The sequence below is a fragment of the Mirounga angustirostris genome, unplaced genomic scaffold, assembly GCF_029215605.1.
Source record: "Mirounga angustirostris isolate CCGP_5_RB_7025 unplaced genomic scaffold, mMirAng1.0.hap1 SCAF_7, whole genome shotgun sequence".
In the NCBI taxonomy this organism is placed as follows: domain Eukaryota; kingdom Metazoa; phylum Chordata; class Mammalia; order Carnivora; family Phocidae; genus Mirounga; species Mirounga angustirostris.
Window position 1 is genome coordinate 7,171,757 of NW_026991715.1, and position 72,089 is coordinate 7,243,845.

Sequence of the window (72,089 nt, forward strand, 5' to 3'; positions counted from 1 at the left end):
CTTGTGTGGCTCCTGGAAGGTAATCCATAAGCCCTTGGAATATCCTGCCTGATAAAAGTGTCTTTGTTTAACTGGGGCTTGGGCCATCCAAGATAGTCTGTGCCAACAACTTGACTTATGTTGGGGGCCTTGAGCCAGGTGGTATCAGTTGACCTTTGCAGGGGCTAGAGACAGGTCAGCCACCCAGGCAGGCAATCATATCTACGGGACTAACTCTCAATAAAAACCCTGGACACCAAGGCTCAGGTAAGCTTCTCTGGTTGACAGTACTCTGTATGTGCTGTCATCTACCATTGCTAGGAGAACTAAGCACTGTCTCTATGACTCTACCAGAAGAGGATAACTGGAAGCCTGCATCTGGTCTTTCCTGGACCCTGTATGTTCTATCTTTGCCAATTTTAATGTTATTCTTTCACTGAATAAACCACAACCATGAATATAACAGCTTTTCTCAGTTCTATAAATCCTTCTATTGAAACTGAGGGTGGTCTTGAGGATCCCCAAGAGGTCTGGACACACACAGGGGTGGTGAGGGCATGGGTGTGAGCAGTGAGGGGTCCGCTGCTCAAGGGAGTGAGCTTGTGGCAAGGCTGCCTTTTGAGGACATTGTGACTGAGTGATGACTCAGAAAGCAGCTGAGGGAGAGGCAGGAGCATGGGGACAAAAGTGGGGAGAGGTTCCTGTGTGCCTTTGGTGGACCAGGAGAAACAAAGTCAACGTTCTTTTTTTCAGAACCCCATTAATTGGAACCCTCATTTAATTGGAGAACTGCTTTTCTGATATTGTTTTAGATGAGAGGTAGTTAAACTATAAGGAAATGGGTTCTCTTAGGGATTCGGGAACTGCAGCCTGGGACATCCTGGCTTCCACTTGCACTGGAGAAGTCCAAGTTCAGTGGCCCTGTTTTATTTAAAGTGAATGATTTGAAGTAAGAATAAAGTGAATGATTTGAGAGTCACTTAGTGATGGTCACCATACTGTGAGCAGATAAATATATTTCAGGAAGAGTTCAGCCCAAAATTTCTGTTTTATCTCCACATAACTGAAACTTGAGTTGAATACAGAAATCTATGCTCCTTCCTTGGGAATTATTTAAATCGCCTTGGCTTCCTAACTGGGTCTGGGGGGCCAGTGTCCTTTCCTTTCCACCTCGGCAGTGGAGATCTTGCCTTCATGCATGGGCAAGCATTGAGACTGGCTTAGGGACCCAAGCTTACCCGGCTCAGTTTCCCTGGTCAGGTCAGATGGCCTGGAAGGTGCCCTGCTTCTACCCAGCATCCCCATTCACTCACTCTCACGCCTGATGTTTTCACTCAGACCTGTAGCTTTATTTATTTATTTTTATTTATATTCAATTAGCCAACATATAGTACATTGCTAGTTTTTGATGTAAAGTTCAATGATTCATTAGTTGTGTTGTATATAACACCCAGTGACTTGTAGCGTTACATACCATTCATACTCTCTAGCCACTTTCTCTCTCCATCTGGGAGTTCCTCCTTGAACTGCAGATGTGTGATAGGCACCTGACATGGAACAGGTCAAACTGAACTCCTGATCTCTGCCCACCCCAGGCCCAACCCCCTCCTCTCACTGCCATATTTCTGATCTTAACTAGTGGCCCTTCCACACTTACAGCAGCTCAACACAAAACCTGGGAGGGGGGTGGGTCAGCCCAGACTCCTCTCTTGCACTCACATTACCAAGTTCCATCCACTCCACCTTCAAATATAACCCACCATTTTGTAGCAACTTCATTGCTCCCACTCTGGTCCCACTCAACTTCATCTCCTGTCTAGAAAACTCAGTAGTCTCCCAGCCTCCCACCTTCTCTCCCTACATCTGCTGTGCCCCCCTTTGTCTACCTGCCAATACAGCAGCTGCAAACCTCATCTCCTTCACGTCTTTACTAAAGATAAGGGTGGTACCTACTATGAGTTGTAGGGCTCACAATTAAATTTGAATTTCAGATAAATACATATTTATTTATTTATTCATGTATTAATACTTTTTAAAATTTTCATTCCAGTTGCTAACATACAGTGTTACATTAGTCCCCTTTATTTTAAATTGAAGTCCTCTCCCATCTTCCTAGCAGACTTATGATTAACATACCACATATTTTATTTGTTTCTACAAATTTTGTTAAGGTGAAGTCCACATTACATAAAATCATTCATTTTAAAGCGAACAATTCAGTGGCATTCAGTACATTTACAACTGCAACCTGCAACCCCCACCTCTATCTAATTTCAAAACATTCCCACCACTCCAAAGTAAAACCCCATATTAAGCAGTTTCTCCTTATTTCCAGCTCCTGCCCCCACCCCATGCCCTTGGCTTTGGTCGCCACCAATACGCATTCTATTTCTCTGCATATTGCATATAAATGGAATCATAGAATACTTGGCCTTTTTGTATTTGACTTCTTTCACTTGACATAATGTTTCCAAATGTATCAGTGATAATATGTATCACTATTTCATTCCTTTTCATGGCTAACTAATATTTTTCACACACACACACACACACACACACATACACACAACCATATGTTCATCAATTCAACCATTAATTAACCTTTGAATTGTTTCTACATTCAGGCTATTGTAAATAGTGCTGCTATGAATATTTGTGTACAAGTATTTGTTTGAGCCCCTGTTCTCAGTTCTATTGGGTATATACCTAAGAGTGGAATCGCTGGATCATATAGAAATTTTTTAAAAACATTTTATTTATTCATAAGAGAGAGAGAGAGGCAGAGGGAGAAGCAGGCTCCCTGCTGAGCAGGGAGCCCGATGCGGGACTCGATCCCAGGACTCTGGGATCATGACCTGAGCCGAAGGCAGATGCTTACGACTGAGCCACCCAGGCGCCCTCATATAGTAATTTTATGTTTAACATTTTGAGACTGCTATTTTCCACAGCAGCTTAGGCATTTCACCTTCCCAACAGATATATATTTTCCAGTTTCTCCAGTTCCTCACCAACACTTACTATTCTCCATTTTTTATTGGTTTGTTGGTTTATTACAGCCACTCTTAAAGGTGGGAAGTGGTATCTCATTGTGTTTTTGATTTTCATTTCCCTAATGATTAGTGGTGTTGAGCATCTTTTCACATGCTTATTGGCCATTTGTACATCGTCTTTGGAGAAATGTCTGCTCAAGTCCTTTGCCCATTTTTTAAAAAGTTTTTATTTAAATTATGGTTATTAAGGGTGCCTGGGTGGCTCAGTCAGTTAACTGTCTGCCTTTGGCTCAGGTCATGAATCCCAGGTTCCTGGGATCAAGCCTTGCATCTGGCTCACTGATCAGTGGGGAGTCTGCTTCTCCCTCTCCCCACCCCCCACTCATGCTCTCTTTGACTATCTCCTTCTCTCAAATAAATAAATCAAATCTTTAAAAATAAATAAATAAATATGATTTTTTAACATACAGTGTAGTATTAGCTTCAGGTGTACAATATACTGATTCAAAATTTCCATTCCTTCACCAATTTTTAAATTGCGTTATTTTTTATAAGTTTTTTAATTTATTCTGGAAATATAGATACTGAGATATATGATTTGAAAATATATCCCCCTTCCTGTATGTTGCCTTTTTGCTCTCATGATAATGCTAAATGTGAGACAGGAATCTGTCAAAATCCTAGAGAAGAACATAGTCAGTAACCTCTTCCACATTGGCCACAGCAACTTCTTGCAAGACACATCTCCAAAGGCAAGGGAAACAAAAGCAAAAACGAACTTTTGGGACTGCATCAAGATAAAAAGCTTCTGCACAGCAAAGGAAAGAGTCAATAAAACTAAAAGGCAACCCACAGAATGGGAGAAGATATTTGCAAATGACATATCAGATAAAGGGCTGGTATCCAAGATCTATAAAGAACTTACCAAACTTAACACCCCAAAAAGAAAGAATCCAGTCAAGAAATGGGCAGAAGACATGAACAGACACTTCTCCAAAGACATACAAATGGCTAACAGACACATGAAACAATGTTCCACATCCCTAGCCATCAGGGAAATACAAATCAAAACCACAATGAGATACCATCTTAAACCAGTTAGAATGACTAAAATTAACAAGACAGGGAACAACAAATGTTGGCCAGGATGTGGAGAAAGGGGAACCCTCTTACACTGTTGGTGGGAATGCAAGTTGGTACAGTGACTCTGGGAAACAGTATGGAGGTTCCTCAAGATGTTAAAAATAGAGCTACCCTATGACCCAGCGATTGCACTACTGGGTATTTACCCCAAAGACACAGATGTAGTGAAAAGAAGGGGCACATGCACCCCAACGTTCATAGCAGCAATGTCCGCAAGAGCCAAACTGCAGAAAGAGCCGAGATGCCCTTCAACAGATGAATGGATAAAGAAGATGTGGTTCAGAGGCACCTGGGTGGCTCAGTTGGTTAAGCGACTGCCTTTGGCTCAGGTCATGATCCTGGAGTCCCAGGATCGGGTCCTGCATCCAGTTCACTGCTCAGCAGGGAATCTGCTTCTCCCTCTGACCCTCCCTACTCTCATGCTGTCTCTCTCTCTTTCTCTCTCAAATAAATAAATAAAATCTTAAAAAAAAAAGATGTGGTTCATATATACAATGGAATATTACTCAGCCATCAGAAAGGATGAATACCCACCATTTGCACTGACATGGATGGAACAGGAGGAAATTATGCTAAGTGAAATAAGTCAGAGAAAGTCAATTATCATATGGTTTCACTCATATGTGGGACATAAGGAATAGCGTGGAGGACAATAGGGGAAGGGAGGGGAACTTGAATGGGAAGAAATCAGAGAGGGAGACAAACCCTGTGAGACTCACTATAGGAGGTTCGCTTAACCAACTGAGCCACCCAGGCGCCCTGCAACTCACTTTTATGTCCTGCCTTATTCGGGGGCTCCCAACCTGATGGTTATCAACCCAAATTCCTCAGGACACAAAACAAGCTTAGTAAGATTTTGTTGTTTTTGCTAGATATTTGCAACTTTCAGGACTATAGTTCTTGAACATAAAATAAGCAGATGTGCTGGAAGGTGGCATGCTTGACTCTAGAATTTAAGGATCCCATTAGCTAAGCCTTTGGGTTCTCAGACCTGAACTAATACCTGGAAGGGATGGGCCACAGGGTTGATGTTTGTGCATGTTTTACAGTGTACCTTGTTGCATAGAAGTTTTCTTGATGTTGGTGGGTGACCTAGTATCAATCTAACCCATTCCATGACCCACCTATCCTATCCCAGGAGTCTTCTTGAAGTGGCAAGTGCTCTAATAGCCTTTAAGTGCTCGACCTATGCCCACCAATTTTTGTAGCTTTTTGGCTTCTCAGATCCCCACTAGCAAAAGCCCTTATCTACATCAAACAAGACAAACACACAAGTGCACCTCAGTGTATTGGCAGTAACCAAGAGATGTTAGCGCATCCTGGTCACAAGAAGGCCTTGTGTGCACACCATTGCCAATTCCCATGGAACTTGCTGTGATTGTCCATCCAGGGAACTGTGGTCTGAAAGGCTAGGCGCTTGGCCCTGGGCTGACCCTCTGCCACTCAGTTGTGCTCCAGGCAAATATACAAGCTCAGTTGGCTCTGGGAATGACTGTCTAGCAGCTCAAGTTGATGTGCCCTATAAAAGAATGCCAATTAGATTGGGAGCTCAAACGCAAAAGGAGTGGAACTCAGAACTCAGAAGAACTTACCTACAGCCCTTGTGAGGGCTCACCTACATGTGAGAAAGACAGTGACATCAAAGGGATCATAGAGAGCATGCCCATTTTTCTTATTGTCCCTGAAAGCTGCCAGAAGCTTGCTTCGAATCCCACCACTGCTACCAAATCTGTTAAATAACAAAAACTTAAGTAAATTTTAAAAATCTAATTGGCTTTATTTTATTTTTTTTAAAGATTTTATTTATTTGAGAGAATGAGATAGAGAGAGCATGAGAGGGGGGAGGGTCAGAGGGAGAAGCAGACTCCCCACTGAGCAGAGAGCCTGATGCGGGACTCGATCCCGGGACTCCAGGATCGTGACCTGAGCTGAAGGCAGTCGCTTAACCAACTGAGTCACCCAGGCGCCCTCTAATTGGCTTTATTAATTGATTTATGAATCAGGCAGCATCCCATCTGGCAAGTAGTGGGGAGCTCCAAAGGGCTACACAAAAGGAAATGTTTTTAAAGATATGAGGGAGTGGGAAAAAAGGAAATTATTAGCCCCGAACCCATTGTTTTAAGCAAAGTTGTCCTTCTAAGGAGAACTGAAGGGATCCATCAGTGTACTTCCTAGTGCTGACCAGGAAATCCCCATGTTGACTGGTTGAAGGCTATGTTTCTGTATGGTTGAAACTGCAGTTAGGTTAGGCATTAAGCATTGCTTTACTGATTCGAGGCCGTAACGTAAGTGACACCATTTTGAGCCTGTGATTTTCTTTTTAACAACGATAAAAACAAAAAACAAACACCTTGTGGAGAAAAGCAAATGCAAAACCTCTTCTACTTGGCTTTCTTGGATGTTTAGCATAGTTTGTTCCCAAGAGTATTTGTGTTTATTAGACAAACTGTTTTTGTTTGTTTTTGCTTTTTAATTTTATTGTTATGTTAGTCACCATACATCATTAGTTTTTTTTTTGTTTGTTTGTTTTTTAAGATTTTATTTATTTATCTGAGAGAGAGAATGGGAGACAGACAGCATGAGAGGGGGAGGATCAGAGGGAGAAGCAGACTCCCCGCTGAGCAGGGAGCCCGATGCAGGACTCGATCCTGGGACTCCAGGATCATGACCTGAGCTGAAGGCAGTTGCTTAACCAACTGAGCCACCCAGGCGCCCACATCATTAGTTTTTGATGTAGTGTTCCATGGTTCATTGTTTTCGTATAACACCCAGTGCTCCATGCAGTACGTGCCCTCCTTAATACCCAACAGACAAACTCTTTGAAGCTAAGTCACCCTTTTCTCTCAAGTACACTGCCCCATGTATCTTATAAAGCAGTGATCCTCAAGGTGTGAAGGTAAGGGTGGGTTGAGGTGAAGGGGGGATTTTGCTTCCCCAATGTTACAAAGAAAACCACAGGCCCAAAATGGTGTCACTTAGGTTGAATTCCTAAATTGAGGATTAATACTAATCTAATTGCAGTTTAGGGGCACCTGGCTAACTCAATAGAGAATGCGATTCTTGATATTAGGGTTGAGGGTTCAAGCCCTATGTTGGGTGTGGAAATTACTTTAAAAAATACGATCTTTTAAAAAAAGAAAAAAAAAAGAAATTGTAAACAAAAAATACATAAAAAAATAATATTTGCAGTTTCAACCTCCACCCGAAATGTAGTCTTTACCAGTAAAGAATGTTTTTTGATCAGTGCCAGTCTTCCCCATGGGCCCTCTCCATCCCCCAAAGGCAGAGGAGGTCAACTGCAGATAAGACTCCTTGCCTTTCCCCACGAGTGGGAACAATCCTTTTCTTTTGCTAATAGCTTTCTCGTCCCACCTTCCTTCTACAAAAACTTTCCATTTTGTGTAATTCCTCATAGCATTCTTCTGTTTGCTAGATGGGATGCTGCCTGTTTTGTGCATTATTTAATAAAGCCAATTAGATCTTTAAAATTTACTCAGTTGAATTTTTTATTTAACATCGAAGACACTGGAGACATTTTTGGTTGTCGTAACTGGAGGGACAAGGGTGTCGCGCTACTGACGCCTAATAGGTAGAGGCCGGGGATGTTCAAAGAGTCTACAATTAAAACTGCCAGATTTAGCAAATAAAATACACAAGGTGGGGCGCCTGGGTGGCTCAGTTGGTTAAGCGACTGCCTTCGGCTCAGGTCGTGATCCTGGAGTCCCGGGATCGAGTCCCGCATCGGGCTCCCTGCTCGGCAGGGGGTCTGCTTCTCCCTCTGCCTCTCTCTCTCTCATGAATAAATAAATAAAATCTTAAAAAAAAAAAACCTGCCAGATTTAGCAAATAAAATACACAAGGGGGGGCGCCTGGGTGGCTCAGTTGGTTAAGCGACTGCCTTCGGCTCAGGTCATGATCCTGGAGTCCCGGGATCGAGTCCCGGGATCGAGTCCCGCGTCGGGCTCCCTGCTCGGCGGGGCGTCTGCTTCTCCCTCTGACCCTCCTCCCTCTCATGCTCTCTGTCTCTCATTCTCTCTCTCTCTCAAATAAATAAAATCTTAAAAAAAAAAAATGCACAAGGGGTAGTGTCTCCAAATAAAATGCAGAACTCTCAATTAACTGTGAATCTTAAATTAACACTGTTGTTTACCTGAAAACCAAAGTTAACAGCTCACCATGCACTTCACCTGGTGACTCTACCCCTAATGCACAGGACAGGCCCCGTCACAAAGAATGACCCAGGCCAGCACGTCCCGACCGCGGAGGTTAAGAAATCTCGTCCCGGGACAGCGGTTTTCAAAGCCTAGTGCGCATCGGGATCACCTCAAGGGACACAGGCGCGGACTGGGGGGCCCGCCCTCGGTTTCTCGTGCGCCGTCGCCCCAGGATGCGCTTGCTTATCAAGTTCCCAGGGGAGGCAGCTGTTGGTCCGGGGCCGCCCCGGAGAACTGTTACCCAAAACTGCGTCCGCTTCTGGTGGGTGTGGAGCCAGACACAGGAAAAGAAGAGAAAAGCGGGTCCTTCCCCAAGCAGCGTCTCCTCCTCCGAACAGGACCGGGCAAGTTCCAAGCTGGGGGAGCACATTCCCGACGCGGTCTTCCCGAGGGGAATCCGAAACGGCGGGGGTGGAAGTCGCCCTGAGCCGACCGGGTCCGGGCCAAACCCGACGGCAGCGCGGCCGGCCGCGCCCGTTCGGGGCTCCACGCGGTGCTGTACCCGGGTGCTCCGAGCGGTTCAGGTCCTGCAAAGGTAGCGGGAGGCGTGCGCGCCGGCTCGGCCCCGGGAGTCCGCCGCGGGCTTGCCGTGCCCTCACGACCGTGTGTCCGCCGTCGGCTCTCACGCTCTCTGGCGCGACGGCCGGGGGCCCGGAATGACTTTTCTTATGCGGAGAAAGCGAAGACGTCTTTTCCCAGAGACGTCTTTTCCCTCTTCCCGTTCACAGAACCACCCGCCGAGAGAGAGAGAGAGACGGCGTCGCGCCCTCGCGAGCAGGAGCCGCAAACGCGTCCACGCTCCCTCGGCGGCCAGCGGGGCGCGCGGAGCCGGCGGGCACGTCCGCGGCCGCTGCGGCCGCTCTCCCCGGCCCGCGGAGGCGCTTTCCAGTCCGCTCTAGGCTCCGCGGAGGCCCGGGCGTCTCGGTGGTGGCTCGGTCGGGGGCGTGGCCGGGGGCGTGGCCGGGGCGGGACACAGAAGGCGAGCCCCGGCGCCGCGAGCGCTCTCGTGCCGGACGTTGCGCGGCCGCGACGCCCCAGCCGGCGCGGCCGGGCGCTCGGGGGTCGTTGCGTCGCGCGGCGTCCCGCGCAGCTCGGCGAGACTTCGGCCGCCCGGAGCGCGGAGGTAGGCGTCGGCCCGCCCGAGTCGCTGGCGCGCGCTGGGTTGCGTGTGTGAGAGGCAGGGCCCGGCGTTGCGTTTTCTCAACGGTGCCCGAGGCGGGGCCCTCGGTGCCGCGCGCGGAGGGTGGGCGGGAGGGACTGCTTCGGGGACAATGGGCTCCTGGGCGCCGAGCTGCGCGGGCCGGGCCCGGCTGCCGGAGAGCCTGTGGCGGCCAGGGTGCTCTGACGCAGGACGCCCTGGGGAACGGTGGCCGGGACCCGAGGGCGGGGCCGGGGCTGCGGGGGGGGCCGGGGGGGCGCGGGGCGCGTGCCACGCGCCGTCAGGGAAGGGGTGGCCCTGCGACGCGCGGGCGCTTCCGTCGCTTCCGCCTGCCCCTGCGGTTGCGGGGTGGCTTTTGTCTTCGGCTCCCTTTTCCCGGGTGGTGTTGTGACCGGGGCGGGGGCGGGGGGCCGCTGTCTCGCAAAGGCTTTTCCGGAGCCGTTTTGCACGTGGCTCAACTTTGAGGCGTTTACGTTTATACAATGTCTTTTTTTTTTTTATTCTTCTTGAAATAATTTCAGAATTAAAAAATGTTTAATTTTTTTAATTAAAGTTAAAAATTAAAATTAATACAAAGTATTCTCACCTTTTTTTTTTTTTAAAGATTTTATTTATTTATTTGAGACAGAGAGAATGAGAGACAGAGAGCACGAGAGGGAGGAGGGTCAGAGGGAGAAGCAGACCCCCCGCCGAGCAGGGAGCCCGATGCGGGACTCGATCCCGGGACTCCAGGATCATGACCTGAGCCGAAGGCAGTCGCTTAACCAACTGAGCCACCCAGGCGCCCGTATTCTCACCTTTTATTCCCTTAGACTCCCCAAATGTTAACAGAACAGGAAAGCTAGGGCACTGTATCTACGGTGTTATTCGGATTGTGCTGCTCCTCTCACCCATTTCCCTTCTGTGGGATGGGATCCAAGTCAGGACTTAGTTGCATTTAGTTGTCTGTCGCATTGGAAAAATTTACATTCTAAACAGTGGAGGCCCTCTCACCGCCCCCCACGCCCACCCCCACCCCCAGATCCTTCAGCGTGGCCTTGGAAGCGCCAGGTCTCAAATCAGAGGGTCTTGCTCTGTGCCAGGCCCACCGATGTCCAGCAGGGCCTCGGGCGGCTTTGGCGCTCGTGGTCTCCCTCTGTGCCTTGACCCATCTCGTCCTAGCCGGTCAGCCTCCCCTGGTTCTCCTCCTGCTGCTCAGGCCTGCCGTCTCCTGTCCTGATACCTCGGAAGATGCGCTCCTCGGCCACCTTCTCTTGCAGTCTGGGTAGTTTCCCTGGGTGATCTCCCCTGGCCTCAAGGATTCTTGCGGCTTTGAGCAAACCACGGATGCTCAGGAAACTCATCGTTGATGATTCCAGCCCAGGCTACTGCTCTGTTCCGGACTCACGTAGCCTGTGGCGGACACGGTACCTTCATGGGCTATCTCAGGAGCATTTCTGTCTCAGTATGAGTATATCTCAGCTCACGCACATCTGGTCCTCTGCTGGTGCCCTCAGAGTCTGTGAATGATACCGCCCTACCCTAGCCACTCAGCCACTCCTGCGGAAGGCCTCCCTGATGAGCTCTTTCCCTACCCCTAGTCCCTCCAGACTTGGTTTCCTTTTTGAACCCTCCCTGGGCTGCCCCACTTTTCTCCAGGGGAGCCACCGTCCTGCCTTTTGTCTCCCTGTGCTCGCTTTGGTGCCCTCACTCAGTTGTCCACACCACAGTCAGACTAAGCTTATTAAAATGGACAAGTGATTGTGTCATACTGTCTGTAATCTTTTAAAATTTCCCTTTACTAAAAAAAAAAGATAGATTAAGATACAGACCGTTAACTATAGAGAACAAACTGATGGTTACTGGAGGGGATGGGAGTGGGGGCATGGGTTAAATGGGTGATGGCGATTAAGGAGAGCACTTGTGATGAGCATCAGGTGATACATAGAATTATTGAATCACTCTATACGTGAAACTAATATAACACTGTATGTTGACTAGGATTAAAATAAAAACTTAAGGGGCGCCTGGGTGGTTCAGACGGTTAAGCGTCTGCCTTCGGCTCAGGTCATGATCCCAGGGTCCTGGGATCGAGCCTCACATCAGGCTCCTGGCTCAGCGGGGAACCTGCTTCTCCCTCTCCCTCTGCCTCTCTCTCTCCCTGCTCATGCTCACTGGCTCTCTATCTCTGTGTCTCAAATGAATAAATAAAATCTTTAAAAAAAATAAAAACTTAAAATTAAAGATGCAAAAATAAATAAATAAAAGTTCCCTGTGCTGTAGGACAAAGGTAAGTCTTCTTAATGGTGCCCTCAAAGCCCTGAAATGGCTGGTCCAGCCTCTTCTTGTATCCTCTCCCTCAGGTTCCCTGCTCTGCTCTGACTGGCTTTGCTTCTCTCCTTGTTTGCTGTTTCCCCTGCCGGGATTCTGTTCCCTCTCTACTCAGGGAATTCTTAACTCTTCTTGCAGATCTCCATCTAGTCATGTTTTCCTTAGGGAAGTTCTCTGTGACCTCCCTAACTAGGTCCAGGTCCTGTTTTGCAGATCCTAATCTCTACCACCATCTCTCCTTGGTAGCCCTGTTAAAGTGGCAATTTTACACATACATGCTTAGCACCTGGTACACACTTTTGATGTTTTCCAAATGAATGAGGAAGTGTTGGGGTACTTAATACGGTTGCTTAACAGCCTCTACCTGAACGTTATTGTTGTTGGGAATTTGCTTAGCATATAGGGGCACGGCGTACTCTTGTTCCATTTCTCTGTTGGTGCTGTCAGGCAGGGCGAGAGGGAGCCACACAGGCGGGGATGGAGAACCTAGAGAGAACAGCCAGAGGAGCATTGAAAGGGAGAAGTAGCTTCTGCTGTTCTTACTGCTTAGCTTCCCTTTCCGTCCTGGTTGAATCCACTGTGTTAACTGACTTCATTGACAGACTCTCTCCTACTCTCCATTTCCTGTGCATGGTTTCAGAGAATCTTTACAAATATATTTTGGTTAGGGTCAAGCATATATCAGTAGTTCCTAGTTCTATTCTAAATAGCTGGCTCAGAGTCTGTAGGTGAAATGGAAATGAAGGCCTGTTGGAGGAGGAGGTGGATTGGGTTCCCTGAACTACAGTCATTTGCTCTGTGGTGTGAGTTGTTCAGTTCAGCAAGTATTCACTGGGGGCATGCGAGGAGCTGTGTTGGCTTCTGGGGATATAAGGGTGAATAAATTCTGCACCTGCCTGGCCATGGGGCACATGGTGAGGTCAGCATGTGGTAATCAAGGTGAAAGCTGGTAGAAGCTGTATGAGAGGAACCCTTGACTTGAAGAAGGACAAGCCGAGGCAGGGCTGGGTGGGGGGCCCTGGGGACCAGGCTGGTTGGTGGCCTTGACCTAATTCCAGGACCCTTGCAATTGTGACCTGAGAGGTTCTCAGCTGGGTGTAAGGATGGGCCCATGTCACAATGACTGGGTGGGGGCTGTCACTGAGTGCTGGTGAATGGAAGAGGAGGGCCTGGGGCACAACAGAGAAAAGGGTGATGAGGTGAGCTGCTGAGGTGGGCCCGGCGGAAGTGGTAGCACAGGAGGTCACACTCTCTGACCCCAAACCAGCCAGACGTGTTTGTTTTTTTATTTTTATCGAAGTCATACTAAAGCACCCCTAATCAAACACAGAATTTCTGTAGCAAAATGTATGGATATCTACAGTTAGGAATAGAAATAGACATTGCAAAGAGCCTCCCATCATTTTAGATTTTGCTGCCAGAGTTTGTTGCTAAAGTTTGAAGAAATGTTCAGTTTTCCCAGCATTTTTGACTTGTGAGAATTGTGGGTGAGGGGTTGTGGATCTGAAATGATAGCTAATGCTTATAGAGCTTCACATGCACTGACTCTTGTCCTCACAGCAACCCTACTAGGATTGGTACCTTGAAGATCCCATTTTATAGGTGAGACAAGGTCAGTGACTTGCCTGTGGTCACAGAGCTCACCACTGGTGGCTCTGTCGTCTACATTCTTACCAGGCTGCTGACTTGTGAATGGGAAGTGGGGAGAGTTTGAAGGACCAGGTCTTTCTCCCACTCTTTAGACACCTAGCATCCACAGCCAGCCTGCCTGAGTGCCCAGGAAGGTCTGCAGGGAAGGGAGGTGGGAGACCCAAAGAGGTCATGGTCACGTACTCAGATTCCCCGAGGGCCCGTGGAGACTCGTTTCCAGGATGCTGCATCTTGTGGTCTGGTTGGGCAGCGAGCTTTTCTCAAAAGCTGTAGGGGAAGTTACATGCAGCGTCAAGGAGAGCAGAGGAGGAGGTGAGGCGGTCAGAGACGAGCTGTGGTGTGGGCAGGCTGGGACTGGAGAAATAAGGGTTCTGTAAGGAGAGTCTTCGTGAGACTGTAGAGTGGGGACATGACTGTTTTCTAATCTTCTTCCGCCTGCTGTGCAAGATACATGTGTTCTGAAACACCCCAGATGAACACTTTCTGCTTGCCACTCCCTCATCGCTGCAGACCGCTGCCCACCTGAGGGGCACTGAGCAGGTCGCCCCAGTAGTATTTGCCTTTGTGTGTGCATGTGTGAGTGTGCAAAAATACATATAAAATGCGTATGAGCCGGGATAATGAAACAACTCTGACTCTCCCACTCAGTTTAAGAAATAGAACTTTACTAAAACCTTAGAAATCCTCTGTGTGTCTGCTCCAATTGCATCTTTTCTCTTCAGAGGTAACCACTATCCTGCAGTTCCTTTTAATCATTTCCTTGCTTTTCTTTATAGTTTTACCGTGTGTGTGTTTGCAGATTATATATATATGTTTTGTTTTAACTTTTTGGTCCTTGTAAAATGAAGCATGTGGCAAGCTTTCTGGGGTGTTTTGCTCAGTATATTTTTGCGATTCATTCAGTGGGGTGTGTGGCTGAAGTTCTTCATTCACTTTTTCTGTCGCATGGTACTGCATCCGTTCCAGTGTTGGCCATTGGGGCTGTCTCCGGTTTCTGCTATCGTAAATAAACAGTGTTGGAGTGGGCATTCTCGTTCTGGTCTTCTGGTGCACAGGTACGGTAGGTCCATTAGAGCAGTGGTGATCTAATAGGGTGGGGTGGCATGGGGAGGGGCAAAATGGGTGTGGAGGAGACAGGGAGACACTTTTGGTTGTCCTGCCTGGCAAGTGGGGAGCTACTGTATCTAACGGGTACAGTCCACCCCTGCTGCTAAACATTCTGTGACGTGCAGGACAGCCTTCCCCATGTCCTCCACCCCTCTCGCACACTAAAGAATTGTTGAGCTCCAGGTACCAGTGCTAAGGCTGAGAATGCCTGCTCCAGGGTAAACACCTGGGGTGGATTGCCGGGTGGGTGGGTTTGGGTGTGTTCAACTTTAGTAGATACTAATGCGTTATTTACACTCCCTTCAGCAGTATGGGGCTTCTAATATTACTCATTGACTTCTCCAACACTTGATAATGTGTGTCTTTAAAATTTTTGCCAACCTAGAATGCAAGCTGGTGCAGGCACTCTGGAAAATAGTATGGATATTCCTCAAAAAGTGAAAAATAGAGCTATGACCCAGCAGTTGCACTACTAGGTATTTATCCAAAGGATACAAACATAGTGATTTGAAGGGGCACATGCACCCCAATGTTTATAGCAGCAATGTCCACAATTGCCAAAGTATGGAAAGAGCCCAGAAGTCCATCTACAGGTGAATGGATAAAGAAGATGTGGTATATACCCCCCCCCCACACACAATGGAATATTATGCAGCCATCAAAAAGAATGAAATCTTACCGGGCGCCTGGGTGGCTCAGTCAGTTAAGCGACTGCCTTCGGCTCAGGTCGTGATCCTGGAGTCCCGGGATCGAGTCCCGCATCGGGCTCCCTGCTCGGCGGGGAGTCTGCTTCTCCCTCTGACCCTCCTCCCTCTCGTGCTCTCTGTCTCTCATTCTCTCTCACAAATAAATAAAATCTTTAAAAAAAAAAAAAGAACGAAATCTTACCATTTGCGATGATATGGATGGAAGTAGAGGGTATTATACTAACTGAAATAAGTCAGTCAGAGAAAGTCAATTACATGTGGAATTTAAGAAGCAAAACAGAGGATCATAGGGGAAGGGAGGGAAAAATAAAATAAGACAAAATCAGAGAGGGAGACAAACCATAAGAGACTCTTAACTCTAGGAAACAAACTGAGGGTAGCTGGAGGGGAGGGGGTGGGGGGGATGGGGTAACTGGGTGATGGGCATTAAGGAGGGCACTTGATGTAATCAGCACTGGGTGTTTTATGCAACTGATGAATCACTAAACTCTACCTCTGAAACTAAAAAAAAAAAAAAAAAGCCAAACTAGTATATGCAAAATAATATCGCAATTGTAGTTAAAATTTTTATTTCCTGAATAGTAATGAGATTGACTGTCTTTGCATGTCTGTGTGCTGTTTGTATTTCCTTTGAGAAGTGCCTCCTGATATCCTTTCGCCCATTTCCCTGTTGTGTTATGTTTTTCTTAATTGTTCCTGTGATTTCTTTATATGTCTTAAATTCTTTATATCTCCTAGATGCTAATCCCTTATATCTGTTACAGATAACTTTTTCTATTTATGAGTTTCTCCTGATAAACCAAGAAGTTCTTAGTTTAAATGTGGCGTAATTTATCAGTCATTTTCTTTATGGTTAATACTTTCTGCAGACAGATGTGGTTCCCCAGGTAGATGCGACTCCCTTTAGGAGCACATCCAAGCAAGGCTGGAGCTGGATCACAGTTCTGCTTCAGGGTCCACAGCTGGGACTAAGGTGAGCAGGTCTGCCTCCCAGCTCTTGGATAGGTGTGTCTCCTCCTGGTTCCCTGGGCTTCCCCTAGACTGGCAGAGAGAGGCTGAAACCAAATCTCCGGGCCGCTTAAGGGTCCGTAGCTGACACTGACATTGGCAGGCCTAATACCAGAGGCATGGATGGGGAGTGCAGGGTTCCTGAGTGAGCAGGACTAAGGGCATGGCTAGAGCTTGGACACAGAGCTTCACTGGGATCCATAGTCTGGTGCAAGGCTGGCAGGCCTGTTACTGGGGTGTGTACAGTGTGGCTCTTCCTGAGTTTCTTGGCACATGGGACTGGTTGCAGGAGTAGGACCAAGTAGGCCTGGAGCTGAGTCCCTAGAGAGTTGGGACTACTTGTGGATTGTAGGACAGGTCACATTGGGTGAGCTTGCAACCAGAGTGCTGGCCTGTCTTTTCAAAGAGGAGCCCCTTGGTCTTGGGGTTCACCCAGGTTTTGAAGCCTTCTACCTGGATCCCAAAGCTCCTACAAAAGCACTTTTTCCATGGTTGGCTGCTAGATCATTGTGTAGGGAGACACAAGCTGGGGATTTTCTGTTCTGCCATCTTGCTAGACATCACTGCTGTTTATTTAAGATCAATTCAACATGTCAGTTCTGCTGTTCAAGTCTCAGGAATTTTGTCTGCTTGATCATTAATCTCTGAAAGAGATATATTGAAATCTGTCATTATTGGTGATAGATTTGTTTGTGTCAGTTCATTTTTTTAAATTAATATAATTATGTTATGTTAATCACCATACATTACATTATTAGTTTTTGATGGAGCATTCCATGATTCATTGTTTGCATATAACACCCAGTGCTCTATGCAGAACATGCCCTCTTTAATACCCATCACCAGACTAACCCATCCCCCCACCCCACCCCCTCTAGAACCCTCAGTTTGTTTTTCAGAGTCCACAGTCTCTCATATTTCGTCTCCCCCTCCAATTTCCTCCCCTTCATTCTTCCCCTCCTGCTATCTTCTTCTTCTTCTTTTTTTTTTTTTTAACATATAATGTATTATTTGTTTCAGAGGTACAGGTCTATGATTCAACAGTCTTACACAATTCATAGCGCTCACCATAGCACATACCCTCCCCAATGTCTATCACCCAGCCACCCATCCCTCCCGCCCCCCACCACTCCAGCAGCCCTCAGTTTGTTTCCTGAGATTAAGAATTCCTCATATCGGTGAGGTCATATGATTCATGTCTTTCTCTGATTGACTCATTTCGCTCAGCATAACACCCTCCAGTTCCATCCACATCATTGCAAATGGCAAGATCTCATTCCTTTTGATGGCTGCATAATATTCCATTGTATATATATACCACTTCTTCTTTATCCATTCATCTGTCGTTGGACATCTTGGCTCTTTCCACAGTCTGGCTATTGTGGACATTGCTGCTATAAACATCGGGGTGCACGTACCCCTTCGGATCCCTACTTTTGTATCACTAAATACCCAGTAGTGCAATTGCTGGGTTGTAGGGTAGCTCTATTTTCAACTTTTTGAGGAACCTCCATACTGTTTCCCAGAGTGGCTGCACTAGCTTGCATTCCCACCAACAGTGTAGGAGGGTTCCCCTTTCTCCGCATCTCCGCCAACATCTGTCGTTTCCTGACTTGTTAATTTTAGCCATTCTGACTGGTGTGAGGTGGTATCTCATTGAGATTTTGATTTCGATTTCCCTCATGCCAAGCGATGTTGAGCACTATTTCATGTGTCTGTTGGCCATTTGGATGTCTTCTTTGGGAAAATGTCTGTTCGTGTCTTCTGCCCATTTCTTGATTGGATCATTTGTTCTTTGGTGTTGAGTTTGATAAGTTCTTTATAGATTTTGGATACTAGCCCTTTATCTAATATGTCATTTGCAAATATCTTCTACCATTCTGTTGGTTGTCTTTGGTTTTGTTGACTGTTTCCTTTGCTGTGCAAAAGCTTTTTATCTTGATGAAGTCCCAATAATTCATTTTTGCCCTTCCCTCGCCTTTGGCGATATTTCTAGGAAGAAGTTGCTTCGGCTGAGGTCGAAGAGGTTGCTGCCTTTGTTCTCCTTTAGGATTTTGATGGACTCCTGTCTCACATTGAGGTCTTGCAACCATTTTGAGTCTATCTTTGTGTGTGGTGTAAGGAAATGGTCCAGTTTCCTTCTTCTGCATGTGGCTGTCCAATTTTCCCAGCACCATTTGTTGAAGAGACTGTCTTTTTTCCATTGGACATTCTTTCCTGCTTTGTCAAAGATGAGTTGACCATAGAGTTGAGGATCCATTTCTGGGCTCTCTATTGGGTTCCATTGAACTATGTGTCTGTTTTTGTGCCAATACCATACTGTCTTGATGATGACAGCTTTGTAATAGAGCTGGAAGTCCGGAACTGTGATGCCGCCAGCTTTGCTTTTCTTTTTCAACATTCCTCTGGCTATTTGGGGTCTTTTCTGGTTCCACACAAATTTTAGGATTATTTGTTCCATTTCTTTGAAAAAAGTGGATGGTATTTTGATGGGGATTGCATTGAATGTGTAGATTGCTCTAGGTAGCATTGACATCTTCACAATATTTGTTCTTCCAATCCATGAGCATGGAACGTTTTTCCATTTCTTTGTGTAGTCCTCAATTTCTTTCATGAGTATTCTGTAGTTTTCTGAGTACAGAATCTTTGCCTATTTGGTCAGATTTATTCCTAGGTATCTTACGGTTTTGGGTGCAATTGTAAATGGGATCGACTCCTTAATTTCTCTTTCTTATGTCTTGTTGGTGTATAGGAATGCCACTGATTTCTGTGCATTGATTTTATATCTTGCCACTTGACTGAATTCCTGTATGAGTCCTAGCAGTTTTGGGGTGGAGTCTTTTGGGTTTTCCACATAAAATATCTTATCATCTGCAAAGAGTGAGAGTTTGACTTCTTCCTTGCCGATTCAGATGCCTTTGATTTCTTTCTGTTGTCTGATTGCTGTGGCTAGGACTTCTAATACTATGTTGAATAGCAGTGGTGATAGTGGACATCCCTGCCGTGTTCCTGACCTTAGGGGGAGAGTTCTCAGTTTTTCCCCATTGAGAATGATATTTGCTGTGGGTTTTTCATAGATGGTTTTCATGATATTGAGGTATGTACCCTCTGTCCCTATACTCTAAAGAGTTTTGATCAAGAAAGGATGCTTTACTTTGTCAAATGCTTTTTCTGCATCTATTGAAAGGATCATATGATTCTTGTTCTTTCTTTTATTAATGTATTGTATCACATTGATTGATTTGCAGATGTTGAACCAACCTTGCAGCCCAGGGATAAATCCACTTGGTCGTGGTGAATAATCCTTTTAATGCACTGTTGTATCCTATCGCCTAGTATTTTGGTGAGAATTTTTGCATCCATGTTCATCAAGGATATTGGTCTTTAATTCTCCTTTTTAATAGGGTGTTTGGTTTTGGGATCAAGGTAATGGTGGCCTCATAAAATGAGTTTGGAAGTTTTCCTTCCATTTCTATTTTTTGGAACAGTTTCAGAAGAATAGGTATTAATTCTTCTTGAAATGTTTGGTAGAATTCCCCTGGGAAGCTATCTGGCCCTGGGCTTTTGTTTTTTGGGAAATTTTTGATGACTGCTTCAATTTCCTTAGTGGTTATAGGTCTGTTCAGGTTTTCTATTTCATCCTGGTTCCGTTTTGGTAGTTGATACATCTCTAGGAATGCATCCATTTCTTCCAGATTATCTAATTTGCTGGCCTAGAGTTGCTCATACTATGTTCTTAGAATTGTTTGTATTTCTTTGGTGTTGGTTGTGATCTCTCCTCTTTCATTCATGATTTTGTTGATTTGGGTCATTTCTCTTTTCTTTTTGATAAGTGTGGCCAGGGGTTTATCAATCTTGTTAATTCTTTCAAAGAACCAGCTCCTAGTTTTGTTGATCTGTTCTGCTGTTCTTTTGGTTTCTATTTCATTGAATTCTGCTCCGATCTTTATTATTTCTCTTCTCCTGCTGGGTTTAGGCTTTATTTGCTGTTCTTTCTCCAGCTCCTTTAGGTGTAGGGTGAGGTTGTATATTTGAGACCTTTCTTCTTTCTTTAGAAAGGCTTGTATTGCTGTATACTTTCTTCTTAGGACTGCCTTTGCTGTATCCCAAAGATTTTGAACAGTTGTGTTTTGATTTTTATTTGTCTCCATGAATTTTTTAAATTCTTCTTTAGTTTCCTGGTTGACCCATTCATTCTTTAGTAGGATACTCTTTAGCCTCCATGTATTTGAGTTCTTTCCGACTTTGCTCTTGTGATTGGGTTCTAGTTTCAAAGCATTGTGGTCTGAAAGTATGCAGGGAATGATCCCAGTCTTTTGGTACTGGTTGAGACCTGCTTTGTGACGTAAAATGTAATCTATTCTGGAGAATGTTCCATGGGCACTAGACAAGAATGTGTATTCTGTTGCTTTGGGATGGACTGTTCTGAATAGATCTGTGAAGTCCATTTGGTCCAGTGTGTCATTTAAAGTCTTTATTTCCTTGTTGATCTTTTGCTTAGATGATATGTCCATTTCAGTGAGGGGGGTTGTTAAAGTCTCCCACTATTACTGTATTGTTGTTAATGTGTTTCTTTGCTTTTGTTATCAATTGGCTTATATAACTGGCTGCTCCCATGTTACAGGCATAGATATTTACAATTGTTAGATCTTCTTGTTGGACAGACACTTTAAGTAGGATATAGTGTCCTTTCTCATCTCTTATTACAGTCTTTGGTTTAAAATCTATCTTGATATAAGGATTGCCACTCCAGCTTTCTTTTGGTGTCCATTAGCATGGTAAATGGTTTTTCACCCCCTCACTTTCCATCTGGGAGTGTCTTTGTGTCTAAAATGAGCCTCTTGCAGACAGCATATCGATGGGTCTTGTTTTTTAATCCAGTCTGATAGCCTGTGTCTTTTGATTGGGGCATTTAGCCCATTTACATTCAGGGTAACTATTGAAAGATAGGAATTTAGTGCCTTTGTATTGCCTGTAAGGTGACTGTTACCGTATATTGTCTGTGTTCCTTTCTGGTCTATGTTACTTTTAGGCTCTCTTTTTTCCTTAGAGGACCCCTTTCAATATTTCCTGTAGGGCTGGTTTCGTGTTTGCAAATTCCTTTATTTTTTATTTATCCTGGAAGCTTTTTATCTCTCCTTCTATTTTCAGTGACAGCCTAGCTGGATATAGTATTCTTGGCTGCATATTTTTCTCATTTAGTGCTCTGAATATATCATGCCAGTCCTTTCTGGCCTGCCAGGTCTCTGTGGATAGGTCTTTGGCCAATCTAATATTTCTACCATTTTAGGTTACCGATCTCTTGTCCCGAGCTGCTTTCAGGATTTTCTCTTTGTCTCTGAGACTTGTAAGTTTGACTATTAGATGTCGGGATATTGACCTGTCTTTATGGATTTTGAGAGGGGTTCTTTGTGCCTCCTGGATTTTGATGCCTGTTTCCTTCCCCAAATTAGGGAAGTTCTCTGCTATAATTTGCTCCAATATACCTTCTGCCCCTCTGTCTCTTTCTTCTTCTTCTGGGATCCCAATTATTCTAATGTTGTTTCGTCTTATGGTATTGCTTATCTCTCTAATTCTGCCCTTGTGGTCCAGTAGTTGTTTATCTCTCTTTTTCTCAGCTTCTTTATTTTCCATCGTTTGGCCTTCTATATCACTAATTCTCTCTTCTTCCTCATTTATCCTAGCAGTTAGGGCCTCCATTTTTTTTTGCACCTCATTAATAGCCTTTTTGATTTCGACTTGGTTAGATTTTAGTTCTTTTATTTCTCCAGAAAGGGTTTCTCTAATAACTTCCATGCTTTTTTCAAACCCAGCTAGTATCTTTAAAATCAGCATTCTGAACTCTAGTTCCGACATCTTACTAATGTCAGTATTGATTAGGGCCCTGGCAGTCGGTACTGCCTCTTGTTCTTTTTGTTGAGGTGATTTTTTTTCCGTCTTGTCATTTTGTCCAGAGGAGAATAGTTGAATGAGAGAACAAAATGCTAACAGGGTAACAACATCCCCAGAAAATATACACTAAACAAATCAGAAGAGACCTGAAACCGGGGGAAAAGAAAGGGAAAGAAGGAAAAAAGAAAAAGAAAAAGATAAAAACAAAAACAGAACAAAACAAAACAAAAAAAACAGAATATGATCAAATATGATCAGGCTGCTGCATAGATCAGTGCCACACACTAGATTTTGGGCGTATTTTGGTCTGTTAGAAGAAAGTGCCTCCCAAAATTTTAAAGAAAGAGAAACTTATATATGTACCAAAATAAGGGTTAATATGATGAAGGGATGGAATATGACTGTAAAGATGAAAATTATAAAAGATTTTTCCAAAGGAATTGATAGGAAGTTGGTTGAACAAAGAAAAAGGGGAGTTTTTTTAAAAAAATGGAGAGAATGTGATCAGGCAGGAGACTAGAACAAAGCCATACGTTAGAGATTTAGGGTATATTTTAATCTGTTAGAAGAAACTGTATCCCAAAATTTTAAAGAGGGAACAACTTATATATATATACCAAAAACAAGGTTAACTACTATGAAGGATAGAATATGACTCTAAAAATGAAAAATAAAAATGATTTTTTAAAAAGGATTGATAAGATGTTGGTTGAAAAAGGGAAAAAGAAAAATTCCAAAAAAAAATGTTAAAAAATAATTAAGTGTGAAAGACTAAAGAATCATGGTAAAAAAGCCATGAATTCCATGTGCATTATTCCCCTAGCGCTGGAGTTCTGCTGTTCTCATTGATCGGTAAACTTGGTCTTGGCTGGCTGTTCTTGCTGATCTTCTGGGGAGGGGCCTGTTGCCGTGGTTTCCAAATGTCTCTCCTGGAGGCGGAAGTGCCCCGCCCTTGCCCCCTCCTGGCTAAGTAATCTGCTCGGGTTTGCTCTCCGGGGCTTTTGTTCCCTGCGAGCTTTCCGTACAGCTTTGGAGGCGGAGAGTGAAAATGGCCTCCCAATCTCCGCCCCGGAGGAGCCGAGAACTTGGGGCCCCGCTCCTCAGTGAGCCCCCAGAGAAAAGCAGTCAGTCACTCCCGTCTCCCTGGTCTCCAGCCGCACTCCGTCCTCACCCGGCCAGTGACCGCGCATTTCTATCTCTGGCACCCGACCCCAAGTGGAGTCTCCAAACCCAGCAGATCCCTGCGGTGCGCTCCTGCGCCGGTCCTCCCTGGGGAAGAAGGGGAGTCTCCCTGGATCTGCCACTTGTTGTGTCCCTGCTGGAGGAGCAGTGGCCTGACTGTGCCGCAGATCACGGTTTATGGCAACCCCGAGCTCAGAGCCCACCCCTCGGCTCCGTGTATGCAGCCGGCTTCCCCGCTCCGATACCCTGGAGCTCTGCCACACTCAGGCACCCCCGGTCTTTCTGTGACCCCGAGGGTCCTGAGACCACACTGTCCCACAAGGGTTCCCCCCCCCGCTTAGCCCCTGGAGCGACGTCCCTCAGCGGAGCCGACTTCTCAAAGTTCCAATTTTGTGCTCTGCTGCTCTATCACTTGCCAGGAGCGGCCGACAGAGGCCCCCTCTCCTGCCGTCTATCCTCCCGAATATCGCCTCGGATTCACTTCTCTGCACGTCCTACCTTCCAGAAAGTGGTCGCTTTTCTGTTCAGAGAGTTGTTGCTATTCTTTTCTTTGATCTCCTGTTGAGTTCATAGGTGTTCAGAATGGTTTGATCCCTATCCAGTTGATTTCCTGGGACCAGATGAAATCCAGGTCTCCTACTCCTCTGCCATCTTGAGACCTAGTGTCAGTTAATTTTTATTTTGAAGTAGTTATTAAATGCATAAAATTTAAAATTATTCTATCCTTTTAGTGAGTCAAAAACTTTCCCTGGGAAGTAACCTTTTTCCATGATAATGCTTCTGTATTTTTAATTATAAAAATTAACATAAAATAGAATTTACTATTTTAACCACTTTTCAGTAGTGTTAAGCATGCTTTCCTTGTTGGGTTTTTTTTTTTTTTTTAAAGATTTTATTTGACAGAGAGAGACAGAGGGAAAGAGGGAACACAAGCAGGGGGAGTGGGAGAGGGAGAAGCAGACTTCCCGCTGAGCAGACTTCCTGCTGAGACTACCCTGGGATCCTGACCTGAGCCGAAGGCAGACGCTTAACGACTGAGCCACCCAGGCGCCCCACATGCTTACCTTGTTGTGCAGCCAATCTTCAACACATTTTTATCTTGCAACATTGAAACTCTATGCCCATTAAACATCATCTTCCCATTTCCCCCTCCTCCCTCCCCTGGTAACCATCATTCTACTTTGTTTCTGTGAATTTAAGTACCGTAGATACTTCCTATAAATAGACTCTTACAGTATTTATTTTTTCATGACTGGTTTATTTCATTTAGCTTCATGTCTAAGTTTCAGCCATGCTATAACATGTGACTAGGTTTCCTTTTTAAGGCTGAATCATATTCCGTTCTAAGTATATACCACATTTTCTTTATCCGTTCATCTTTGATGGACATTTGATTTGCTCCCACCTCTTGGCTGTGATGAACAGTGCTGCTATGAAGATGGATGTCTCTTGGAGACCCTGCTTTCAATTCTTTTGACTGTATGCCCAGAAGTAAGATTGCTGGATCATATGGTAGTTCAATTTTTAATTTTTGGAGGAACTACCATACTGTTTATGTAGTGGTTGCACTATTTTACATTCCTGTCAGCAGTGTACAGGCGTTCTAATTTCTCCATATCCTCGCCAATATTTCTTATTTTTGTTTTGTTTTTGTTTTTTTATAGTGGTCATCCTAATGGGTATGAGGTGACACCTCATTGTGGTAGTGATTTACATTTTTCTAATGATTAGTGATACTGAGCATCATTTCATATGCTTATTGGCCATTTGCATATCTTCTTTGGAGAAATTTCTACACAGGTTCTTTGGCCATTTTTTTTATTGGGTTACTTGTTTTTTTGCTGTGAAGTTGTAAGAGTTATTTGTATGTTAACTTCTTGTCAAATAATACAGTTTGCAAGTATTTTTCCCATTCTGTTAGTTGTCCCTTCACTCTCTTGATTGTATCCCTTGATGCATGTTTAAGTTTTATGTAGCCCCATTTGTCTGTATTTGCTTTTTTGCTGGTGCTTTGGTATCATAGTCAAGAAATCATTGTCAGATCCAGGAGTGCCTGGGTGGCTCAGTCGTTTAAGTGTCCGATTGTTGATCTCAGCTTAGATCTTGATTTCCGGGTCATGAGTTCAGGCCCCGCATTGGGCTGCACACTGGGTATGGAGCCTACTTAAAAAAGAAAGGGAGGGAGGGAGGGAGGGAGGAAGGAGAGAAAGAAAGAAACAAATCATTGTCAGATCCAATATTGTGAATCTTTTCCCTATGTTTTCTTTGAAGAATTTTATAATTTTAACTCTTAGGTTTAGGTCTTTGATACATTTTGAGTTTATTTTTGTATATGATGTAAGGTAAGAGCCCACCTTTATTCTTTTGCATGTAGATACCCAGTTTTTTCAACACCATTTGTTAAAGAGACTGTCCTTTCCCTATTGAGTAGTTTTTACATCCATTTTGAAGATTACCTGACCATATACATGAGGGGTTATTTCTGGCTCTGTTATAATTCACTGGTCTCTATATCTGTCTTTATACCAGTGCCACACTGTTTCAATTTCTTTAGCTTTGTAATATCTATTGAAATGAGGAAATGTAAATTCTCAAACTTTGTTCTTCCTTTCCAAAATTATTTAGGCTATTTGGGGTACTTTGATACCAAATGATTTTAGGATGGATTTTTCTATTTCTGCAAGAAAAAAAATGCTGTTGGGATTTTGATAGAGATTGCATTGAATCCATAGATTACTTTGTGTAGTATCAACATTTTAACAATATTAAGTCTACCAATCCATGAACACAAGATATCTATTTTTTGTGTGTTTTTTTAAAAATTACTTTATGTTTTGTAATTTTCAGTGTAAAATTCTTTCACCTCTTTGGTTAGGATTCTTCCTAAATATTTATTCTTTTCAGTGCTGTGGTAAATGGAGTTGTGTTCCTAATTTCCACTTCAAATTGTTAATGTATAGAAATGCAACTGATTTTTGATGTGTTGATTTTGATTTCTGCAACTTTGCTGAACGTGTTTATTCTAACTTTTTTTTTTAATTTTTAGGCTTTCTACATATAAGATCATGCTATTTGCAAACAGATAATTCTACTTCTTTCTTTCCAGTTTGGATGCCTTTTATTTCTTTTTCTTGCCTAATTGCTCTGGCTAAGACTTCTAGTACTATGTTTGATAGAAAGGCCAGAAGAAGCAACTTTATCTTGATCCTGTTTTTAGAGGAAAAGCTTTCAGTCTTTCACTGTTTTGTATATTAGCTGTGATTTTTTTTTTTTCATGTCTGGTCTTTATTATGTTGAGTTGGTTTCCTTTTATTCATAGTTAAGATTTTTTATCATAAAAGTGTTAAATCTTGTTAAATGTTTTTTCTGCATTATTTGATGTGAACATATGGTTTTTTGCCTTTCATTCTCTTCACATGGTATATTACATTGATTTTTTTTTTTTCTCATGTTGAACTATCCTTGCATTCCAGAAATAAATCCCACTTTGTTCTGGTATATAATCCTTTCAATGTACTATTGAATTTACTTTGCTAATAATATTTTCTTGAGGATCAATATTCATCAATATTGGTCTTTAGTTTTCTTCTAGTATCTTTGGCTCTGTTATTGTATTTTTCAGCTCCAGAATTTGTTTGCTTCTTTTTATGGTTTCTATCTTTTTGTCAATATTCTCATTTTGTTCATTTCCTCATTTTGTGTCTCTGTTCTCTTTTAGCTCATTGAATATCTTTAACAAATTGTTTTGAATTCTTCACCATGAAATTCAGCAGTCTGCCTTTCTTTAGGACCCATTTCTGGAGTTTTATTTTGTTTCTGTCACTGGACCATGTTTCCCAGTTTCTTTGTATGCTTGTGATCTGTTGTTGAGATTTGGCCATTCAAAAAAAAAAACAGAACAAAACAAAAACCAGCCTCCTCTCTCAGTCTTTATGGACTGGCTTTGTTCAGGGGAATACTTCACCAGTCAGCCCACCTAGAAGTTCGGAACCTCACCAACATTTTCTGGTGATATAGTCTCTGGACTTGAGTGTGTACTTTTAATTGTCTCAATTTCCATGAGCAGCTTGTCCTGAATTTCTTCCCAGAAGTGTATAATCTTTATCTCTCCCTGGCATCTTCATGTAAAACTGAAGAATTTCTGCAGCTCTGGTGTACTGTGACACTTGCCTACATTTTCAGTAACCTCCAAACTGCTGCCATTCCCATCAGTGTTCCACGTCTGATGACACAGAAATTTATTCCTCAGGCAGCCCCAAGACAAGCCAGAATGTTGGACTCATAGTCTACTCTGATTTCCATCCCAAGGGAGGAGTCACTGTATTTACCCTAGTTGTACCTTACTGATCTGACTAGGGAGAGATCTGTCTGTGCACAGAATGCCATGAACTTTTTCTACCCTTTTCAATGGAATCCCATCTTATTTTTCTGTTGGTCCTACACCAATTCAGGTGGTCTCTAGAGTTCTCACAAAGGTGTACAGGTTCATATATTGTTGTTAACTTGCATTTCCATGGGGAATGAAGGCCTGGAGCTTAGTAGTCCACCATCTGCTGACATCACCTCCTCTATATTTGTCTTTTGAACCAGCCTCATCTTGTAATATTCTTATCAGGCTTTGGTATGGGAGTAATGCTCATCTTAGAAGTTTGAGGTGTTCCTTCTCTTTGGTTTTTTTTTTTTTTTGGATGAGTTTGAGAAGAACTGGCATTAATTTTTCTTTAAATGTTTGGTAAAATTTACCAGTGAGTGCATTTGGTGTTAGGATTTTGCTTTTCATTTTTGTTTTCTCGTTTGTTTTTTGGTTGGGAGAGTTTGCATTACTGATTCAGTCTTTCTGCTGGTAATTGGACTGTTCAAATTTTCTGTTTCTCCTGGTTCAGTCTTGGTAGAATGTGTGTTTCTGAGAGTTTATCAACTTTTTCTAGGTTGTTCGGTTTGTTGGCATATAATCAGTAATCATTCATAGTAGCCTCTATGATCTTTTGTTTCTATGGTATCAGTTATAGTTTCTCCTCTTTCATTTGTAATTTTGTTTATTTGGGTTCTCTTTATTTCTTGGATACTGTAGCTAGAAATTTGTCAGTTTTGTTCATCTTTTCAAAAAACTAATTCATAGTTTTGTTAATCTCATCTATTATTTTTCTGTTCTCTGTTATTTTTGCTCCAGTCTTTTATTTCCTTTCTGCTGCTAACTTTGGGCTTAGGTTATTCTTTTTTTTTTTTTAATTTTAATTTAATTTTAAATTCCAGTATAGTTAATATACAGTGTTATATTAGTTTCAGGTGTACAATATAGTGATTCAGCACTTCCATACATCACCCTGTGCTCATCATAAGTGGCATGCCCTCCTTAATCCCCATCACCTATTTTACCCATCCTCCCACTCACCTCCCTTCTGGTAGCCATCAGTTTGTTCTCTGTAGTTGAGTCATTTCTTGGTTTTTCTCTCTCTCTCTTTTTCTTCCTTTGCTCATTTTTTGTTTCTTAAATTACACATGTGAATGAAATCATATAGTATTTGTCTTTCTCTGACTCACTTATTTCACTTAGCATTATACTCTAGCTCCATCCATGTTGTTGCAAATGGCAAGATTTCATTCTTTTTTATGGCTGAATAATATTCCATTGTGTATGTATATATATACACCATTTTTTCTTTATCCATTCATCTATTCTTTTTATAGTTCCTTGAGGTGTAAAGTTAAGTTTTTTATTTGGGATCATTCTGTTTTCTTTATGTATGTGTTTATAGCATTAAGCGTCTCCTAGAAATCTTTTGCTGCAACTTAAATGTTTTGGTATGTTGTGTTCTCTTTTTCATTTGTTTCAAGATACTATTTATTTATTTATTTGGGAAAGAGAGCACACTAGTTGGGGGGGGCGGGGCACAGGGAAAGGGAGAGAGAGCATCTTAAGCAGGCTCCATACTCAGTGCAGAGCCTGACGTGGGGCTCAGTCTCACGATTCTGAGATCATGACCTGAGCCAAAATCAGGAGTTGAATGCTTAATCAACTGAGCCATCCAGGTGCCCCTCAAGATACTTTTCAATTTCCCCTTTAATCTTTTCTTTGATCCACTGGTTGTTAAGAGAATGTTGTTTCATAGTTAGTTCTTTATACATCTAGGACTTCACTGTCTAATACAGGGGACACTGGCCAAGCACATGTGACTGTTTTCATTAAAATTAATTAAAATTACATAAAATTAAAAACTCACTTTCTCAGGCACGCTAGCCATATATATCAGATGTTTAATAACCACGTGTGGCTCATGTCTACCATATTGGGCAGCATTGTTAGAAAATATTTATACTATTACAATAGGTTCTGTTGGGTCAACCAGGTGCAGTTTTGTCCCCCATGGGACACATGGCAATGTCTGGAAACATTTTTGATTTCCACAGTTAGGGGATTGGTGTTCTACTGGTATCTAGTGAGTAGAGGCCTGGAAAGCTAACATTCTGTAATACACAGGACAGCCCCACACAGCAAAGGCTCATCCAGCCCACATGCCAATAGCTCTGATGGTGAACAACTTTGCCCTACGATATATTTTGGTGTGAGGTAGAGAGCTCATTGTTTTTCCCTCTGATTAGCCAGTTGACTAGACACTATCTCCTGTGTGTACTCAATTCATCCCCTTCTGGTTGCTGGTGAACCTTAAGCTAGAGATGTCTTTTCCCTTAAATGGTGGAGAAGGTCCTATTGCCTTGCTAATTAAGATACAGTTTTTTAAAAATAAACTTCTGTTGTCTTACAGATTCTTTGACTCTGCACATATAGACAACTCTATGTTCCCAGTTCATCATGGCTTCAACTTCAAGGTAAGTGTGTTTGAAGAAAGGCTTTAGGCAAGTAATTACTCCTGTCTTTTTGAAAGGCCAGGCCCATGACATTTTTAGCCCATAGTCCAGCTGGCCTCACTAAACGTTTGGTGTCTAGGAAGGAAAAAGGAGGAAGAGAAAAGAGAGATTGGAGAAAAGATGAGGCAGGCAAGGTAGTGTTTGTGGTATGGGTGTGGTTCTGTAGCGTCAGTGTCTACACTGTATTTAAAAATGTGATTTACTTTCCTCATTTATTGAGAGAGAGCACAAGTGGGAGGGGCAGAGAGAGAAGGAGAGCACACTCCAGGTTGAGCACAGAGCCTGATGTGGGGCCAAGTCTCACGACCCTGAAATCAGGACCCAAGCTAAAACCAACAGTTGGTCACTTAACTGACTGCGCCATCCAGGCTCCCCTTCCTCATCTTTTAACGCACAAGATGGTTGGTGTTGGGCTGCCTTAGTCCCTGCAAGCTTTGCCACTCAATGAGTCTTTTTTTTTTCAAGTTTTTATTTAAATTCTAGTTAGTTAACATATACTGTAATATTGGTTCAGGACTAGAATTTAGTGATTCATCACTTACCTATAACACCCAGTGCTCATCACAACAAGTACCCTCCTTAATACCATTACCCATTTAGCCCGTCCCCTGCCCACCTCCCCTCCAGCAAGCCTGTTTGTTCTCTATAATAAAGAATCTCTTGTGGTATACCTCCCCCTCTTTTTTTTAGTTCCTTCCCCTGTGTTCATCTGTTTCTTTTTTTTTCTCTTAAATTCCATAAATGAGTGAAATCATATGGTATTTGTCTTTCTCTGACTGACTTACTTTGCTTAGCATACATAATACCCTCTAGTTCCATTCACATCAATGCAGATGAGAAGATATCAGTCTTTTTTTTTTTTTTTTTTAAGATTTTATTTATTTATTTGACAGAGAGAGACACAGTGAGAGAGGGAACACAAGCAAGGGGGAGTGGGAGAGGGAGAAGCAGGCTTCCTGCAGAGCAGAGAGCCCGATGCGGGACTCGATCCCAGGACCCTGGAACCATGACCTGAGCTGAAGGCAGACGCTTAACGACTGAGCCGCCCAGGCGCCCCAATATCAGTCTTTTTGATGGCTGAGTAAAATTCCATTGCATTCACTGCGTCTTCTTTATGCATCCGTCAGTCTGTGGACATTTGGACTCTTTTCATAGTTTTGCTATTGTTGATAGTGCTGCTATAAACATTGGGGTGCATGTGCCCCTTCAAATCAGTATTTTTGTATCCTTTGGGTAAATACCTAGTAGTGCAATTGCTGGATCATAGGGTATTACTATTTTTACTATTTGAGGAACCTCCATACTGTTTTCCAGAGTGGCTACACTAGTTTGCAGTCCCACCAACAGTTTAAGAGGGCTCCCCTTTCTCCGCATCCTTGCCAACATCTGTTGTTCCTGGTGGTGTTAATTTTAGCCATTCTGACAGGTGTGAGGAGGTATCTCATCCTGATTTTGAATTGTATTTCCTTGATGATGAGTGATGTTGAGCATCTTTTCATGTGTCTGTTAGCCATCTGGATGCCTTCTTTGGCATTCTATTCATGTCTTCTGCCCATTTCTTAATTGGATTATTTGGTTTGTGGGTATTAAGTTTGATAAGTTCTTTTTAGATTTTGGATACTAACCCTTTATCAGATATGTTATTTGTAGATATCTTCTCCCATTCCATAGGTTGCCTTTTAGTTTTATGGATTGTTTCCTTCACTGTGCAAAAGTCCCAATAGTTCAGTTTTGCTCTTCTTTCCCTTGCCTCTAACAACATATCTAGTAAGAAGTTGGTAAGGCAACTTCAAAGAGGTTGGTGCCTGTGTTTTTCTCTAAGATTTTGATGGATTCCTGTCACATTTTGGTCCTTTATCCATTTTGAGTTTATTCTTGTGTATGGTGTAAGACAGTGGTTCAGTTTCTTCTCCATGTGACTGTCCAATTTTCCCAACACCATTTGTTGAAGAGACTTTCTTTTTCCCATTGGATATTCTTCCCTGCTTTGTTGAAGATTAGTTGACCATATAGGACTGCGCCCATTTCTGGGCTCTCTATTCTGTTCCATTGATCGATGTGTCTGTTTTTGTGCCAGTACCATTCTGTCTTGATGATGACAGCTTTGTAATAGAGCTTGAAGTCTGGAATTGTGATGTCACCAGCTTTGGTTTTGTTTTTCAAGATTACTTTGGCTATTCGGGATCTATTGTGGTTCCATACAAATTTTACTGTTGTTTGTTCTAGCTCTGTGGCAAATACCTCTGGTATTTTGATAGGGATTGCATTAAATATATAGTTTGCTTTAGGTAATGTAGACATTTTCCCATTTGTTCTTTCAATCCATGAGCATGGAATGTTTTCCCATTTCTTTGTGTCTTCCTCAATTTCTTTCATAAGTGTTCTATAGTTTTCAGAGTACAGATCTTTTACCTCTTTGGTTAGGTGTATTCCTAGGTATGATTGTTTTGGTGCAATTGTAAATGGGATCAATTCCTTGATTTCTCTTTCTGCTGCTTCATTATTGGTATATAGAAATGCAAGAGATTTCTACATTGATTTTGTATCCTGCAACTTTACTGAATTTGTGTATCAGTTCTAGCAATTTTTTGCTGGAGTCTTTTGGGTTCTCTAAATAGAGTATCATGTTGTCTGCAAATAGTGAAAGTTTGACTTCTGTGTGGATTTGAATGCCTTTTGTTTCTTTTTGTTGTCTGATTGCTGAGGCTAGGACTTCTGATACTATTTTAAATAATAATGGTGAGAGTGGACATCCCTATTTTGTTCTTGACCCTGGAAGAAAAGCTCTATTTGTCCCCATTGAGGATGATATTAGTAAGTCTTTCATACATGGCCTTTATGATGTTGAGGTATGTGTCCTCTATCCCGACTTTGTGGAAGGTTTTTATGTTGTACTTTGTCAAATGCTTTTTCTGCATCTATTGAGAGGATCATATGGTTCTTACCTTTCTTTCATTAATGTGGTGTATCATGTTGATTGATTTGCAAATGTCAAACAATTCTTGTAAGCCCAGGAATAAATCTCATTTGATTGTGCTCAATGATTCTTTTAGTGTAGTGTTGGATTTAATTTGCTAGTATGTTGTTGACTATTTTTGCATCCATGTTCATCAGGGATATTGGCCTCATCGGGATCTTTCTCTGGTTTTGGAATCAAGGTGATGCTGGCCTCATAGAATGAGTTTGGAAGGTTTTCTTCCATTTTTTTTTTTTGGAACAATTTGAGAAGAATAGGTATTAACTCTTCCTTAAATGTTTGGTAGAATTTCCCTGAGAAACCATCTAGCCCTGACTTCCATCTGTTGGGAGATTTTTGATTACTGATTTACTTTATTTGCTGGTATGGGTCTGTTCACATTTTCTATTTCTTTCTGATTCACTTTTGGTAGTTTATATGTTTTTAGGAATTTATCCATTTCTTCCAGATTGCCCAGTGTATTGGCATATTAGTTTTCATAATATTCTCATAATTGTTTGTACTTCTGTGGTATTGGTTGCAATCTCTCCTCTTGGATTTGTGATTTTATTTATTTGGGTCCTTTCTCTCTATTTTTTTTTTTTTTTTGTAAGTCTGGCTAGGGGATTATCAATCTTATTAATTCTTTCAAAGAACCAGCTCCTAGTTTCACTGATTTGTTCTGGGTTTTTTTTGTTTTTATATCATTTATTTGTGCTCTAATCTTTCTTATTTCCCTTCTTCTGCTTCCTTTGGTCATTATTTACTGTTCCTTTTCTAGCTCCTTTAGGTGTAAGGTTAGGTTGTATATTTGAGACTTTTCTTACTTCTTGAGGTAGGCCTGTGTTGCAGTATACTTCTCTCTTAGGACTGCTTATGCTACATGCCACAGATTTTGGCCTGTCCTATTTTCATTTGCTTCCATGTATTTTTTTTATTTCTTTAATTTTCTGATTCACCCATTCATTCTTTAGTATGGTGTTTTTTAACCTCCATATGTATGTGGTTTTTCCATACTTTTTCTTGTGGTTGACTTCAGGTTTCATAGCATTGTGGTGAGAAAATATGCATGGTATGATCTCAGTCTTTTTGTATTTATTGAGGCCTTGTTTGTGACCCAGCGTGTGATCTCTTCTGGAGAATGTTCCATGTGCACTCAAAAAGAATGTGTATCCTGGTGCTTTCGGATGAAATGTTCTGAATCTATCTGTTAACTCCATCTGGTCCAGTTTTTTTTTTTTAAGATTTTATTTATTTGACAGAGACACAGTGAGAGAGGGAACGCAAGCAGGGAGAGTGGGAGAGGGAGAAGCAGGCTTCCTGCAGAGCAGGGAGCCCGATGCGGGGCTTGATCCCAGGACCCTGGGACCATGACCTGAGCCGAAGGCAGACGCTTAACCACTGAGCCATGCAGGTGCCTCTGGTCCAGTTTGTTTTTAAAGCCATTGTTTCCTTGTTGATTTTCTGCTTATATGATCTGTCTATTGCTGTAAGTGGAGTGTTAAAGTCCCTTAATATTACTGTATTATTGATGACTTTCGTTAAGTTTGTTATTAATTGATTTTTATATTTGGGTACTCCAATTTTGGGGGCATAAATATATACAATTGTTAGATGTTCTTGTTGGATAGACCCCTTTATTATAGTGTCCTTTTATATCTCTTGTTACAGTCTTTAGTTTAAAATCTAGTTTGTCTGATATAAGTGTGGCTACTCTGGCTTTCTTTTGTTGTTCATTAGCATGATAGATGGTTCTCCATCCCCTCATTTTCAATATACAAGTGTCTTTAAGTCTAAAGTGAGTTTCTTGTAGGCAGCATAGAGATGGATCTTGTTTTTTTTAAGATTTTATTTATTTATTTGACAGAGAGAGACACAGTGAGAGAGGGAACACAAGCAGGGGGAGTGGGAGAGGGGGAAGCAGGGAGCCCAATGTGGGGCTCGATCCCAGGACCCTGGGATCATGACCTGAGCCGAAGGCAGACACTTAACTGACTGAGCCGCCCAGGGGGCCCCTGGATCTAGCCTTTTTAACAAGGAGACTACAGCACACCGACTTAAGACTCACCACACACTGCACAAGGGTCAAACACGCCTCACTGAAGGTAGGGTGAAACTCTGCAGAGAACTGACCTGAGGGAAAGAGCAGCCAAAACAGAGCAGCAGAGTGCACAGAGCATACACCAGAAACACTTCCCACAGTGCCAGGCCCTGGTCAGTATATGTCCTCTTCTTCGTCTTTTTTTTTTTTAATGACCTCTTCTTAATAAGCTCATTACTCTCATGAGGAGGAAACATAAAGGCTTTCCTAACACATGGAAGACAGAGACTTAGGCAAAATGCCAAGAGGGAAGAATTCATCCCAAAAGAAAGAACAAGAAAAGGTCTGAGCCAGGGATCTATTCAAAACAGATATAAGTAATATACCTGACCCAGATTTTAAAACAACAATCATAAGGATACTAACTGGGCTTGAAAAAAGTATACGACACCAGAGAGTCCCTTACCATGGGGATAAGACCTAAAAACTAGTCAGTGTGAAATAAAAAGTGCTATAACCGAGATGCAAAACCGAATGGATGTAATGACCACAAGGATGGAAGAAGCAGAAGAATGAATAAGTGATATAAAAAATAAAATTATGGAAAATAATGAAGCTGAAAAGAAGAGAGAAAGAAAAATATTACATCACAAATGTAGGCTTAGGCAACTCAGCGACATCATAAAGCATAACAACATTCATATCATAGAAGTCCCAGAAGAAGAAGAAGAGAGAAATGGGGCAGAAGGTTTACTTAAGGAAATTATAGCTGAAAAACCTCCCTAATCTGGTGAAGGAAACAGACATCCAAATCCAAGAGGCACAGAGAACTCCGACCAAAATCGACAAAAATAGGGCAACACCAAGACATATTGTAGTAAAATTTGCAAAATATAGAGATAAGGAAAACATCCTGAGAGCATCAAGGGAAAAGAAATCCCTAAATTACAAGGGAAGACAAATAAGGTTAGCAGCAGATCTCTCCACAGAAACTTAACAGGCCAGAAGGGTGATGCATGATATAGTCAACGTGTTGAACAGGAAAAATCTGCAGCCAAAAATACTTGATCCAGCAAGGCTATCATTCAGAATAGGAGGAGAGGTAAAGAGTTTCTTAGACAAACAAAAACTAAACGAGTTCATAACCACTAAATCAGCCCTGCAAGAAATTAAAGGGGACCCTTTGAGAGGGAAAGAAAGACCACAAGCCAACGAAGACAGGAAAGGAACAGAGAAAATCTACAGGAACAGTGACTTTACAAGTAACACAAAGGCAAATTCATATCCGTACTCACTATGAATGTAAACAAACTAAATGCTCCATCAGTAGACACAGGGTATCAGAATGGATAAAAAAACAAGATCCAGGGGCGCCTGGGTGGCTCAGTGGTTAAGCGTCTGCCTTCGGCTCAGGTCATGATCCCAGGGTCCTGGGATCGAGCCCCACGTCGGGCTCCCTGCTCCTAGGGAAGCCTGCTTCTCCCTCTGCCCCTCCCCCTGCTTGTGCTCCCCTCCCCCTCAAATAAATAAACAGAATCTTTAAAAAACAAAAAAGGCTGGAACCAGTATGTGCCAGAGCTGGTTTTTGTATCACTCTATGGTTGGTAGACTTGGGTGTGGGGAGTTTGAGCTGGTTTCCTGGGGAAGAGGCCCAGCTGCCGCTCTGGCTCTCCGTCACACTTGCCCTAGTGAAGAAGCACCTGCACAGTTTAAGAGGGTGGGCCTTGGTATAAACATCTGAAGCCCCCACTGTGTGCGCTGTCCGGCTCACTGAAGTCTGTCAGTGCTGACTGGGGCGGGTGGGGGAGGCAGATTAAAATGGCGTCACCCCACTTTGTTCCCTGGAGAGGCGAGTCGTGCCCACTGCTATCCAGGAAGCCCTCACAGAAGAGAGAACCGTCTCCCCTCATTTGTCCCCAGCTTCCCTCAGATGCCTACCTTCACCCTGTGTCCGAGCTGTTTGCCCACCCAGTGGCACAGTGCTCCTGTTTCATCTCATGCATGCTGGCTGGGTTTCAGAACTGCAGATTTTAGGGATCCAGTGCATCATGGACCTGCACTAATCCTCTGGGGGAGTGCCTAGCCACACTGTGGCTGGTGCCGCTTTGTCCCTGAAGGGCAGTCACCCAAACACACAGGGGCTTGGAGTTCATGGTAAAGCACAGCAAAAAAGCCGATGTCCAGGTTAGCTGTACTCAGCAGCTGCCTGTGCTCCTACGAGAATGGGCAGGGCGGCTCAGTGGTGTCTGCTGGCTCTTTTGTCCCCGGAGGGGCAGTGCCGCCTCTCCAAAAAGAGCATCTGTCTCTCCCAGTGGGACCCATGGGATCCTCAGACCACTCTTCTGCTCCTGGGCTTCTGCCCCTGGGCTTCTGCCCCCTTCTCCACAGGGACACCTCTCTGCTGGCCAGGCTCCACCCATGGTGATGGCACTTCCAGAACTTCAGACTTTGAGCTCCACTGCTTCTAAGAGCTTGTTGTAGTCAGCCCCTCTTGTTTTCTTCCCTCAGTGGTTTTGGGGACAAGTTTTTCTTGTGCAGTGCCCTCTGCACGTACTCCCTCACGTACTCTCGCTCTCTCTCCTCGCTCCCTGATCAGGGCTCCCTCCCCTCCCCACACCCACGATTCTTTCCTCCCCCAAATCCTGTCTCCACACCTCCTACCTTCCACATTGTAGCCTCTTTTCTCCGTCTAGCTGTGCACTTTACTCTTTCAAGTCCTCAGATCGATTTCCTCGGTGTTCAGAATGATTTGCTATTTATCGAGCTGCGTTCGAGGCACGAGGAAAGCGTAGGGTCCCCCTACTCCTCCTTCATCTTAACTCCTCCTGCCCTTCCCCAGGCCTCTGAACAGCCATGTACAGAAGGTGTTTGGAGGCCGCAGTGCAAACAGCAGCTCAGGTAGTGAGACTGGTGTGCGGGCCTGAGCCCTGTGCCAGCCCGGATCTGCTGCTACAAACCAGGAGAGGCTGGGGGACTTGTGACGATGGCTACTGTCCCCCGAGAACCACTCAGTCTGAGGTCCGTGGGAAAGGCTGCAGGTTTTCTCTCCCTTCCTGGCCCACACAGAGCATGAGAATCACCTTACTTCCGCTGAGGTCAGACCTCCTGTGCCCAGCTTCTGGCAGAGGTTGATGGAGTCAGTGTCCAGGATGTGAGGCTGGAGTGAGTGTGTAATGCGGTCTGGACTCCAGAGTCCAAGGGCAGGTCTGCAGAGAAATCAGCTCTGTGGTGAAGCCTGTGTCCTCCCTCCAGCTTGAAGTTCTTCTCACGAGGAGGTTGGTCTGGAGTGGCCCAGGGCAGTGGGATACCCCCTCCCCTGCCCCGTCCGTCCTCACAACCAGAGTGATAGGCCCCAGCGCCGGGTTCCATCCACTCTAGAGGGCTTCCTGGGCCAGCTGAACACGACTGAGTGTCCTGACGAGGGTCTCTAGAGCCCTGGGGGCTGGGCTCTGCTCTCCTCCTCTTACTACCGTGAAAGCCTCCTTGCTGTTTATAGATAGCAAGTCCCTTCAGGCTCAGGGCCTTGTACCTGCAGTTCTTCCTCTCTGCCTGGGACACCCTGTCTCTAGCCTTACTCTCTTTTTCAGGCCACCCACGTTGTGAGCCTTCACTCATCGTCCATGTAAAAATAGCAACTCCAGTCCTACTCTTTCACCATATTCTCTGTCCCTTATCCAGGATGGTGCCTTTCACAGCCTGATGCCATCCTGCATAGCTACTTGTTTCTTGAACTGTCCTCTCCCTCCTCCAGTTAGAACCGTTGCTGTGCAGGTCAGGAGTGGAGGGTGCCCACTGCCAGTCCCTGGGAAGTACCTCCTTGTGGTTGGTGCTCATGAAATACAAGTGTCTCCTGACATCCAGTTAGCTCCCCCCTGCACAGGGAGAGTTAGGATAGCAGGGGTTTCCATGTTTCTGGAGTCTGTTTGGCTTCTGACTTGCAGCTAGGATATAGTAAGATGTCTGATATCGAGGGACCCATCTGAAAATCTGTCTGAATCTGTTCGGGTCCTGAATTGGGGTACTGAGAGTTCAACTAGGGAGAGTTTGAGAACTTGGGAAAGAGGAAACTTTTAATTGATAAATTAATAAGGCAAAGGGAAGACCCAGGTAAGACTGAGGGATGAAAGTAGAGCTGCTGGGGCCACTGAGTCAGGGGACATCCATGGGTGTGACTTCAGCAGCCCAGGCTCCCTGGCAGTGGTTACTGGTACCTGGGGGATGACAGTGGCACCTGGATTTATCCCTAGAGGTGATCCTCTATTCAAAACATTTCAAGAAGGAAAGAAGAATGGAATGTCTCCTTAGAATGCCTCCCCTTAAAATACTTTTGCACTTTGAAAGAGCAGTCTGTGCTGGCCTGCCAAATTCCCTCACCTGGCCCTGGGCCTGGTGGTGCTGCATCCGAGATGCCGTTCAGGCTCAGGTATTCTGCAGTGGGAGTGCCTCCTCGCAGAGTTTTTAACAGAGTCCTTTAACACAGTTTTCTGCTGACACACCGTCCCCTGTGTGGCCTCTCCACATTTTGCTTCCTGTCTTTGCAGCACCTTCACCGTTGGGAGAGGTGCCGGTTCGAAGCCAAAGTCTACGAAGCTGCTGGAGGTTCTGAATGCACTGGAGGAGGAGTCCAGCCACAGCAGGGAGGAGATCTTTATTGCGCCGCCTGACAATGCCTCAGGGGACTTCACTGATGAGGACTCAGGTGATGAAGATGGCCGGCGAGGCTCCCACCTGCCCGGGAGTGTCCTGCACGCTTCTGTGGTGCCCGAGGACTCTGGCACCGAGGAGGAAGAGGAAGATGAGCTGCAGCTGCAGCCGGCCATGAAGAGGCAGAAGGCAGTAGCGGAACCTCAGCGTATTTGGACCAAAAGAGATATCCGACCCAACTTCAGCAGTTGGACTGCATCAGATCCTCATATAGAGGATCTCAAAAGCCAGGAACTGAGTCCTGTAGGCCTCTTCGAGTTGTTTTTTGATGAAGGAACAATTAATTTCATTGTTAATGAAACCAATCGTTACGCTTGGCAGAAAAATGTCAACCTCGGGCTCACAGCCCAGGAATTAAAGTGTGTTTTGGGCATTTTGATTTTAAGTGGGTATATATCCTATCCGAGGAGAAGGATGTTTTGGGAAACATCCCCTGATTCACATCACCATCTTGTGGCTGATGCAATTAGAAGGGACAGATTTGAACTGATCTTCTCGTACCTGCATTTTGCAGATAACACGGAGCTGGATGAAAGTGATAGGTTCGCCAAAGTCAGGCCTCTCATTGTCCGGATGAATTGCAATTTCCAGAAGCACGCACCCTTGGAAGAATTCTACAGCTTCGGTGAGTCCATGTGTGAGTACTTTGGGCACCGGGGATCCAGGCAGCTGCGTGCAGGAAAGCCCATGCGGCTGGGCTACAAGATCTGGTGTGGGACAACCAGCAGGGGCTACCTGGTGTGGTTTGAGCCCTCCCAGGGCACGCTGTTCACCAAATCACACGGGGGCCTGGACCTAGGAGGCAGTATGGTGGTCAGGTTTGTGGATGCGCTTCAGGAGCGTGGCTGTCTGCCATACCACATATTCTTTGACAAGGTTTTTACGAGTGTCAAACTCATGTCCATTTTGAGGAAAAAGGGGGTGAAGGCCACAGGAACCGTTCGTGAGTACAGGACTGAGCGATGTCCCCTCAAAGATCCCAAGGAGCTTAAGAAAATGAAGAGGGGCTCATTTGATTATAAAGTGGATGAGAGTGAGGAGGTTATTGTGTGCCGCTGGTACGACGGCAGTGCGGTCACCGTCTGCTCCAATGCTGTGGGCGTAGAGCCCGTGGGGCTGGCTGGCCATCATTCCGGAACCGCCAAGACGCGGGCCCAGGTCCATCAGCCGTCCCTGGTGAAGCTGTACCAGGAGAAGGGGGGCGGTGTCCGTCGGATGGACCAGAACATGGCTAAGTACAAGGTGAAGATCCGGGGCATGAAGTGGTACTCCAGCTTCATTGGCTATGTCGTCGATGCCGCCCTCAATAATGCCTGGCAGCTGCACAGGACCTGCAGCCACGACGCCCAGGTGGACCTCCTGGCCTTCCGGAGGTATGTGGCCTGCGTGTACCTGGAGAGCAACGCCGACATGTCCTCCCAAGGGAGGCGAAGCAGGCGGCTAGAAACTGAGAGCCGCTTTGACATGATCGGGCACTGGATAGTCCACCAGGACAAGAGGACCCGGTGTGCCCTCTGCCACTCACAGACCAACACCCGCTGTGAGAAATGCCAGAAGGGCGTCCATGCCAAGTGCTTCAGGGAGTACCATATCCGGTGATGCACAGTGGGCAGAGGGAGCCCTGCAGACACTTGGCTTCTGAGATGTTAACAGCTAATTACATACAGTGCGTGGAGCACTTGGTTTTATCTCAGGAAAAAGAGACCTGAATCCCTAATGATTTGCTTTTGTACTCCCCTCCCCCATCTCCATTACAGTTATCTTTTTGTTGTCTTCTGTGATGCCTGCATGTAACATAAATTAATATTTATATTGGTAATTATAGATGTTTATAAATCTCTAGATTATACTGTTCTTTATTTCAATGATGGGCCCCTTTTTATTCAAGTAAAAATCTTGCTTTGGGTTTTACCTGAGTCCTAGTAAAGAAAATCAAACAGAGCCAAAAACTTAGAGAAACTTTCGTGAATACTAAGAAAAGTTTTATAATTGTGTGCTATTGTTTATAATCTAAGATAGGGCAATAGTATATAAGTATGGTATTAATATGATGAAGGATATTTTATCATATTTATTTCACTTTAACACTAGCAATCTGTCCAAGGATAGATAATCTGCCTTGTATTTACCCAAAGGGCTACCTTTGTAGAGTTCGTATTTTCTTGATAAAAATATTTTCCTAATTCAAGTATATCCTTACGGAATCCATTCTTATAACTAGTGTGAGATAGGAATCTGTCCCCCCACCCCCAAAACAGTGGTTTGCATCATTTATAAAAATATATGTGTATTTCCCCACTGATTTAAATTCTACCTATATGAATTCCTGAAATTTGGGGTTAAGTATTGAAACATAGAAAATACTTTATGTTGGAAAATAGTAGAATATACTCCAGAAGAATAAAAGAAATATATGTAAAAATTTGGACCTATCAAAAATCAAAGAAAGCATGTTGAGTGTCTTCTTTATTTGGGAAAGAACTTTCTACAACAGCACATATTTAAGAGGGGGCACATCAGTATATTCAGTTGTCCAAACTAACATTGACATTCATTACCAAAGTTAAAAAGCAAATAGAGAAAATATATTCTAAATTATTACATTTAGGAGTACCTGAGTCAGTGGCCCAGTCAGTTAAGCGTCTGCCTTCGGCTCAGGTCATGAACCCAAGGTCCTGAGATGGAGCACTGCATTGGGCTCCCTGCTCAGTGGGGAGCATGCTTCTCCTCTCCCTCTGCCTCCTGCTTGTAGCGCTCTCTCAAATAAATAGATAATCTTTAAAAAAAATAAATTATTACATGTATGGTAATATCCTCAGGAAATAAAAGATCACATACACGCAGATGGCAAGGGTAAAATGTACAATGCTATCGAAAAATGATGGAAGATAAAAACAAATGAATAGTCAATATATGTAAGAGGCTCCACTCTGTTGGCAATAAAATTCAAATAAAAGCAATACTAGATATCTTTTTTTTTTTTTACCAAATACATTTGTTATTTATACACCATTGCTGTTGGTGTGGGTGTAGAAAGGTGGCAAACTCATGCAGTACCTGAGGGGGTGTAAATCTGTACATCATTTCTGAAGGCAATTTGATCTATCAAAAATCTTCAAACCCATTCATTACCATAAAGTAAAGCAGATGTTTAGTCCATAGTGATGTTTTTAAAAGGAGGGAGGAAGGACAGGTCCTTTCTTCAGTAGAATCCCAGTTAGTGTTCCCCTTCCTGGACTACATTTGGAAGAGGGTATATTGCCTCTCCAAGGACAAAAGACCCTGCAGGTGCCAGCAAATGGCCTTTATCAGCAGGGGACAGAGGTACGTGCAGAGGGTGGATAACCTGGTTGCTGCTTTTTGCTTTTTTTTTTTTTTTTTTTTAAGATTTTATTTGGGGCACCCGGGTGGCTCAGTTGGTTAAGTGTCTGCCTTTGGCTCAGGTCATGATCCCAGTGCCCTGGGATCGACCCCTGCATCGGGGGGTCCCTGCTCAGCAGGGAGTCTGCTGCTGCCTCTGCCTGCCTGTCTGCCTACTTGTGATCATTCTCTCTCAAATAAATAAATAAAATTAAAAAGATATTATTTCTTTGAGAGCATACATGAGAGCAGGGGGAGGGGCAAATGGAGAGGGAGAAGCAGAGTCCCTGCTGAGCAGAGAGCCTGATGCAAGACTCGATCCCAGGACCCTGAGATCATGACCTGAGCAGAAGGCAGACGCTTAATGACTGAGCCACCCAGGCGCCCCTGCTTTTCCGCTTCTACACCATACATCACGCTGAGCAGGTGTGGGGCTATTTTTCTGGGACTATTTTTCTGGGCTATTTTTATCTGTCTGGGACACCAGACGGTGCAGCGAGGCTCTACTCTGGAGAGGGTGTGGATCCATGGGGTGGTGGGTCCTTTAAGATTTGGAGTTTTAAATCTCAGCCATGTGCCAAAGATAAAATGCAGGAGAGCTGTTGTGCTGGGGTGGTGTCAATTTCCCCTTTGCCACCAAAACATTCGGACTTTTTTTTTTTTTTTGGACCAGGCATTTTCTTCTTTTTTCCCAGCCTTATTTTCACAAGCAAAACAAGGCACACCGATATAAACACTCCCCACTGCAAGCAAGAAGGAACTCTTCAGACAACTGACCTGTGGGAAAGAGCAGCCACACAAGAGCAGAATACGCACAGCACACACCAGAAACACTTCCTGAAATGCCAGGCGCTGGACAGTGTATGACCCCTTTTTAATATAGCATTACACTCAGGTGCAGGAACCATAAGAAGCTTTCAAAACACACAAAGAAACTTAGCCAAAATGAGAAGATGGAGGAATTCACCCTGAGAGAAAGGTCAAGAAGAAATCATAGCAAGGGACTTGCTCAAAACAGATAAAACCTGAGTAAGAGTGTAGAACAACAGTCATAAGACTACTAGTTGGGCTTTGAAAAGCATAGAAGACACAAGAGAAACCTTAGCTGCAGAGATAAAAGACCTAAAAACTAGCCAGGCTGAAAAAAAAAAACATGCTATACGTAGAAAGCAAACTGACTGGGTATAATCACTACAGGGATCGAAGAAGCACAGAGAATAAGTAATATAGAAGACAAAATTATGTAAAATAAGCTGAGAAAAGGGAAAGAAAACTAGTAGATAACTAAGGTAGACTTAGGGAATTCAACAATTCCATAAAACACAATAATATCCATATCATAGTCCCAGAAGAAGAGTGGGGAAAAAGGGCAGAAGGTTTATTTGCACAAATTATAGCTGAGAACTTACCTAATTTGGGGAGGGAAATTGGCATTCAAGTCCAAGGAGCACAGAGAACTTCCTTTAAAGTCAAGAAAAACAGGTCAACATCATGATATATCATGGTGAAACTTACAAAATACAAAGATAAAGAGAATGCTGAGAGAAGCTAGGGACAAAAGGTCTTTAACCTATGAGGGTAGAAACATAAGCAGCAGACCTGTCCACTGAAACTTGAAGAGAGAGTGGCAGGAAATACTCAACGTGCTGATTGGGAAAAATATGCAGCCAAGAATACTTTATCCAGCAAGACTGTCATTCAGAATAGGAGAGATGGGGTGCCTGGGTGGCTCAGTCATTAAGCGTCTGCCTTCGGCTCAGGTCAGGATCCCAGGGTCCTGGGATCGAGCCCCGCATCGGACTCCCTGCTCCGCGGGAAGCCTGCTTCTCCCTCTCCCACTCCCCCTGCTTGTGTTCCCTCTCTCGCTGTGTCTCTGTCAAATAAATAAATAAAATTAAAAAAAAAAAAGATAAAGTATTTCCCAGACAAACAAAAACTAAAGCAGTTCGTAAACACTAAACCAGCCCTGCAAGAAATGTGAAAGGGGACCCTGAGCAGAAATAGAGATCAAAGGCAACAAAGACTAGAAAGAAACCATCTAAAGGACCAGTGAATATACAGGTATTACAACGTCACTTAATTCTTATCTATCAATAAATACTCTCAATGTAAATGGACTAAATGCAATCAAAAGGCATAGGGTATCAGAACGGATAAAAAAACAAAAAACAAGACTTATCGCTGCTTACAAGAGACTCGTTTTAGATCCAAAGACACCTCCACATTGAAAGTGAGGGGGTGGGAAACAATTATTATGCTAATAGACATCAAACAAAAGCTGGACTAGATTTTAAACCAAAGACTTCTCTTATTACAAGATGAAGAAGGACACTATATCATAATAAAGGGGTCTATCCAAGAAGATCTAACAATTGTAAATATTTATTCCCCTAAGGAGCATCCAATTATATAAACCAATTAATAACAATATTAGAGAAACACATTGATAATACAAAATAGTAGGGGACTTTAACACTCCACTCAAAGCAATGGACAAATCATCTAAGCAGAAGATCAACAGGGAAGCAAGGGCTTTGAATGACACACTGGACCAGATGGACTTAACAAATACATACAGAGCATTTCATCCCAAAGCAGCAGAATACACATTCTTCTTGAGTGCACATGGAATATCTTCCAGAATCAATCACACACTCGGTCACAAATCAGGTCTCAACAGGTACAAAATGATTGAGATCATACCATGCATAGGTTCAGACCACAATGTTATAAAACTTGAAGTCAACCCCAAGAAAAAAATTGGAAGGATCACAAATACATGGAGGTTAAGAACATCCTACTAAAGAAAGAATGGGTTAACCAAGAAATTAAGAAGAAATACATGGGAACAAATGAAAATGAAAGTAACACTAAACCTTTGGGAGACAGCAAAGGCAGCCCTAAGAGGGAAGTATTTAGCAATACAGGCTTTCCTCTAGGAGCAAGGAAAGACTCAAATATACAACCTAACCTTATACCTAAAGGAGCTGGAAAAAGAAAAGCAAATACTAAATCCAGCAGAAGAAGGCAAACAATAAAGATCAGAGCAGAAATAAATGTACAAAATTAAAAACCAGAACAGATAAGTGAAACTAGGAGCTAGTTCTTTGAAAGAACTAATAAAATTGGTAAAACCCTAGCCAGATTTATCAAAAAGAAGAGAGAAAGGAGCCAAATAAATAAAATTATGAATGCAAGAGGAGAGATCACAACCAACACAGAAGAAATACAAAAAATTATAAGAAAATATTATGAGCAATTATATGCCAACAAGTTAGGCAATCTGGAAGAAATTGACAAATTCCTAAAAACATATAAACTACCAAAACTGAAACAGGAAGAAATAAAAAACAAACAAAAAACCCAACCTCAACAGACCCATAACCAGCAATAAAATTGAATCAATAATCAAAAATCTCCCAACAAAAAAGAGTCCAGGGCCAGAAGTCTTCCCAGGGGAATTCTACCAAACATTTAAAGAAGAATTAATACCTATTTTTCTGATGCTCTTTCAAAAAATAGAAATGTAAGGAAAACTTCTAAACTCGTTATATGAGGCCAGCATTACCTTGATCCCAAAAGCAAAGACATCATCAAAAAAGAGAATTACAGACCAATATCCCTGATCAACATGGATGCCAAAATTCTCATCAAGATCCTAGCCTGTAGGATCCAACAGTACATTAAAAGGATTATTCACCACAGCCACATGGGATTTATTCCTGGGATGCAAGGGTGGTTCAACATTTGCAAATCAATCAACATGATAGAGCACATTAATAAAAGACCATATGATCGTCTCAATTGATGCAGAAAAAGCATTTGACAAAATACAGCATCCTTTCTTGAGTAAACCTCTTCAAAGTGTAGGCATAAATGGAACATTCCTCAATATCTTAAAAGCCACCTATGAAAACCCCACAGTGAATATCATTCTCAATGGGGAAAAAGAGCATTTCCCTTAAGGTCAGGAACACAACGGGGATGCCCACTCTCACCACTTTTGTTCAACATAGTACTAGAAGTCCAGCTTCAGCAATCAGACAACAAAAAGAAATAAAAGGCATTCAAATGGCAAAGAAGTCAAACACTCTTCGCAGATGACATGATACTTTATGTGGAAAACCCAAAAGACTCCACCCCAAAATTGCTAGAACTTAAAGAGTAATTCAGCAACATGGCAGGATACAAAATCAATGCACAAAAATCAGTGGCATTTCTATGCACTAACAATGTGACAGAAGAAAGAGAAATTAAGGAATTGACCCCATTTACAATTGCACCAAAAATCATAAGATACCTAGGAAGAAACCTAACCAGAGGTAAGGGATCTGTGCTCTAAAAACTACAGAACACTTTTGAAAGAAACTGAGGAAGTCACAAAGAGATGGAAAAGCATTCCATGCTCATGCATTGGAAGAACATTGTTAAAATATCTATGCTTCCCAGCACAATCTACACATTTAATGCAATCCCTATCAAAATACCATCGACACTTTTCAGAGAGCTAGAACTAAATAATCCTAAAATTTGTATGGAACCAGAAAAGACCCCAAATAGCCAGAGGAATGTTGAGAAAGAAAACCAAAGCTGGGGGCATCACAATGCCTGACTTCATGCTATATTACAAAGCTCTAATCATCAGGATAGCATGGTACCAAAACAAAAACAGACACACAGATCAATGGAAGAGAACAGAGAACCCAGAAATGGACCATCAACTCTATAGTCAACTAATCTTTGACAAAGCAGAAAGAATATCCAATGGAAAAAAAGAGCCTTTTCAATAAATGGTGCTGGGAAAATTGGACAGCGACATGTAGAAGAATGAAACTGGACCATTTTCTTACACCATACAGAAAGATAAACTCAAAAAGGATGATAGACCTAAATGTGAGACAGGAATCCATCCAAATCCTAGAGGAGAACACAGGCATCAACCTCTTCAACCTTGGCCACAGCAGCTTCTTACTAGACACGTCTCAAAGGCAAGGGAAACAAAAGCAAAAATGAACTATTGGGATTTCATCAAGATAAAAGCTTCTGCACAGCAACAGAAACAGTGAACAAAATTAAAAGGCAACCTACAGAATGGGAGAAGATATTTGCAAATGACATTACAGATAAAGGGCTGGTATCCAAGATCTATAAAGAACTTATCAAACCCAACACCCAAAAAACAAAGAATCCAGTCAAGAAATGGGCAGAAGACATGAGCAGACACTTCTCCAAAGAAGACAGACAAGTGGCTAACAGTCACATGAAAAAATGTTCAACATCACTCGGCATCAGGGAAATAGAAATTAAAATCGCAATAAGATACCACCTCACACCAGTCAGAATGGCTAAAATTAACAGTTCAGCAAACAACAGATGTTAGCGAGGATGTGGAGAAAGGGGAACCCTCCTACACTGTTGGTGGGAATGCAAACTGGTGCAGCCACTCTGGAAAACGGTATGGAGATTCCTTAAGACATTAAAAATAGAGTTACCCTGCGACCCAGCAATTGCACCACAGGTATTTACCCCAACAATACAGATTTAGTGATCCAAAGGGGCACCTGTACCCCAATGTTCATAGCAGCAATGTCTACAATATCCAAAGTGTGGAAAGGGCTGAGATGTCCATCAACAGACAAATGGATAAAGAAGATGCGGTATATGTATATATAGAATGGAATATTACTCAGACATCAAAAATGAATACTTACCATTCACATTGACGTGAATGGACCTGGAGGGTATTATGCTGAGTGAAATAAGTCAAGCAGAGAAAGACAATTATCATATGGTTTCAACCATATGAGGAACATAAGAATCTGCACATTGGATCATATGGTAAGGGAGGGAAAACTGAATGGGAAGTCCTCAGAGAGGGAGAAAAAGCTATGAGAGACTCTTAAGTATAGGAAACAAACTGAGGGTTGCTTCAGGTGGGGTGGGTAGGGAATAGGGTAATTTGGTGATCATCAGTAAACGACGTGAGGGCATGTGATGTGATGAGCACTGGGTGTTATATACCACTGATAAATTATTGAACACTACATCTGAAACTATGTACTATATGTTGGTTAATCAAATTTAAATTAAAAGAAAATGAAAAATATATGTGTAAAAAATTAATATGTAAAAATAAAAATTAAAACAGTAGAAGATATTGGAAAATATATGAAAATAAATGAAAAAATAATAACAAGTAAAAAAAAATAAAAGTAGAAAGGAGGCAGATCCTATTTCCGTTAGAGATGAAGCTGTGCAGCACTTTATGATAAACTTGGTGGAAGCTAGTTGTTTGTGCTGGTTTCTGGGGGAGGGGCCTGATGTACTGATTCTCAGGCTGACTTGTTTTTTGGAAATGTATCTCCAGGGAGCAGTGGGAGCAGGGCTCGTGGCATGCGTCTCTAGCCTCCACTAGGTGGCACCTGTTTTGCTCCCTGAATGCTTTCAGTACTGATGGGTGGGATGAAAATTGCTGCACCCTGCTCTAGCCTTGGAGAGCTGAAAGTTTGAGCCCCCTACTCTTCAGTGAGCCCTCACAGAAGAGCAATCACCCTATTTGTGTCCCTTGTTTCTGTCTGAACCCTATGTTCACCCTGCCTGTGTCTGAGCCTTTTTATCTTGGACATGCGACCAAGTTGCAAAACTCCAAATTCCAGGGACTTCCAAGGAGGGGACCCACCCTGTTCTTCTGGGGGAGGGTCTTGCCATGGTTGCTGGCCAGGAAAGTAGTTGCGTGACCATGTGGCTGTTTGTAGTTTATAGCAGAAAGCTGGCACCAAGACCCACTGCTCTCCTCTGGCTTCCTGGTTCCTATGCCTGGGAACCTCTAGCATGTTGGCACCACCCATTTTCCTGCAAGCCAGGGGATCCTCAGACCACCCTGTCACTCCTGGGATTCCAACGCTCTTTGCCACCTGAGCACCTTTAACATATCAGACAGTAGTGAACTTCCAAAAGTTCAGATTTTGTGCTCTCTCCCCGCCACCGAATCCACAGCTGTATCTCCCCCAAGTGAACTTACACACCTCCTACCTTCCAAAAGGTGGTCACTTTTCTACTTAGAGACTTGCAGATTTTGTTCTCTCAGAACTCTGATTTCTTAGGTTTTCAGAATGATTTGATAATTATCTAGCTGTGTTCAAGGGACAAGACAAGTTCATGGTCCCCCTGCTCTTCCACCATCTTAACTCCTCCTCTCCTCTGTAACCCAAAGAGTCCCTTTAAATATTTCTTGCAGAGCTGCTTTAGTGGTCATGAACTCCTTTAGTTTTTGTTTTTCTGGGAACCTCGTTATGGCTCCTTCTATTCTGAATGACAGCCTTGGTGATTAGAGTATCTTTGTAGTAGGGTTTCCCATTCAGCACTGAATATATCGTGCCTCTCCCTTCTGGCTTTTTAAAAGTTTCTGTTGAAAAATCTCCTGCTAGCCTTATACATTTTGTCTTGTGCATTGCTGACTTATTTTGTCTTTCTACTTAAACATTTTTTTTAATCACTCTATTATGTCACTTTAATTATAATATGTCTAGGTGTGGGTCTCTTTTATTGATTTTGTTGGGAGTTCTCTATGCCTCCTAGATCTGGATATCTGTTTCCTTCCCTAGATTAGGGAAGTTTCAGCTACTGTTTTTCCAAATAAATTTTCTGTCCCCTTTTCTCTGTCGTCTTCTTCTGGGACTCTATAATATGAATGTTATTACATTTGATGGAATCACTGAGTTCCCTAAGTCTTCTCTCGTTTTGCATGATTCTTTTTTCTCTTTTGTTCAAACTATGTTCATTAGTCTGTCTTCTAGGTCACTAATTCGTTCCTCTGCTTCTACTATCCTGTTCATTTCATCAAACATTCTCATTTTTGTGTGTGTGTGCACTTTTTCTCTGTTATGTTATTCCTTATCTGTGTTGAGGGCCTCACTCACATCTTCTTCCATTTTCTCAAATGCAGTGAGTATCCTTATGATCATTGCTTTAAATTCTCTATCAGGCATGTTATTTATATCTGTTTTGCTTACCTCTCTGGCTGTGGCCTTGTCTTATTCTCTCATTTGGAATAATTTTCTCTCGTCTCCTCATTTTGTCTGTCTCTCTGCATCTGTTTCTGTGTAGAGGAAGTTAGCTATGTCTTCTGCTCTTGAATGTGGTGATCTTATGAAGAAGAGATCCTGAAGTGTATTGCGCATGCCCTGCCCTTGTGTCTGAGTCATTTGTCCTTTCAGTGCAGTCATCTGTACTGACTCTCTGCCTGTTATGGGCTGTGTTTGCTTCTGTGGTGTTAGTGGGACACAGGAGGGCCAGCTCTCAGGGGGCATGCCCAATGAATAACTTGGGAGTAGGACAGTGGTGTTAGCAAAATTTGTGTTGGGTCTCTAGTCCTATGCCAGTTGCCCTGAAGTGCTATGTGGCTGGGGCCATGAGGCTTAGTGCAGTACGCAAGGATGCCTGGGTGAGGGTGGGCCCATGCATGAGTGGTTGAGGGCATGTGGCAAGGCTCAGTCCTGCCACTGGGTGCTGCACATGGTAACAGCTGTGCGCCCAGCCGCTGGGCAGGGGGCATGATGGTGGCTGGTGCAGGGCTGGGTGGCAGCAGCAGCTGTGCACCTGGAAGCTGGGTGGCATGTACAGCAGCTTTAACAAAATTTGCCCCAAGCCCTGGTTGGAGGCCTCAAGTGTTTGTGTAGTCCTGCCTCCTGCAGGTGGCTCTGTGTTTAAGCTGAGTGGCAGGGCAGGAAAATGGCACCTCCAACCTCCCTCATTTTCTTTTTTTTTTTTTATCATTATGTTATGTTAATCACCATACATTACGTCATTAGTTTTTGATGTAGTGATCCATGATTCAGTGTTTGTGCATAACACCCAGTGCTCCATGCAGAACGTGCCCTCTTTAATACCCATCACCAGGCTAACTCATCCTCCCACCCCCCTCCCCTCCTGAACCCTGTTTGTTTTTCAGAGTCCATCGTCTCTCATGGTTCATCTCCCCCTCCGATTTCCCCCCCTTCATTCTTCCCCTCCTGCTATCTTCTTCTTCTTCTTCTTTTTTTTTTTTAACATAATGTATTATTTGTTTCAGAGGTACAGGTCTGTGATTCAACAGTCTTACACAATTCACAGTGCTCACCATAGCACATACCCTCCCCAGTGTCTGTCACCCAGGCACCCCATCCCCCCCACCACTCCAGCAACCCTCAGTTTGTTTCCTGAGATTAAGAATTCCTCATATCAGTGAGGTCATATAATACATGTCTTTCTCTGATTGACTTATTTCGCTCAGCATAATACCCTCCAGTTCCATCCACATCGTTGCAAATGGCAAGATTTCATTTGTTGATGGCTGCATAGTATTCCATTGTATATATACACCACTTCTTCTTTATCCATTCATCTGTCGATGAACATCTTGGCTCTTTCCACAGTTTGGCTATTGTGGACATTGCTGCTATAAACATTGGGGTGCACGTACCCTTTCGGATCCCTACTTTTGTATCTTTGGGGTAAATACCCAGTAGTGCAATTGCTGGATCCTATGGTAGCTCTATTTTCAACTTTTTGAGGAACCTCCATACTGTTTTCCAGAGTGGCTGCACCAGCTTGCATTCCCACCAGCAGTGTAGGAGGGTTCCCCTTTCTCCGCATCCCCACCAACATCTGTCATTTCCTGACTTGTTAATTTTAGCCATTCTGACTGGTGTGAGGTGGTATCTCATTGAGGTTTTGATTTGGATTTCCCTGATGCCAAGGGATGTTGAGTACTTTTTCATGTGTCTGTTGGCCATTTGGATGTCTTCTTTGGGAAAATGTCTGTTCATGTCTTCTGCCCATTTCTTGATTGGATCATTTGTTCTTTGGGTGTTGAGTTTAAGAAGTTCTTTATAGATTTTGGATACTAGCCCTTTATCTGATACGTCATTTGCAAATATCTTCTCCCATTCTGTCGGTTGTCAAGAATAGTGATTTTGATCATATTTTGTTATATTGCTTGGCACAGTGTTGCTATCATTTCTGAGGATTACAAGTGTAATTTGGTATGAAAATTCCCCTATGTCTTGGTGTTGTGATATAGACTCTTTCCAAAATGGACATGGTTTCTAATGCACAACCACTGATGGGACCTGGAATCTCTGCATATTTATTGCTTTTAGATTAACCACCTATGTCTAGATTTATCCTTAGGGTACTCACAGATGCTTGATCAGTCATGGGTGGGACATTTTATCTCTCTAATCATTGGGACTGGCCTAGAATGCCTTGAAAATGACTTCAACTAGTTCACATGGTCCTTGTGAGTCATCAGCCAATGTAGACTGATTAGAGGAATATTTGATCATTTTGAACATTGTTTATCTGTCCTGTTACTTTTTCACTATACAACAAATATACCCATTTGTGCAAATCCTTCCATAACATTCTGGGTCATCTTATCTAAAATTTTGGCTTTGTTCCTCTATGTTATTGGCATTTTGTACCATCTCCTTGTGCATGAGGATGAGGCAAGCAAAACTTAAGAAAAAAAGTTATGGCCAAGAACTGTGTTGATGTAGAATCAGGAAGGAATGGATTCACAGAACCTTAATAGCAATTTCTCATTCTTCTGTACTGTGTCTTTTAAAAAATATGGCTCATCAGCATTTTTAACTCACAACACATTTGTACATCCAGGTACTAAAAAATAATCATAAATCAGTACAATTGTTCACTCAAAATTCTGAATATTTTATTAACATGATACCAAAAGGACATAGCATTATGATTATCTAATTTTTAGCTATCCCATAGATATAGTGTTAGGGCTTCAGTTGTCGGGCTCTTCTCTGGTCACATTGGAAGAGCCTAACTGTAGGAGTTAAGTCAGACAAATATTCCAGAAAGCATTCTTCAAGACATTTTGTAAAATGGTTGGTGAAACATTGCTTACTCTATCCTTCCCTAGTAGGTTCTTATTTGAATATTAAAAACCCTGAAAAATGTTATATTAAAAAAGAAATCTCTTCAGGTTTTTAACCTAGAATCTTCTATACTTTGATACCAAATGTGTTTTTCCAATTACCCTTATTAATACTCCCTAGTCTCCTTGGTTTGGTGGAACACTATTTTGGAAAATTTGACCTAGATTTAAGGACATGAGTAGTTAACAAGGTGTTATATTTTCTTTCTAGAAATTCTAAATAAATAATTTTTATTTTGGCATGATTTTTTTTATGTTCTTGCTAGTTCACAAGGAGCTCTGGCTACTTTACCCTGGAGAGAAAAAATCTACTTTTTGTGAGAACAATGAGGAATAAGTAAACAGAACAAACAGAAACCACATTTATGATTATTTTTTTGTTAGTGTAAAAGCATTTTAACTACTTTGCCTTAAACTATAAATACGTACAATATATTGATGTCTTGCTTTTATTTTTAATTTTTTAATTTAAATTCAGTTAGCCAACATATAGCACATCATTGGTTTTTGGTATAATATTCAATGATTCATTAGTTACATCTAACACCCAGTGCTCATCACATCACATGCCCTCCTTAATGCCCATCACCCAGTTACCCAATCCACCCACCCACTTCCCTTTCTGCAACCCGCAGTTTGTTTCCCCAAGTCAAGAGTCTCATATGGTTTGTCTCCCTCTCTTGCTTTTAAAATAAATTATAGGAAGCACAACAATATTTCATTGAGTAAAAATAAATAATTTGGATTTCTATTACTGCTGATTTATGAAAAATGTAAAGGAAAAGAAAAGGAAGGATAAGAAAGTGTAAGAAGGAAAGAGAGACATAGATGGCATCAGAGAATCACAAGTAGGACATATGAGGGGAGAGGTATCATTTCCTTTCACTCTTACACATCAAAGTGACTGCTTGATAAATGTCAGGCACTTTCTAGGCACTGAAGATACAGTAATTAACCAATTCTTTGCCCTACAGGAACCTACACTTTTATGAAATAGACAAAAGACAAACATACAAATAATAGGATTTCAGATGGTGACAGTGAGTATGAAAGAATATGAAATGAGAGCAAGATATAAAATCAACATACAGAAATCTGTTGCATATCTATACACCAATAACAAAGCAGCAGAAAGAGAAATCAAGGAATTGATCCCATTTATAATTGCACCAAAAACAATAAGACACCTAGCAATAAGTCTAACCAAAGAGGTAAAAGATCTGTACTATGAAAACTATAGAACACTTATGAAAGAAATTGAAGATGACACAAAGAAATGGAAAAACATTCCATGCTCATGGACAGGAAGACAAAATATTGTGAAAATGTCTATGCTACCCAAAGCAATCTACACATTTAATGCAATCCCTACCAAAATCCCATCAGCATGTTTCACAGAGCTAGAATAAACAATCCTAAAATTTGTATGGAACCACAAAAGATCCTGAATAGCCAAAGCAATCTTGAAAAAGAAAAGTGAAGTTGGAGGTATTACAGTTCCAGACTTCAAGCTCTATTACAAAGCTGTAATCATCAAGACAGCATGGTACTGGCACAAAAACAGACACATAGATGAATGGAATAGAATAGAAAACCCAGAAATGAACCCACAACTCTATGATCAACTAATCTTCGATGAAGCAAGAAAGAATATTCAATGGAAAAAAAGACAGTCTCTTGAACAAATGGTGTTGGGAGAACTGGTCAGCCACATGCAGAAGAATGAAACTGGACCATTTTCTTACACACACACACAAATAAATTCAAAATGGATGAAAGACTTAAATGTGAGATAGGAAACCATTAATACTCTAGAAGAGAACACAGGCAGCAACCATTCTGACCTTCGCTAGCAACATTTTACTAGCCACATCACAAGAGGCAAGGGAAACAAAAGCAAAAATGAGCTATTGGGACTTCATTAAGATAAAAAGCTTCTGCACAGTGAAGGAAACAATCAACAAACTAAAATGCAACCTAAGGAATGGGAGAAGATATCTGAAAATGACATAATAGATAAAGGGTTAGTATCCAAAATCTATGAAGAACTTATCAAACTCAACTCCCAAAGAACAATCCAGTTAGGAAATGAGCAGAAGACATGAATAGACATTTTTCTAAAGACATCCAGATGTCTCACAGACACATGAAAGATGCTCAGCATCACTCATCATCAGAGAAATACAAATCAAAACCACAATGAGATAAGACTTCACACCAGTCAGAATGGCGAAAATTAACACGGGAAACAACAGATGTCAGCAAGGTTGCAGAGAAAGGAGAACTCGCTTACACTTGGTGGAAATGCAAGCTGGTGCAGCCACTCTAGAAAAAAGTAGGGAGGTTCCTCAAAAAGTTAAAACTATAACTACTCTATGACCCAGCAATTGCACTACTTTTGTATCCCAAAGGATATAAAACACAGATTCAAAGGGGCACATGTACCCCAATGTTTATAAGAGCATATCAATAATAGTCAAACTATGGAGAAAGCCCAGATATTGTTCCGCAGATGATGAAGATTGTATGTATATAAAAATGGAATATTGGGGCGCCTGGGTGGCTCAGTCGTTAAGCGTCTGCCTTCGGCTCAGGTCGTGATCCCAGGGTCCTGGGATTGAGTCCCACATCGGGCTCCCTGCTCGTCGGGGAGCCTGCTTCTCCCCCTCCCACTCCCCCTGCTTGTGTTCCTTCTCTTGCTGTGTCTCTCTGTCAAATAAATAAATAAAATCTTAAAAAAAAAAAAAGGAATATTACTCAGCCATCAAAAAGAATGAAACCTTGCCATTTGCAACAACATGGATGGAGATAGAGTGTACTATGCTAAGTAAAATCATTCACTCAGAGAAAGACAAATACCATATGATTTCACTCACATGTGTAATTTAAGAAACCAAACAGATGAACACAGAAGAAGGGAAATAAAAAGAGAGAGGGAAGCAAACCATAAGAGACTCTTTTTTTTTTAAAGATTTTATTTATTTATTTGAGACAGACAGAATGAGAGAGAGAGAGCACATGAGAGGGGGGAGGGTCAGAGGGAGAAGCAGACCCCCTGCCGAGCAGGGAGCCCGATGCGGGACTCGATCCAGGGACTCCAGGATCATGACCTGAGCCGAAGGCAGTCGCTTAACCAACTGAGCCACCCAGGCGCCCCCCGTAAGAGACTCTTAACTACAGAGAACAAACTGAGGGTTGATAGAGGGAGGTGGGTGGCAGTGGGCTAAATGGGTGAAGGGTATTAAGGGAGGCACTTGTTGTGATGGGCACTGGATGTTAAATGTAAATGATGAATCACTAAATTCTACACCTGAAACCAATTTTACCATATATGTTAACTAACTAGAATTTAAATAAAAACTTGAAATTAAAAAATTGAATGAAAAGATACACAGAAGATGAAAGCCTTCTATGTATGTTGGGAGTGGAAGAAATAGGAATAGAGACCAATGGTTCCTAGCTGAGTATCATATGTAAACTGCTTTGTTCAAGTGCCCTTGCCCTTTACTTTGATTTTTTACTTCCAAAAACCTAGTCACCTGCTGGCACTATCAGCTGATTTTCCAAAGCACAAGCTGGTCTCTTTGTTCAGCCCCTCAACCTCCATCTCTACATACAACCAAAATCCTAAAGCAACTCAACAGAAATGTAGTGGAGCTGGCCTTCAGATAGAGTGGAGATGGCCTGTGCAAGATTAAAATAGATAGTATGAGTTTCCAGCTCTGGATATGGTGATAACATAAGTAATTCTAAGTTTGGAAGATTGAAAAGATGATTTTCCACCATGACAGCATTGTGACAAGGTAAGCAAATGAACTCAATTCATCTTACAGAAGAGCAACTGGATGAGAGAACTCTATGCAGCTCTGTCCTGGGTCAAAATAGGCCTTCATGCATATATGTTGAATTTATAAATTGAAGCATGAGCTTAAGCATACATTATTTAATCTATAAATCTGTAGCCAATGTTTCAAATATTTGTGATATGTATTGAATAATGTAACATGTTTTGGAGAGAAAAAAAAAAAACTTGTCCTGTTAGAACCTCTTTCTTTAAAAACCACAAAGATGTCTTCAAATACACCTCTGGTAAACAAGGATTTCATTTATGTTTATACACAGAGAGTGTAACTATTTTGCTGAAACTAATTACTGACTAGTAGCTGATAGGTTTAGTACCATTATAATCTGTGTAGCAGTAAATACAATTGATCTATGTAACAATCAAAAATATAATCTGCCCCGGGTTCTTGTCATTCACTGAATTCTCATGCAACTGCTAAATTATCCGTGAGGGTTTTATTGTATGTTTTAAAAAGATTTTATTTATTTATTTAAGAGAGAGAGAATGAGAGTGTGAGTGGGGGGAGAGGCAGAGGGAGAACTCCCTATTCTCCCTGCTGAGTAGGGAGCCCTTACAGGGCTCAATCCCAGGACCCTGGGATCATGACCTGAGCTGAAGGCAGATGCTTAATGGACTGAGCCACCCAGGCGCCATTATCCATGTGGGTTTTAACATACATCTAGGCGCTTCTTTCGAAAGTGCTTTGAAGATATTACCACATATAAAGTATCGCAAATTATTTCTAACCCTTATGTCTCCCCCTGGAGCCTAGGACAATGACTTCTTTCATCTGTGTGCTACCTGGTCATCATGTGTGTCCATTCTTGTCACCTTCTAGGGAGTCTCAATTCTTCAATATTTTCCTTTGTATTCTGCAGCTCATTAAGTCAGACATTAGGCTATTTACAATAAAGCCTTTTCAACTGATGACCTTGGTGAAGTTGGTGCTGCACACTCATAGCTAACCCAGGGTATCTCTGCTAGTGCATAAAGCAGAGATTAAATACAGCACTGTGCCATGGGATCTCTGGGGAGTATTTTGACTCTGTCCTGCCCAGTAGGTAATTAGCTCAGGTTTTAGGGGGCATGGCTGAATTCATTAGGAAGAAAAATCACCCAATCCTCTCTTCTGCATCATGGTGGTTAAGGAGAAAAGCAAAATTTAAACCCAGCTTACCTTTTACTACCTGCATGATCTGGGCAGTTTCCAGGAACACACTCATTTCTGTTTCCTCATCTACAAGTTGGACATAACAATAACCTTCACATGGGGTTATTGTCCATTAAAGGAAACAATTCATGTTAAGATGTGGACAATATACCTTGCCTGTCCACAAAATAGCTAATATTAATCTAACCTGAATTAACTGAGATTTCACAGGTAATGGATGATTTCAGTTCATGAAAGTAAACAAAAAATGTTACCAGTTCATACACTAAGACATAATCAGATCAGACTGAGGGTCTTATGACATGGCTAATCTAGGGGAGGAACCTGTGTTTTGGGAAGGAGAGAGTCTAACTGACAGGTGATGGACAGGATGCACCAATATTCAGTAACTTTACTAGAAATCCCTTCCTTTCTTCCACTTCATCACAAACTGTCACCAGCTGCTGGAAGTCACTTCTGAATCCACATTGGGTCTAATTCTTCATGTTTGTACCAATTCCAGTGCACAGAGTTGTTTATGATTCTTCTTATTCCCCAAAATGACTTACAAGTTATTTAATGCTTTATATATTTTTATTTTTTATTTAAATTCAATTAGCCAACATATGATACATCATTAGTTTTAGGTGTAATGGTCAACGATTCATCATTTGTTTATAACACCCAGTCCTCATCACATCATGTGCCCTCCTTAATGCCCATTACCCAGCTATCCCATTCCCCTACCCCCCTCCCTTTCTGCAACCCTCAGTTGTTTCCCAGAGTCAAGAGTCTCTCATGGTTTATCTCCCTCTCTGATTTCTTCCCCTTCAGTTTTCCCTCCCTTCCCTTATGATCCTCTGCACTATTCCTTATGTTCCACATATGAGTGAAACCATATGATAATTGTCTTTCTCTGCTTGACTTATTTCACTTAGCATAATACCCTCCAGGTCCATCCATGTCAATGCAAATGGTATGTATTCATCCTTTCTGATGGCTAATATTCCATTGTATATATGGACCACATCTTCTTTATCCATTCATCTGTTGAAGGACATCTCGGCTCCTTCCACAGTTTGGCTATTGTGGACTTTGCTGCTATGAATATTGGGGTACATGTGCCCTTCTTTTCACTACATCTGTATCTTTGGGGTAAATACCCAGTAGTGCAATTGCTAGGTCATAGGGTAGCTCTATTTTTTACTTCTTGAGGAACCTCCACACTGTTTTCCACAGTGGCTGTACCAGCTTGCATTCTCACCAACAGTGTAAGAGGGTTCCCCTTTATCTGCATCCTTACCAATATTTGTTGTTCCCTTTCTTGTTAATTTTAGCCATTCTCACTGGTGTGAGTTGGTATCTCATTGTGGTTTTGATTTGTATTTCTCTGATGACAAGTGATATGGAGCATTTTTTCATGTGTCTGTTAGTCATTTGTATGTCTTCTTTGGAGAAGTGTCTGTTAATGTCTTCTGCCCATTTCTTGACTGGATTATTTGTTTTTTTGGGTGCTGAGTTTGAGAAGTTCTTTATAGATCTTGGATATCAGCCCTTTGTCTGTAATGTCATTTGCAAATATCTTCTCCCATTCTGTAGGTTGCCTTTTAATTTTGTTCACTGTTTCTGTTGCTGTGCAGAAGCTTTTTATCTTGATGAAGTCCCAAAAGTTCATTTTGGCTTTTGTTTCCCTTGCCTTTGAAGATGTGTTTTGCAAGAAGTTGCTGTGTCCAAGGTTAAAAGGTTCTGTGTTCTGCTCTAGGATTTTGATGGATTCCTCACTCACATTTAGGTCTTTCAACCATTTTGAGTTTATCTTTCTGTATGATGTAAGAGAATGGTCCAGTTTCATTCTTCTACATGTGGTTGTCCAATTTTCCCAGCACCATTTATTGAAGGGACTGTATTTTTTCCATTGGATATTCTTTCCTGATTGTTAAAGATTAGTTGACCATAGAGTTGAGGGTCCATTTCTGGGGTCTGTAGTCTGTTCCATTGACTTATGTGTCTGTTGTTTTTTTTTGTTTGTTTGTTTGTTTTTTGCCAGTACTATGCTGTTTTGATGATCACAGCTTTGTAATATAGCATGAAGTCAGGCATTGTGATGCCCCCAACTTTGGTTTTCTTTTTCAACATTCCCCTGGTGATTCAGGGACTTTTCCAGTTCCATACAAATTTTAGGATCGTTTGTTACAGCTCTGAAAAATGCTGATGGTATTTTGATAGGGATTGCATTGAATGTGTAGATTGCTCTGGTCATCAGAGACATTTTCACAAGGTTTATTCTTCTAATCCATGAGCACGGAATGTTTTTCCATCTCTTTGTGTCTTTCTCAATTTCTTTCATAAGTGTTCTGTAGTTTCTAGAGTATAGATCCTTTACCTTTTTGGTTAACTTTCTTCCTAGATATCTTACAGTTTTTGGTGCAATTGTAAATGGGATCAATTCCTTAATTTCTCTTTCTTCAGTCATGTTGTTAGTGTATAGAAATGCAAGTGATTGCTGTACATTGATTTTGTATCCTGCCATGAGCTGAATTGCTGTATGAGTTCTAGCAGTTTTGGGGTGGAGTCTTTTGGGTTTTCCAGATAAAGTATCATGTCATCTGTGAAGAGAGAGTGTTTGACTTCTTTACCAATATAAATGCTTTTATTTCTCTTTGTTTTCTGATTGCTGAGGCTAGGACTTCTAGTACTATGATAAACAATAATAAGAGTGGGCATCCCTGTCGTGTTCCTGACCTTAAGGGAAAAGCTCTCACTTTTTCCCCATTGAAAATGATATTCACTGTGGACTTTTCATAGATGGCTTTTATGATATTGAGGTATGTTCCCTCTATCCCTATTCTTTGAAGAATTTTACCAGGAAAGGATGCTGTATTTTGTCAAATGCTTTTTCTGCATCAATTGAGAGGATCATATGATCTTTTCTTTTATTAATGTGCTCTCTCATGTTGATTGATTTGCAAATGTTGAACCACCCTTGCATCCCAGAAATAAATCCCACCTGGTCCTGGTGAATAATCCTTTTAATGTACTGTTGGATCCTATTGGCTAGGATCTTGATGAGAATTTTGGCATCCATGTTCATCAGGGATATTGGTCTGTAATCCTCTTTTTTGATGATGTCTTTGTCTGCTTTTGGGATCAGGGTAATGCTGACTTCATAGAATGAGTTTGGAAAATTTCCTTCCATTTCTATTTTTTGGAACAGCTTCAGTAGAATACGTATGATGTCTTCTTTAAATGTTTGTTAGAATTCCCCTGGGAAGCCATCTGGCCCTGGACTCTTGTTTTTTGGGAGGTTTTTGATGACTGCTTCAATTTCCTTGATTTTTTTTTAATTTTTTAAAGATTTTATTTATTTGAGAGAGAGAGAATGAGAGAGAGCAAGCACATGAGAGGGGGGAGGGTCAGAGGGAGAAGCAGACTCCCTGCCGAGCAGGGAGCCCAATGCGGGACTTGATCCAGGGACTCCAGGATCATGACCTGAGCTGAAGGCAGTCTCTTAACCAACAGAGCCACCCAGGCACCCCAATTTCCTTGCTGATTATTGGTCTGTTCAGATTGTCTATTTCTTCCTGTTTCAGTGTCAGTAGTTTATAAGTTTCCAGGAAGGCATCCATTTCTTCCAGGTTGCTTAATTTGTTGGCATATAGCTGCTCATATGTTCAAACAATTGTCTCTATTTCCTTGATTTTGGTTGTGATCTCTTCCCTTTCATTCATGATTTTATTAATTTGGGTCCTTTCTCTTTTCTTTTGGATAAGTCTGGCCAGAGGTATTGATCTTATTAATTCTTTCAGTGAGCCAGCTTCTGGTTTTGTTGATCTGTTCTACTGTTCTGGTTTCTATTTCATTGATTTCTGCTCTAATCTTTATGAATTCTCTTCTCCTGCTCGGTTTAGGCTTTACTTGCTGTTCTTTCTCCAGCTCCTTTAGATGTAAGGTTAGCTTGTGCATTTGTGATTTTTCTAATTTTTTGAGAGAGGCTTGGATGGCTATGTACTTCCCTCTTAGGGCCACCTGTGCAGTATCCCATAGGTTTTGAACCCATGTGTTTTCATTCTCATTAGTTTCAATGAGTTGTTTAAGTTTTTCTTTAATTTCTTGGTTGACCCATTCATTCTTTAGCAGGATGCTCTTTAGCTTCCAAGTATTTGAGTGCCTTCTAAATTTCTTCTTGTGATTGAGTTCCAGTTTCAAAGCATTGTGGTCTGAATATATGCAGGGAATAATCTCAATCTTTTGTATTTGTTGAGACCTCATTTGTGACCAAGTATGTGATCTATTCTGGAGAAAGTTCAGTGTGCATTCGAGAAGAATGAGCATTCTGTTGTTTTAGGGTGGAATGTTCTGTATATATCTATGAAGTCCATCTGGCCCAATGAGTCATTCAAAGCTTTTGTTTCTTTGTTGATCTTCTGCTTAGATGACCTGTCCATTGCTGAGAGTGGAGTGTTGAAGTCTCCTACTATTAATGTATTATTATCAATATGATTCTTTATTTAGGTTAATAGTTGGCTTATGTAGTTGGCTGCTCCCATGTTGGGGGCATAGATATTTACAATTTTTAGACTTTCTTGTTGGATAGACCCTTTAGTGTGATATAGTGTTCCTTTACATCTCTTATTACAGTCTTCGGTAATGCAATTTGTCTTAAAAGAGAATTGCTACCTCAGCTTTCTTTTGAGGTCCGTTGGCATAATAAATCATTCTCCATCCCCTCACTTTCAATCTGGAGGTGTCTTTAGGTTCAAAATGAGTCTCTTATAGGCAGAATATGGATGGGTCATGTCCTTTTATCCAACCTGAAACCCTGTGCCATTTCATGGGAGCATTTAGGCTGTTCACATTGAGAGTAACTATTGAAAGATATGAATTTAGTGCCATCATATTGCCTGTAAAATCCCTGTTTCTATAGATTGTGTCTATAAATTTCTGGTCTATATTACTCTTGGGGTTTTTCTTTTTTTTAGAATTCCCCTTAATATTTCTTGCAGGACTGGCTTGGTGGTCACATATTCTTTTACTTTCTGCCAGTCCTGGAAGCTCTTTGTCTTTCTGTCTGTTCTGAATGACAGCTATGCTGGATAAAGTATTCTTGGCTGCATGTTCTTCTCATTTAGTACCCTGAATATGTCTTACCAGCCCTTTCTGGCTTGCCAGGTCTCTGTGGACAGTTCTGATGTTATTCTGATATTCCTCCCTCTGTATGTGAGAAATTTCTTCCCTCTAGCTGCTCTCAGGATAGTTTCCTTGGCTCTAAGATTTGCAAGTTTTACTATTATATGCCAGGGTGTTGGTCTGTTTTTATTGATCTCAGGAGGGGTCCTCTCTGCCCCTAGGACATGAATGCTTGTTTCCTTCCCCAGATTAGGGAAGTTCTCAGCTGTGATTTGCTCAAATATACCTTCTAGACCTCTCTCTCTCCACCCCCTCAGAGATCCCAATAATTCTGACATTGGAACATTTCATGATGTCAATGATCTCTCTAAGTCTGATCTCATGTCGCTTCTAGCTGTTTATCCCTATTGTCCTAGGCTTCCTTCCTTTCTATCAGCTTATCTTCTAGGTCACTAATTTTTTCTTCTGCCTCATTTACCCTGGCTGTTAGAGTATCTAGTTTAGACTGCACCTCATTCATAGCATTTTTAAGTTCAGCCTGATTAGATCTCATTTCTGCCCTCAGAGATTCTATATTGTGGCTAATGATTTTCTCAAGCCTAGCTATTGACTTTATAATTGCTACCCTGAAGTCTATCTCTGACATCTTGCTTATATCCATCAATTAGGTCTGTGGCAGAGGCCATTGCCTCTGGTTCTTTTCTTTGTTGGGTGTTCCTCCTCCTTGTCATTCTGTTGAGGAATGGTTGAGGGAATATACAGAGTCCAATATATCAACCATGACCGAAGCACGATGCACCCTAGGACTATCTGGAGTGGTCAGAAGCCCCTGCTGAAAAAACAATGCCAACGTGAAGCAGAGAAGAAAAATTATAAAATTAAAATAAATATTTTAAAAAATTAAAAATTGCCCAAAAAAAGTGGGCGCAGGGAAGTGGGCTGTAATCTCTCAGTGTGGATGTTTCTGTTGTTTCTGGGTGTGTTTTGTTCTGTTTGTTAGAGAACACTTTCTCAAAATTACAGGGAATTAAAACTTGTATATAAAGGTAATATTGAATAGGGAAAAAAGGACTACATTGAAGCATAGATCTATAAAAAATATGATGTGAAAAAGTACATGTTAAAAAGCTACTATGAAATAGAAGTTGATATATTAAACATCTAGTTGAAATGAGAAAAAGGAAGAAGAAAAAACATAGAAGAAGCATAAGAAAAAGAATAAAAAGAAAAAGAGAGTTGTATCTGAAAAATAAACAAGCTGTGAGGCAAGGCCTGGACCTCAATATACCATTTTCCCCCGGTGTTGGGGTTTTAGTTTTTTGGGAACCATACTGTTGTCATCCTCTTGTTCTTCCACTCTGTCTTCTGGGCGAGGGGCCTGCCGAGCTGTTTCTCAGGCAACCCTGCTTGGGCAGAGTTGGCCTGCCCTCTGTGGTGGTGGGTAGCTGTGCTCTGTGGAAACCGATTTTTTGAGCTTTTGTTCTCTGGTGTTTTTCTGCACCTCTTCCAAGGGTTAGAGTGAAAATGGCCTCACCCAAACCTCTGTCCCAGAGCAGAGAAATCGCAGCCCGTTCTCTTCACTAAACCCTCCAGGACACATAGTCCATTTCCGTATGCACCACTGAAAACCGCAGCCTCCCGTGGTGCGCACCCATAGCGACTCTCTCAGAAGTGGTTCCATGAACCCGGATGTATCCCTGCCCTTTGTGCTTCTAAAACCACGAGCAGCCATGGGCTTGCATGCCCGCACCTGCAGCTCCTGGATCCTGTCTGAGCACTGGTCTAAAAGCCTTTTCCCAGCCACTACTGCTCTGCAAGTTTTTGACTGGTCCCCAGGTGCAGGATGCTTTTGCACTCTGGTGTTACATCACTTTTCCAGGAGCCAGCTTATGGATGCTCCCTCCGCCTTCTGTTTATCTTCTGATATCCCCCCTCAGATTCACAACTCTGCAGTTCCTACCTTGCAAAAAGCAGTCACTTTTCTGCTTGTAGAGATCCAGATATATATTCTTACATCTCAGGCTGATTTCTTGGGTGTTGAGAATGGTTTGATAGATATCCAGCTAAATTCAGGAGACCATTTGAAACGAGGTCCCCTACTCCTCTGCCATCTTGCCTCTCTCCTCTAGATGGTGGATTTTTGTTTAAACTCTACAATCAGAAAGTGCTGAGACTGTATTTGATGGCCTGGTGCATGATCAAGTGTCAGGTGTTACAGATAGACCCCTCTTCACTATGTTTATGTAGTAAATCTTATGTTTTGTAAACATCTTAAAATTTAAAAACATTTATTTACAGAAAAATTGAGATAAAGCTACAGATATACTTTTTGTTTCCACACATGCATAGCCTCTTCCAGTATCAGCATCCTCTACTGGAGTAGTACATCTGTTACAATCGATGAACATACATTGGCACCTCATAATCACCCCAAAGTCCAGAGTTTAAATTTTTGTTCCCTCATGGTGTTACACATTTTGTTGGTTTGGAGAAATGTATACTTGCTTGTATTCACTATTATAGAATCATACAGGGTGTACCCATTGTCCTAAAAGTCCTCTGTATTCCAAATATTCATCCCTCTCTCGTAAGCTGTGGCAATCAACACTTTTTTCTCTATAATTTTTATTTTCCCAACAGTATCATAGTTGAAATCATACAGATGTAGCCTTTTCATTGGTTTTCAGGGAAAAAAGTCACTGGTCAAATAACAGATGATATTTGATAAAGAAACATACATGCAGTTATAAGGATGAAGGTTAAAGGTGGTTATAAGAAAGTTTTTCTTGATGGGAGTCAAAAAAGCAAACGATATGTAAGATTCTAAAGAGTTGTTTCCCTGTTGCTGAGTGTGTGAAGTACAACTGCACTATAAGAAGAAGAAAAAAAGAGTAGACTGAGGGTTTGGGGTGATAGATCACCCCACCAAAAGATCCTATAAGTCCATGCCAAATAAGATACCTTAGTGAGAAGAATGTATGTCTCAAACCTAAGTGCTGCTTGGAGATTTGTTTTTTTGTTTGTGTGTGTGTTTTGTTGTTGTTGTTGTTGTTTTTTCCTTTCCTAAATGCACCTGGCCACAAGGTGGAGGATTAGGTATTGGAATGCAGCCTGCATTTTTCTCACCATGGGGGTGCCCTGGCCCAGTGTTGAGTTCCCTATAAGAAAGATTCACAGAAGTGAAGTGGAGGAGACATTTTTTTTTTTCATTTCCACAAATGTGCTGTATCATCTAGCTATGACACTGAGACTAATTTAGAACATGTGTGAAGGCTGTCAATAAGCTCTTGAACCATCAGAAATACACTGGGCAATCTGACATGGTGTTCTATGCATTTGAAGTTAGGGTTATTGGGAGACTTTTGGTTTTCTGACAGGTACTAAGACCATACAACTTACTAGAGATGTTAATGATCTTACATATAGAAAAGTTTGGGACCCAGGTATTCCTCGTCTATTGTTATCCAGGAATTAGGTAATTTCAGTTTTCCCTGTGGTGTCTCTCCTCGGTAACATATCCCAAAGCTAAAGCTGCCCTGCTTCTACAGGTGACATGACACTTATGGGCTTGGGGGGATGAGCTGAGGACATCCCTTCCCTATAAACACTTCTTGTAGTCCCATCTCCCACACACAGACTCACACCAATGCCTCAGTTGCATAAGTGACTGTTTCTCAGATTCATTAACAAAGAATACTCAAGAGTCTGATGGGAGATGGGATAAGGCAAGATGTCTTTGTTGAAGTATTAGAATTCTCTTTTCATAGTTTCAGCCATGTCTTTGAATTATAACTACCTTCAGTTGATATTTCCAGATTAAATGTAGGTTTAATTAATGTTATAAAGATATACATTCATAAATTCATGGAATGATATTTGTGTTTTTGTGATATTCTATTTGAATTTGAATTTTTTTTACTTTTATGAGTGCTTTTGTTAACAAATTAACTGAACTAGAACTTACTTTATACATTTCTCTGAAATTTTCTTTTTAAAATCATAATGAATATGAACTAATTCAGAATGATTTAGTCATACTTCCTTATTCTTTTAATTTTGATATATTTTTATATATTTCTAGCTTTTACTGTTTAAAATTAGGATGTCAGAAGGCATTACATCTGTGAAACATTTTATAATAATTAAATTTTAGTAGATAAAAAGACATAATTATTTTATTCTTTATAGTAGTGCTATTTTCATGCTACCCCAATGACCTGGCAATAAAACCTTTTGCTATTTATTAAATCTCTGCATAGTTATTGACTAGTTTACATGAATGGGGTTGGAAATATTCAGTATGTTTGAAGTATTTTCTTAAATTCAGTTTTCATATTTTATATTTTCTAAGTAAATTGAAACTTTAAATTGTTGGGTGCATTTTAGTTTGGATGAAGTTGTTTTGTGATAATAGAATAATAATTTGCAAAATTTGAAAGCGCAGTAATCTCTTACTATAAAACAAATCTTCTAAATTTAGTATCCTTGCTTTTTTTAAAGTTGCAATTGAAATTTGTTCCATAAAACATATATTCACAATGAGTGACAAGTATATTTCAATTTGGGTGTTGAAATTCAGAAATCAATGTTTTCTACATTCAGTAAGAATGGTGTTTTCTAGTGTCTAATTCCTTAAATGAAAGATATAGAGCATGGACTCAGTATAGGTAGAAAACAGAAAGCAACGAAATGATAATGGCATGGATTTTCTATTTTTGTCCCATGAAGACATTAAGATCTTAAGCAACTTTGTCAGTAACTAGTCACATAGTGCCTCAACATTAGAGGATTTTAAGTATGTCTTAAAATAATTCATGTTAAAAACCCTTGACTTTCCTGCATTTAGGAAGGAGAAGTTCTGAGATATGGGGTTGACTGACCCTGAACAGAGTTCCTGAAGCATAGAGGGTATGTTATTTTCTTCTAAATTTGTAAGTGAGACACTTGGCATGATTCTCATGTTCTTATTACTGTGATGCATAAATATGTGATAAGACATGTAACAAACTCTTTGAAAAAAGAATGTTATACTTTGCAGATATCTTTCTGGTTGTGTTTATTGAAGAAAATACTGCAAGACAGATTTTCAAGGGTTACTCAAAATTCCTAAGCCACAGTTTGTGCCAAGCCCCTCCAGTGTTTTTCCATTTCTTACTTGTGCAGGGACACTTTCCCTGCATATGTCTTTGCCCTGGATTGCTGAGAATTAAATGCCTTAGAAGTATGCTCTCTTTTGCCGCACGCGTTGTGCTTTCATCAGCACTGTAGAATTGCCAAAGCACAGTAGATACTTTTCAGTTGTTCAATGGGATCTCATGCTTAACACACTTACTCTTTTGGTGTTTGTACCTTTTTCAAAGGCATTTTCATGGAACTGATCTAGTTAGAAAGACTTTTTTCCTTCCTGAATTTACCAGCTGTGTTTCTCATGATGACACTATTGGCACTGAACCCAAGCAACTTACCAGCACCTTGTCACTTGCCATTCATACAATGACTTTGTGCTATTAACTAGTCATGTATTACAAGGGTTTTTATAGAATATGGTAAAATTAATGAGGAATATAATGTTATTGAGTAATACATTAATAATACATTTTGTCATATAGATTATACCATTAAATATATACATCAGACAGTGTGCAAAGAACTGATGAAGATTACATAATTTATTAAATAATACTCTAAAAGTATGTTTATAAAGATGAGGAAATACATTTTGCCAAGCTTTATTTTCTCCCAAATAACATATTATCTAATGAGAACTATCACTTGGGTTATTGCAAATGACTTCTTCCTTTCATTACACCTTCTCATTGTTTTAGGCATTTTATGTAAGTCCACAGACTTTATGATATGTGTTTTCTCCTAGGTTTATTTTAATGGTGATATTTTTCCACCATTATTTGTGATATTGTACATAAATTGGGCTTACATACTCAGAATGACCTCAAGTAAGGCATAATAATAAGAAACTTTATCTGCATTATATGTCTTCTGAGACTGCTCAGGAGCTTCAACCTCAGCCCCAGGACAACCTGGTTGTCTCTTCTCAGAGTAAGTGCTGAGATGGACATTCAGATTTACAAGTTTTTAGAATTTCACCTACGATCAAATTCTCCTCTACATTCTTAGCCTATATGACGTCTCTGGATTTTTTTTTATATTCTGTTTTTCCAGATATGCACCATGTTTTCAAAATCCCATGATTTTTCCATGATAGGGTTGCCAGATTCACTAAATATGAATACAGGATGGAGAGAAGTTTAAAATTCAGAAAATAACATAACATTTTTTTTTGCATACTTGCATGTAATATGTGTATGTGATAGTTGGGACATACATATGCTAAAATAACTATTCATTATTTGCCTGAAATTAAAATTTAATTGAGTTTATTTCTTCCACTTTATTTCTCAACTTGAATCTATGGGAAATATGGTGCTCTCATGTCCAGGCTCAGTACAATGTCCTCAAGATTGTCATTGGAAAAAGACATTATTTGTCAATCCAGCAGAAATGCTTCTTCAGTATGTGATTGTCATTTGGAGAGAGTGGGCATGAATTAGAGGTGGTCAACCATCTATCCCATAGGAAGGTAAAAGAAAATATTAAAATTGTTATCTCTGTTGTTTTATTGAATGTATTTGAATTTATTTCTTTGGGAGACAGCCTATGATTCATGTCTTATTTTTTTAAGATTTTATTTATTTATATAGGGGAAAGAGGGAAAAAAGAGAGAGGGAAGTAAACCATAAAAGACTCTTTTTTTTTCCAGATTGCTATTTTTATTCTTTTTTTTTTTTAATTTTATTATGTTATGTTAGTCACCATACAATACATCATTAGTTTTTGATGTGGTGATCCACGATCCATTGTTTTCGTATAACACCCAGTGCTCCATGCAGTATGTGCCCTCCTTAATACCCATCACTGGGCTAACCAATCCCCTCTCCCCCCTCCCCTCTAAAACCCTGTTTGTTTCTCAGAGTCCATAGTCTCTCATGGTTCATCTCTCCCTCCAATCCCCCCCCCCCCCATTTTTCCCTTCCTTCTCCTAATGTCCTCCGTTCTATTCCTTATGTTCCACAAATAAGTGAAACCATAGGATAATTGACTTTCTCTGCTTGATTTATTTCACTTAGCATAATCTCCTCCAGTCCCATCCATGTTGATGTAAAAGTTGGGTATTCATCCTTTCTGATGGCTGAGTAATATTCCATTGTATATATGGACCACATCTTCTTTATCCATTCATCTGTTGAAGGGCATCTCGGCTCTTCCTCTTAACGATAGAGAGCAAACTGAGGGTTGATGGAAGGAGGTGGTGGGGGATGGGCTAAATGGGTGATGGGCATTAAGGAGGGCTCTTGTGATGAGCACGATGTAAGTGATGAATCACTAAATTCTACTCCCAAAACCAGTATTCCACTATATGTTAACTAAATAAAATTTAAATAAAATTTTGAAAAAAATGTATTAGAAGATGATAAACACCACAGAGGAAAACAAAGGCAGAGGTAGGATGAGGTCATGATTTTAATTTGAATGGACAGGAAAGGCCTCACTGGAGAGGTAATATTTCAGCCCAGATCTGAAGGAAGTGAGAGAGAGCGTAAGGTGTCTGAGGGATGGGTATTCCAGGAGGAGGGACTCTCTAGAACCTGGTCATAGAGCTCTTTTTAGTTTTTATATAAGTATGTGTTGTCTTAAATTATTCTAGCAACCAATATTTCAGGAAACAACAAATTAAAGTC

General features: G+C 41.8%; 1 protein-coding gene and 1 long non-coding RNA gene across 2 annotated transcripts; one reads left to right on the forward strand and one right to left on the reverse strand.

Moving 5' to 3' along the window:
• Positions 1-2,517: 2,517 nt before the first annotated feature.
• On the reverse strand, positions 2,518-9,332 carry LOC129046248 (uncharacterized). Its single transcript, XR_010412933.1, has 2 exons — positions 5,705-9,332; positions 2,518-5,631 (listed from the first exon to the last, which is right to left on the reverse strand). It is a non-coding gene; the product is annotated as an uncharacterized LOC129046248 (long non-coding RNA).
• PGBD2 (piggyBac transposable element derived 2) lies at positions 9,310-42,202 on the forward strand. Its single transcript, XM_045890244.3, has 3 exons — positions 9,310-9,449; positions 30,106-30,169; positions 39,747-42,202. Exons 2-3 carry the CDS (start codon positions 30,153-30,155, stop codon positions 41,506-41,508), a joined length of 1,779 nt encoding a protein of 592 aa, XP_045746200.1. The 5' UTR covers positions 9,310-9,449; positions 30,106-30,152; the 3' UTR covers positions 41,509-42,202.
• The last annotated feature ends 29,887 nt before the right edge of the window (positions 42,203-72,089 follow it).